Below are 72089 nucleotides of genomic sequence, written 5' to 3' on the forward strand. Positions count from 1 at the left end.
TGCGATTTAACGCCGTTTCCGGGTTTTCAAAAGAAAGCTGGGCTTTTTATATTTCCAGAATGCTTAAAATAATTTATTTAACATATAAAATCAGTAGGAAAAGGTTTCGGGTCAAAAGAATGCATAAAACTCATTTTATGGCTTAAGCGGTCAAAACCGACATAAACCGAAATAACTAAGCGATCTAAGATACGACCAGCCAAAAATTAAATAAAAATCATCAAAAATCCCAAAATATTATATAACATCAGTGGGTAAAAAGTTTTGTATCACAACGTGGCCAGAAATGGGTTATACGCGAAAAGGGTCGTTTATGTAACTTAAGAACATAGTTTTACGCTAATGGCCATAACTCAAAATCTGGACCACCAACTGATCCGAAATTTTCGGTGCAAGTTTATATATTAGAAATAAAGATTTCTACTCTTTCATTTTTCCAAAAATCACGTTTTATATCAAAAAGGGCAAAATAGTCAACTTTTAAGCATAATCGGAAACATGCAAATGAATCGGCTAAACATAGACTCAAGCAATAAAAATTCCAGAGAGTTTTACCAAAATAAAAATGGTCAAAAATACTCTCCAATACAGATCTCAAACATGCATGTATGAATCCGAATCGATAGTCTACGAAATAGTCGTTTTACAAGACTTTCGGTTCCGATTCGTATCTATACTAAAGATTTGTCGAGTTTATTATGATAAAACATATTCTTACATGTATTATAAGTTGTTTATGATGATCAAACAGATTGCATGTCCTTTACATTATCATTTAAGCTTATTTTTGCAAAAACAACTTCTGTTGACTTTTTAGAAACAAGTTTGACTCGACAATTAGCATGCATAAAGTGGGAATCAGAGAATACCCTTTTGAGGGTTTGTTTCCCACATAAATACCAACATATATCTGGTTTCAATTTGAGAAATGACTGAGTAAAACTCGTTTAATCAGAAAGTCAAAGTATAAGAACAATCAGTTTGACTTTTAGCAATTAACCTATGCTAGAACGAATTAAGGACTGAATTAGAAGCTTACAAAGGTCCTATTGATGCTTAGTTAACACTAGGATGCTGCCTTGTCGTTCAGATTTGCTTCAGAAGTGCCTTGAGAGTTCTTAGGAGTTGAGAGCTTCTTGTTACTAAATGCAAATGCCCAAGAAAATGAACTTTGATCTGATTTAAAGCTGAATTCAGATGTTGGAAGGAGGTTACTGTTACCATAGGCATGCATGGGATTTAATTGGAGCTTGTGGAGGTGGAATGAGCTGGTTAGCACTCAAATTCGGACCCAAATAACCCATTTTCGCGAATTTCTGATGCTGATAGTCCCACGCGGCCCGCTTGGGTCTGTCCAGGCGGGTCGCCTGACCTGCTGTTCAGCCAAACAACTTTCAAACTTGACAGCTTTGGTCCCTGATCTTGTATGCGATGTTTCGGCTACTTATCTTGACCCGTAAACCCCCAAACTTGGTTTTTAAGAACCTTGGGACATTTACCTACATGGTAATGTCCTCGGATAACTTTGCGCTCAACCGAAAAGCCATGAAATTTGACGTTGACGCTTTTAGTCCTTCAAGTACGGTTTTGGCCATAACTTTCTCATACGTTATCGAAACTTCACGAAATTTTTACCACATATTCTAGTGAGTATATTTTAGCATTATAAAGCTTCGGATCTGCCAAAAGTTCACTCAGAGGTATAAATTCAACATGTTGACACTTTTGGCCCCTATAGTTTTTAATTCCTCACTTTTGGGCATTTTTCGCTTCGTATGATCCATGAACCATCCGTTTAAGGTTATGAACATTATGTAGGGTTATCATAGAGTCTATTTATCCATTGTTGACACTTTGGACCCTTACGTTCCATATTTTTCACCGTTTGTCACTTTTAGTCCCTCTAAAGTTTGTTTTCACATACCGGAACCTTATGACACGTGTCAAGACATTATTGGACGAAATTTTTTCGAGGTGTTACAACTATTTACAGTCAAAGTTGACTTGACCTTTGACTTTGACTTTGACATTCGAAAACACGGGGTGTTACAATACCAATGACTGCGGGTTGACTGCCCAAGGCAGTTCGTAATACATGATCACCACTATAATCCATGAAAATAATTGTCCTTAACAACCCCCGTGTGAACAGGTGCTGAGTCCAAACTATAGTACTATCGTTGCTAAGGCAGGTAGACAGCATTCCATGTGTAAACATAACAAACAAGCATTCATTAAGTCACGTATAACATGCGGTATCAGTTAGCGTTAAAAGTATTGCGTAGTGTGTTCGATTGTGATTTTGTATAAGTAACGTATGTAACACCCAAAATTGCGTAAAGCAAAAAAGGATCGAGTTTACTCACAGCGGTTGATGGATTGAAGGGAGCGCTTGAGAGTAAGGTTAGCCTGAATAGTTCGATAGCATAACGATAAGTGACGCGTGAAACGAAAACAAGTGTTGGTGGGTCGAACAGCTGGTCGTTCGGATGGTAGTCCGATCGGACAGCTGATCGTGCGAGTGACAGTTCGTTCAGACGGCGGTCCGGTCGGATGGCTGTTCGAGTGGATTGTTTCTTTCTTTAGGAAGAATGTGTTTGTGTATGATGGTTTGACTTTTGAAGTTTTTGTTGTAGCATATTAAAACATTGAAGTATCTCTACCTTTCAGGTCGGCTGATCGGACGGTCGTTCGATCGGACGGCAACCCGTTTGGTTGGGTACTTCAGTGAGAGCAAGTTCGCAGCAGGTTGTCACTCGATCAGACAACAGTTCGATTGGGTGGCATTCCTAGTGCATTGAACATGTTGAAAATTGTTTAAGTGTTGAAGTTTAATTGTTACATGTTCGAGCGGTTAACCCGATCGGATGGTAGTTCGATCGGACAACAACTCGTTCAACGACCAGACTTCAAATGTTGGTGAATATTTTAAGTGTGGGACCCAAGATGTAAGTCGTTCGTTTTGGCCAGTCGATCGGGTTGGCTGTTCGATCGGACAGCAGTCCGATCGGACGGCACTCCGTCCAGGTCGACCTGTTCGTCTTACACTTGGTTGTTTTTGATTGTTTGTCGTTTTTATCGAGACGTTTTGATAACGTGTTAAGCAACAGAAACCTTGTCAATACTTGGTACCCCTGATCGGACAGGAATCACCCAACCCGGTTAGTTAACGGTTCGAGACGGTGTTCCATGTTTAACCCGGAATCGGTGGTCTCTAGGATAGAATCCAGATCTCGAACCAACATAACCACAAGAATGAGTAGTGAGTCGGCACAAGCTCTGATTCTATCGGTTTTGAGTGCATTGAGTGTAAAAGAGTTGAAAGAAAGTTTGAAAACCATCTTTCACTCCTTTTTATTGTGAATATGTTTACATCTATGAAAGATCTTTGTTAGTTTATGTGGAAATCGGTTAGATCCAAGTTGTTCTTGGTGGATTTAAGCCAAAACATGAAGTTCCTCAAGAACACATGATGACATCATCCTAGAACACCTTGTATCTTGGTGATTTCACGGTTAAAAGTTAAGATTCAAAAGATAGAAAGGTGTAGGAGTGCATGTAGATCAAGGAAGTACAAGATTTAGGACGAGATCTTACCGGAATCGAGAGAAATCTGAAGAAAAGTGAGGAGTATGCGCTGGTCAGACGTCACTTTGCCAAAAGTGGAAAGAATGAAAGTGACAGGAGGTATTTATAGAGTCCCCAAAGAGGAAAGGGCTGGTCGATCGGCCAGGCAGCTCGATCGGACAGTCTGTCCAATCGGACGGCAGTCCGAGCGGACGGCTGGTCGCCTGATCGATCGGTCGCCTGATTCGAGTGTTTGGTGCGACGAGTTTTGCTGTTTCGATTTCGATTGCGAGCGTTGTGATGCGATAGAGTTTCTTAGTCAAATTACTTTTAATCCCAACTACTCATATGTTGCGCTATCTCTTCTCCACCAATTATCATACTATATCTACATACAAGCATCCTTATTTCGTAATTGTTTAGCGTTTGCGATTCGATTGCGATTGAGTTCGATTGCGTTTCGACTGATTACCACACATAACATAAGTTAAACATGCACAAGTAACACATAAGGCACACACACACGTATAACAATAACCAAAATGCGTAAGTCGAGTTGCGAGCGCGATGTTGATTAGATTAGTTCGACTAGCGTTTAGTTGACTTTATCGCATTGTTACTTCCTATTGTTCACAGTCGTAAGGCGATTCATAGTGTAACACCCCCAAAATCCCACTAGCGGAAATCCCGCGAGGCGTGTTACGCATCAGAGTTCGAGCCACCAATCACATTGAACCAATAGTAAATACTTAAATAAAATATAATATCAAATCCCAAAGTATTGTGTAGCGGAAGCATTTAATAAATCGTTTAGCAAGTGTTTCATAATACTTAAAACCAAAGTTTCTAATGTAAATAAATCCAAGAGCCTCGATTCATGACCACTCCAGCACTCCCAGATAGCAAGTCCATGTTCCAAGTGTTAATGACCTACAAGCATGCAAACAAGTGTGTCAGACTACGCTGGTGAGTTCAAGGTGTTATTACGCGTTGTGTTACCAGATATATGTTAATACGATTCGAAGATATGTTACGATGTTGCTCAAGTTAGATTACCCTAGGGACTACGCCCTTACGTAACCGAGGAGTGTGCCTCTAAGCAACCCACTATGTTGTTCGGTTAGTTACCCTAGGGGAACCGCCCTTACGTAACCGAGGAGTGTGCCTCGAAACAACCATAGTGAAACCCGGATAATTAGTACCTAATAACGCTATCAACTAATTACCCCCATTGCCCTCCAGGCAATAACCAAAACCGATTAAGTTGTTTACCCAATGTTTCCCTTCCAATGTTTACCAGTTGTCCCAAACCACCGGGACGCATGCTTGAGAAAATGCAATGAACTCACCTGGGATTGCTCGGTATGATTCACACAGTTCAATTAAGTTACAAAGTGATCAACCCCGTCCTACCAAAGTTATTATGCTAGTCAGATTCGTATACAAGTTGTACAAGTATTCGACATCATAATCCACGTATAGGCATCGACGTAAACAGTCACGTAAACAAGCAAAGTCCAAGTGTTCAGCCCAATCAGTTGGGCTCGTATTGTGCAGGCCCAATATCAGCATGTACGGTTATATGGTCTCGAGTCGCAACAAAGAAAGGTCTCGAGTCGCAACCAGCGATCTCGAGTCGCAACGAGGGGTTTCGAGTCGCAACAGAGATTACGAGTCGCAACAGTGGTTTCGGTTTGTCATGGTCTGGTTACGAGTCGCAACCGGACTCGCAACCTCGGTTGCGACTTGTGCTGCTTGTGCTAGTGTTGAGGTTTCGGGTCGCAAGGGCTGGTCTCGACTCGCAATCAGTGTCGCAACGGTGCATGTAACAACTTTCCATGATTACACAGCAACAATCATTCCGTAATTCCAGCTAACAACTTATCAGTTTCACAAATCGGATCAAACACCTTGTTTAACAATTTTACATATTCAAATCATCATCAACAAGAACAGTAATTTCAATATCAACATACTATGCAATTCGGATCATTTGATTAACAATTATACGGCTCTAAATCAATGACATGTAACCCGAAACATGGCAACCTATGTTTAACATAAACACGTCCGATTTAACAAGAATATTATCATTAACATCAACATCATCAAATACCCTCCGAATCAATTATATGGCAGTCGATTATCAATTCACAAGAACATCACACAATGCATACAAGTGGGCCGATTATTAGCACATAATCCATTTAACAACATACACAGTCAATCATGAAACAATCGTTAAGCACACTAACCGGTTGATGATGGTAAGAGGGTGATCCGAACAAGAATGCTCCTTGGTGCCGTCGGGTTTCAAGCAACGAGAGAGAGAGAGAGAGAGAGAGAGAGAGAGAGAGATGTCTAGGGTTTCTTGTGTGAGAATGATCTTGCCAAAGTGTGCAAAGGTTACTAACACCCTAGTTGTTAAACACTCAAAGAGGGATGGGCCGAACCCCCACTTGGGTTGCCCCTTGGTTCCGATTACAAAGTTTACGGCCCAAATGGCCTTGTGTGGTTGATCCATGTCGTGTGGGTTTAGTTCAAGCAACATACGTATAAGCATATAATTCGTAACATACAATATCCACACATATCACGTAACATGCATTCATTCAATTAAAGTAGCTCACGTAAGCACGTAGCGTTACAGAAAGTAGGTTCAAATTACGAGTTGTCACAGTATCCCCAACTAAAGGAAATTTCGTCCCGAAATTTAGTACGCACACACTGAGAAAGCTAGAAAGCTAGATAAGTTCAAGTTAGGTAAGTTATATCGTTTGCTGGTTTTCCTGGGGTGTCACATCCTCCCCAACTTGAATGGGAATTTCGTCCCGAAATTCGTTAGTTGCACCAACACTAGGTTCGCTAGGTTTTGACTGGTCTTCGGGGAACAAATGTGGATACTTAAGTTTCATCTGGTCCTCGCGTTCCCACGTGAACTCTGGACCACGTCTTGAGTTCCAACGAACTCTCACAATCGGTATACGGCTGTGTTTACGAACTTTAACTTCCCGATCCATAATTTCAATAGGTTCTTCGACAAACTGCAATTTGTCGTCTATCTTCAGCTCTTGAAATGGTACTACTAGTGTTTCATCAACCAAACACTTCTTTAGCTGCGATACGTGAAATACATCATGGACATTACCCAACTCAGCCGGTAATTTCAATCTGTAGGCCACCTTTCCAATCCGTTCCACAATTTTGAAGGGTCCTACATAACGAGGGTTTAATTTGCCGCGTTTTCCAAAACGCACCACACCCTTCCAGGGTGAAACCTTTAACATAACACGGTCATTAACTTCAAATTCCAGTGGTTTACTACGCTTGTCAGCGTAGCTTTTCTGACGATCACGGGCTGCGGCCATACGATTTCTGATCTGCACGATGCTTTCTGATGCTTCAAGGACAAACTCAGGTCCTGTGATCTGGCTGTCACCCACCTCATGCCAACAGAGAGGTGAGCGACATTTCCGCCCGTACAGTGCTTCGAACGGAGCTGCCTTAATGCTTGAATGGTAGCTGTTGTTGTAGGAGAATTCTATCAACGGTAGGTGCTTCTCCCACCCTTTTCCAAAGTCGAGTACGCATGCCCGAAGCATATCTTCGAGTGTTTGGATGGTGCGCTCACTTTGACCATCCGTCTGCGGGTGATAAGCGGTACTCATGTCGAGTTGGGAACCGAACGATTTATGCATAGACTGCCATAACTCTGAAGTGAAACGCGGATCACGGTCTGAAATGATAGAAGTTGGCACTCCATGCCTAGAAACCACTTCCTTAAGGTAGATTGCTGCCAATTGAGAAAACTTGTCCGTTTCCTTGATTGCTAAGAAGTGTGCTGATTTCGTGAGGCGATCAACAATCACCCAAATAGTGTCGTTCCCAGCCTGAGTTCTGGGTAATCCTGTTACGAAATCCATAGCGATCTGTTCCCACTTCCATGTGGGTATCTCCGGTTGCTGCAGTAGACCCGAGGGCTTTTGATGTTCTGCTTTGACTTTAGCACAGGTTAGACATTTGCTTACGTAGGTTGCTATATGAGCCTTCATGCTGGGCCACCAGTAGGTAGTTTTCAGGTCGTGGTACATCTTATCTGATCCGGGATGTACAGAGTAGCGTGATTTGTGTGCCTCTTCCATTACAAGTTCCCGTAAGTTGCCAAAGAGTGGAACCCAAATGCGTCCAGTTACGTAGTAGGCGCCGTCTCCCTTTTGTTCTAGTCGTTGTCTCGAGCCACGTAAAGCTTCAGCTCGAACATTCTCTGGTTTCAATGCTTCTAACTGAGCATCCCGTATCTGGGAAGGGAGATTGGACTGAATCGTGAGTTGCAATGCTCGCACGCGCCTAGGTGCATTATCCTTTCTGCTGAGGGCGTCAGCTACAACGTTCGCCTTGCCCGGATGGTACTTGATGGCACATTCATAATCGTTCAATAATTCCACCCATCGTCGTTGTCGCATATTCAACTCTTTCTGGTCGAAGATGTGCTGGAGACTTCTATGGTCGGTGTAGATGGTGCATTTGGTACCGTACAGATAGTGCCTCCAAATCTTCAACGCAAACACCACCGCTCCTAACTCCAAGTCGTGCGTCGTGTAGTTCTTCTCGTGCACCTTCAGCTGACGAGAAGCATAAGCTATTACCTTCTCGCGTTGCATCAACACACAACCGAGACCCTGAATCGAAGCATCACAATAAACCACAAAGTCTTCAGTACCCACTGGTAACGACAAGATTGGTGCACTGCAAAGTTTCTGTTTTAACAACTGAAAAGCCTCTTCCTGCTTCGTTCCCCAAGAGTACGTCGTGTTCTTCTGTGTCAGTGAGGTGAGAGGTTGCGAGATTTTCGAGAAGTCCTTAATAAACCTTCGATAGTATCCAGCAAGACCAAGAAATTGACGCACCTCACACGGAGTCTTTGGTGCCGCCCAATTCTTTACCGCATCCACCTTCGCAGGATCCACATGTATCCCTTTCTCGTTAACAACATGCCCAAGGAAGTGTACTTCTCGAATCCAAAAGTCACACTTAGAAAATTTCGCATACAATTGTTCCCTTCTCAAAAGTTCCAAAATGAGACGTAGGTGGCGCTCGTGATCTTCCTTGTTCTTGGAATAGACTAAGATGTCGTCAATAAACACTATAACAAACTCGTCGAGATATGGCTTGCATACGCGGTTCATGAGATCCATAAAAACCGCTGGTGCATTGGTCAATCCAAACGGCATGACCAAAAACTCATAGTGCCCGTAGCGCGTTCGAAAGGCGGTCTTGGGAACATCCTCTTCCCTAACCCTTACCTGGTGATAACCCGACCTTAAGTCGATCTTTGAATAGAAACTCGACCCTTGCAGCTGGTCGAACAAGTCGTCGATGCGTGGTAGCGGATAGCGGTTCTTAATGGTCACCTTGTTGAGCTCTCGATAGTCGATACACATACGGAATGACCCGTCCTTCTTCTTTACGAACAAAACTGGGGCTCCCCAAGGCGAAGAACTGGGTCGAATAAAGCCCCTGTCCAACAACTCCTGCAGTTGATTAGACAGTTCCTGTAACTCTCCTGGTGCTAACCGGTAAGGAGCTCGAGCAATTGGAGCCGCTCCCGGTGCAAGATCAATCTGAAATTCTACTTGACGGTGAGGAGGTAACCCTGGTAGCTCCTCTGGGAATACATCCGCGAATTCTCGCACCACTGGTAGATCCTCGATCTTACTTTCTTCAGACTGAGCGTTGGTAACTAGCGCTAACAGTGCAGGATACCCCTTTTGTAGATACTGTTGTGCACGCATGGCCGTGATAATCCCAGCCATCGTCCCACTACGATGCCCTTGAACTAACAGTGACTCTCCATCAGGGAGAGGAATACGCACAATCTTCTCCTTACATAGAATTTCTGCTTGGTGCTTAGACAACCAATCCATGCCTACCACTATGTCAAAACTACCGAGCGTAACGGGAAGGAGGTCAATATCAAACACCTGACCCACGAGATCTAGTTTGCACCCGAAAAGGACGTTCGAGGCTTCTATCGTTTTACCATCTGCGAGTTCTACTATTTGTCTAACCTCTAAAGGTGTTGGGGTTATCCCTAATCGTTGACTAAACTCTAGGGACACATAACTCCAATCGGCACCCGAATCAAATAATACAGAAGCAATACGATCATTAACAGGAAACGTACCAGTTACAACGTTGCCGTCATTCCTGGCATCCCCTGCTCCAAGCTGAAACACTCTGCCCCGAGCACCATTACCCCCGTTGTTGCCGTTGTTGTTATTGTTGTTGTTCCCAGCATTGTTGTTATTCGGGCGGTTGTTGTCGTTAGCGTTCTGGTTTAACTGAGGGCAATCCCGCTTAAAGTGACCCTCATCACCGCACTGATAGCACCCCTTTCTGAAACCCTGGTTCTGCTGAGGTGGTTGCCCCTGTTGTCTCTGGTTTTGCTGGTTCTGTTGCTGCTGGTGTTTGGGTTGTGAGGTCCTACAATCCCTGGCCTCATGGCCTGGCTTGCCACACTTGTTACACGTCCGACCACACGGCCCCCAATGATGATAGCCACATTTGTTACACCGTGGCTTTCTCCCTGCATATGAACCCTGGCTGTGGCCACTTCCCTGGCCTTGATTGACAGAAGACGACTGGCTGACGTTGCGGTTGCTGTTGTCTGGCCTTTTCTGAGTCTGACCAGCACTGGATGCTTTGTCGTAGTCGCTCCACTTTCGTTTGTTATCATTAGCAGATGCAGTAGCAGTGGGTGTCGCAGCAGCAGTGGCCGAAATGCGCGGAGGTAACGATTCGCTTTCCACCTCTTGATCCACAATCTTGTGAGTCAGACGAACGATCTGTGTCAAATCATTGAGATGGGCTGCAGTGACCAAGCTCTTCACACGCGGAGGCAACCCTTTGATGAATAACTCAATCCTCCGAGACATAGGCCGAGACAAGTTCGGGCACATGTCGGCCAGTTCATACGATCGCTTCACATACGCTTCGACTTCAGATCCAACCATCTTCAAGTCATAGTATTCGTTTTCCAACTTCTGGACCTCGTCCCGAGGACAGTACTCCTCCCTGATCAGTTCTTTAAAGTCTTCCCAAGTTGTGGCATTCGCTGCCTCGATGCCCAACAACTGTACTTGGGCGTTCCACCATGTTAGGGCACCATCAGCCAAGGTACCCGCAGCATATTTCACCCTGTCCCCAGCGGGACAGTTACAGATAGCGAACACAGACTCTGCTTTCTCGAACCATCTTAGAAGTCCCACAGCCCCTTCAGTCCCGGTGAAGGTCTGTGGCTTGCAGTCCATAAACATTTTGAATGTACACGCAGGCTGGTTAGGTTGAGGTTGCGCTTGTTGACCTAATTAACGGGAGGAAACACATTATAGGAATGAAAAGACGTGTACGTGGTATAAGAGTAAAGAGTACTTGGTACATTCCGTACCAGCTTGATAGGCTGCCAAAGCCTCAGCCACGCGGGTATTGATTAGGTTATTCAACTCAGCCTGAGTCATGTTGATGTTGCCACGTCCGTGTCCTCGTCCACTCATGTTTCTATAGTTGGGAATAAACCGATTTAGAAATCGAAACGAGATGGAAGTCAGGTGTCATACAGATATCTATATACTACCAAGTTTGCACATAGTAAGGCAGAACCCTTCTCACGCTCGATAAGCCTCACTGGGACTTGCATGCACCCCGCGTTATTATTAAGTGTGCACCCATAATAATAAGGCGATTTGCATGTTCATCTCAGAGCCTCTTAGCTTACGCTCGAAGTTTCCCCCGTTCAAACAACACAACAGATGGTATCACAGGTCTATAGTTCGTATGAGTCGAAGAGTAGTGTCACACTATCAGGTCACTACGGTGTTAAATGTTTCAGTTCGTATTCGTTGTGAGTGTGTGACTGCTAAGCAAGTAATGTATAAAGTGAGAGAGAAACGAACCTTGCAATCTGGTGCTGAGTGTCATGATCGATTGTCGAAGTTGTTCGGTTATAGTCTGGTTTTACAAAACGTTTTAAAACCTAGTTCACTATAACCAGTGGCTCTGATACCAAACTGTAACACCCCCAAAATCCCACTAGCGGAAATCCCGCGAGGCGTGTTACGCATCAGAGTTCGAGCCACCAATCACATTGAACCAATAGTAAATACTTAAATAAAATATAATATCAAATCCCAAAGTATTGTGTAGCGGAAGCATTTAATAAATCGTTTAGCAAGTGTTTCATAATACTTAAAACCAAAGTTTCTAATGTAAATAAATCCAAGAGCCTCGATTCATGACCACTCCAGCACTCCCAGATAGCAAGTCCATGTTCCAAGTGTTAATGACCTACAAGCATGCAAACAAGTGTGTCAGACTACGCTGGTGAGTTCAAGGTGTTATTACGCGTTGTGTTACCAGATATATGTTAATACGATTCGAAGATATGTTACGATGTTGCTCAAGTTAGATTACCCTAGGGACTACGCCCTTACGTAACCGAGGAGTGTGCCTCTAAGCAACCCACTATGTTGTTCGGTTAGTTACCCTAGGGGAACCGCCCTTACGTAACCGAGGAGTGTGCCTCTAAACAACCATAGTGAAACCCGGATAATTAGTACCTAATAGCGCTATCAACTAATTACCCCCATTGCCCTCCAGGCAATAACCAAAACCGATTAAGTTGTTTACCCAATGTTTCCCTTCCAATGTTTACCAGTTGTCCCAAACCACCGGGACGCATGCTTGAGAAAATGCAATGAACTCACCTGGGATTGCTCGGTATGATTCACACAGTTCAATTAAGTTACAAAGTGATCAACCCCGTCCTACCAAAGTTATTATGCTAGTCAGATTCGTATACAAGTTGTACAAGTATTCGACATCATAATCCACGTATAGGCATCGACGTAAACAGTCACGTAAACAAGCAAAGTCCAAGTGTTCAGCCCAATCAGTTGGGCTCGTATTGTGCAGGCCCAATATCAGCATGTACGGTTATATGGTCTCGAGTCGCAACAAAGAAAGGTCTCGAGTCGCAACCAGCGATCTCGAGTCGCAACGAGGGGTTTCGAGTCGCAACAGAGATTACGAGTCGCAACAGTGGTTTCGGTTTGTCATGGTCTGGTTACGAGTCGCAACCGGACTCGCAACCTCGGTTGCGACTTGTGCTGCTTGTGCTAGTGTTGAGGTTTCGGGTCGCAAGGGCTGGTCTCGACTCGCAATCGGTGTCGCAACGGTGCATGTAACAACTTTCCATGATTACACAGCAACAATCATTCCGTAATTCCAGCTAACAACTTATCAGTTTCACAAATCGGATCAAACACCTTGTTTAACAATTTTACATATTCAAATCATCATCAACAAGAACAGTAATTTCAATATCAACATACTATGCAATTCGGATCATTTGATTAACAATTATACGGCTCTAAATCAATGACATGTAACCCGAAACATGGCAACCTATGTTTAACATAAACACGTCCGATTTAACAAGAATATTATCATTAACATCAACATCATCAAATACCCTCCGAATCAATTATATGGCAGTCGATTATCAATTCACAAGAACATCACACAATGCATACAAGTGGGCCGATTATTAGCACATAATCCATTTAACAACATACACAGTCAATCATGAAACAATCGTTAAGCACACTAACCGGTTGATGATGGTAAGAGGGTGATCCGAACAAGAATGCTCCTTGGTGCCGTCGGGTTTCAAGCAACGAGAGAGAGAGAGAGAGAGAGAGAGAGAGAGAGAGAGATGTCTAGGGTTTCTTGTGTGAGAATGATCTTGCCAAAGTGTGCAAAGGTTACTAACACCCTAGTTGTTAAACACTCAAAGAGGGATGGGCCGAACCCCCACTTGGGTTGCCCCTTGGTTCCGATTACAAAGTTTACGGCCCAAATGGCCTTGTGTGGTTGATCCATGTCGTGTGGGTTTAGTTCAAGCAACATACGTATAAGCATATAATTCGTAACATACAATATCCACACATATCACGTAACATGCATTCATTCAATTAAAGTAGCTCACGTAAGCACGTAGCGTTACAGAAAGTAGGTTCAAATTACGAGTTGTCACACATAGCTATAAATATACACCGATTACTGCGATTCTTAGCTAATACTCCACATAATACAACTAAAGCGAAAATAAAACATACTATTCTACGAGTCAAAGAAGTAAAAACAGGAATTGAGCAAAGAGAGACAGATGACAATTAGCAATCTTTTCTTACTTTGACTTCAATCTTGACTTTGACTTTGACTTACGAAACACGGGGTGTTACATTTGACCAAACCACATAATTCTCAGTTCCTTTAAGATTAATGTTGACAATAGAGAGACTACTAGAGTCACTAGCATGAAGATATAACGGATCACTTGCATCCAATTTACTAACCAAGGTGACAGAAGATTCATCTTGTTTTTCTGTATCAGTCATTATAGCACACAGTTATAAACAAGCAGATAAACACAGCAACAGCACGGAACAGTATGCAGATAATCACACAGTCACAAGAGAACAAATAGTCACAGAAACACCACAGCAGAGAACAACAGGAAAATAGAAGGGAACAAAGAGGTCAGGGACAAAGCGAAGCCTGAGCAGAGGTCCGATCAGAGGTCCGTCACTCAATAGGTGCCTCCGCAGACATTATTCAGGGAGCTTAATGACACGGACTAATGCAACAAATAAGCAAATAAGACTCGATCAAGTGCCGGCCCGACTAGTCTGGTAAACAGAGGATGCCTAGACACACTAACTCAGTGATGCAGGAAATGAAAAAGAAAATAAAGAACATAGATAGAACAATCTCACAGTGGGTGCTTGCAAAATCCCAGAGATCAAGACTTGTAACCTTCACTTAGGGTTACAAGAACTTGATCAGAAGACAGAAGACTAGATTCGTTGGTTTGCCCTAAAAGGGACCAACAAGAAATTCTTCAAACAACCAGATGAAAACCCTAAAAATTAGGGTTTCGTATTCCCAACAGCGGCGCAGCAACCACAATGAAATGAAACCAGGAGATGAAACGGCGGACCACAGGACCACCAAGAAACCACCACCACAAAACAACCTTCAATCGGAGTCCTTGGACCGATTCAACCGGAGAAGCAGACAACAGCGAGTGCAGCGGAAGATTACCAGAGCACCAAATTAACCTTGGAGCTCTGATACCATGTCAGAACTTCAGGGACAAAATCAACCAAACAAAATGAAGAACAAATTTATTCAACTTCTTTATCAAATCAGTACAAGGAAAATCAACCAGTCATCACAGATTGACTGGTGAACACAAACAACCAAAGGTTAACAAAGAATAATCAAACAGCCTCATGAATGAACGTGTGAGGGAAAGAAGGCAGGAGCTCAAAAGTATTCGAGAAGGAGAAGTGAGAGGCGGTGCACATCATCCCGAGGCAGATCCCTCCTTAAATAGCACAAGACCTATAAGCCCACAAGCACAAGCAGCCCAGCAAAGAACACCAAGCCCAATCGAACAAACCTCAAAATGAAATACAGAAACAACGGTTAGAATATATAAGAGGAAACAAAATAAATAGCCAAAATAAAAAACATTTAAACTGAATATATTATAACTAGGTTATCACCCGGGTGGCAACCCGGGTTGAAGAAAACTATTAAGATAAATATAATGTGTATAAATAAAATAAAATACAAAGTCTCATGTTACATAAATTAGTGATATAGTGGATATACAATTTAAAGATAGTCGAGTCCCTTTGAAGATGCATATCATTCGAGTTACCAAAATCCTTTCTTTAGTAAATTGAGTTCGCTCTACAAAAAAAAAAAAAAAAAAAAAAAAAAAAAAACCAAATTATAAGTGTTTAAATATATAATAGAAACTTTAGTGTCGATACCATATAATATAAACTTTGGTGTCGATACTAAGCTTGCTGAGATATTTGTTGATTTATATGTATTACGAGTTGACGTTACGTGGCGAATCCATCATCATCACAATAAAGACAAAACTTACCATATTAACAGATACTTAGCCTCAGCAATCACCGTGCCCCGCAACACATTCATGAGCGTCTTGGTCTAAGTCCATTCATCAACAGATACAGGGTCTCTTACCCAATATCAATTCTAAAGTAAAGTTCCACCAATTCTTTTGAAGCAAGAAGCAACCAAAGCCAATTACTTCCTAATCATATCTTAGTTTAAACATATATTATCTGCCGTTCAATTTCTATTAAGATCAAAAGTAAAAATAAATATAAATTGTCACCTTTATCAGGGTCCACACAGACAATAGCAACTAAAGAAGAATTGAAGCTGTCACCTATTTTCAACCAATATTAATAATAAATAAAACTTTAAGAAATATGAAACAATTAACAAAGATATAACCATATTAATAAATCTTTAAATCTCTTACCATAAACAAAGCATTGTGCCACAAAGTTGCACTTCGCATATACGCTCTTGATTTTCTCAGGAGCTATGTACTCTCCTTGTGCCAATTTGAAAATGTTCTTTTTCCTGATATTATGAAAATATAATTAATATAACACTCAAAGCTCGTAATCCTATTGGTGGCAAATTCGACCCATTCATATATTCTATTTCCTGATAATAAGAAAATATATAATTAATAAAATACTTATAGGTCATAATCCTGTTGGTGGCAAATTCGACCCGTTTACTTACAAATGGATTTGGGTTGCGTGTTATCTCTAACGGGTCAAACAAAGCATATAGTTAAAACCTCCTAGATCATTATGTTCAAAGAATTAAACTATCATAGAAATAAATATAGTTTTTGTAATCATTTTTTCACACACTAACTACTATAAAAGAAATAAAAATCTTTTGATATAAGGGATTCAACCTGACCCATATAAAACTGACCCATTTTGACCTGAATCTATTAGACCCGTTAACCGACATGTCCTACCGGTCAATGATCTTTAAGCGGCCTCCAGGTGACCATAATCCTATGTCTCCGGTATGAAGCCATACTTCTTCATCGATTACTTCTCTCCTGATCAAATTAAATCAACACAAAATTCGGTATAATACACACATTTAAAGATACACAATTAAAAGTAGAAGAGGGTAATCAAGACTTAATTATACGTTTGCACTTCATCTTTGTAGTAGCCTTGAAAGACAATCGGTCCTCTCACACAGATCTTTCCACGAGGATATGGTTGATCATAGGATGTACAGTTCATTTTCGGAACATCTACAAGCTTTACTTCTGAAACAAGAAATTATTAAAAAAAAAATAGAATATAAATTTTATTATTATTGTTATCATATGATCGAGACTTTAATTGACATTTCATACTTTTATACGTTTCAACATTCCTACTAAATTAGTGAGAACTGAAGTACCCTGTGCTAAATTCATCTCATAATTCAAAGAATGGCAAACTATAGCTTCTAATATTTTATTGAAAAAGAAAAAAACTGACCACAAACAGCATTAGGAGCGCCCACGTGACCCGAGGTGACATCGTTGACATTCATAAACGTTATAACACAAGAATTCTCGGTCATTCCATACCCCTCAGATACAGGACAACCAAAGCACATGAAAACATGTTAGTTTTCTATTAAAATAATTAATAATATGAATATATGACCTTTTGTGATAATAAAATATTGAAAACTAACTTACACTTTAAGAAAATCCCTGACACCAGGTAACGAACTTCCATTGCTAATCGGGTGAATCTATTTTTATCGTTGTTAGTATGAGATTAAAATATGCACATAATAAACTACTTGTAAACAAAAAAAGTACCTCACAGTAATGGTATATGCATAATCACCTTTATCTCCCAGTCTTAATAATCAAAATTAAACCCATAGTAAAACTTAAAATTCCAATCAAAATTTAAACCAATTACCGCTACAAATGTATCTAAAATCAACCAGCATATTTTACCAGAAGTTTGCCATTGTTAAGCAACACTGTAGTGGTGTACTCTGCAACAATACGACAACGTTTGCATCAATCTGGTCTCTCTTTTCACGCTCTCATCGGCCATTATATTAACAATTAAGATTTTGTTTTTCAAAATTGTAAAGAAGCTGTATATGATTTCAATTGAAAATTAAAACATTTGACCTCATTCATCTATATTTAATTATACTTCTATTTTTTAGTCAAAATCTATGACTTCAATTCCAAGAGTAGAAATAACAATAAACACCCACTAAATGACCCAACTTTAGACCAAATTCAACCACCCCTTGAATCAAAAACCAATCTCAGAAACCAAATTAATCCAGAAAAACTAATAACTCATCTGAAACCCTTGAAATCAAAATCTAAAAAAAATAAATATTTGGAAATCAAATACCGAGAAACATGAAAAGCGATTGATACCTCGATGATAATAACCAGAATCTGAGACTTGAATCGGAGATTTGGATGATTTGAGAAACTAAAACCCTGAAACAATTTCACAAAAATAATCCAGAAAAATCAAGAATCTTCTCAAGTTATAGAAATAACAACAAACATCCATTTGTTGAAATACGACTTTGGTTTTTAGGGTTTAAAAATAGGATGATGAAGATCTGGTATTGAACGATGATGATGACAAACCTTGATGATGATAGGAAGATTGGTGAAGGCGGCTGTAGTTTGGGTTATAGAGAAGAGGGAGAGAGTGTAGTTAGGGTTTTAGAGAAAATATGAAGAGTGAGAAGCTGAATGAGAAAAAAGAAGGGTATTATAGGATCCGATTTTGTGGGTCGGTTTTGGCCATTCGGATCCCACGAAATAAGGGGAAATCACACGGAAGTTTTTGGAGCCAAAACCAATATCAAGAAGCCCTATGGTGATGACACCTCATTCTCCAAGCCCTCATAACATGACACATCAGCCTTTATTTAACATGTTTATTATATATAATAGACTAGGGTATCACCCGGGAACATCCCGGGTTAGGAAAATTTAGTTTTCAATAATGAAAAATACATAAACAAACATTTTCAAACTCATTAGCATCTTCTTTCAAACTCATTAACTTCCTTTATTCAGACTTTACATGTAATTTGTTCTAATCATATTTAAGACCCTAGTTTTCTAGAAATAAATTCCAAACAAATAGCACTCAAGATGTTTTAGATACCAACTCTCCATAAAACTACGTTATCAATGCGTCAAATGTTGATCGCCTTCTTGGATCTTTTCTTGCATGTCTTTCGGCAATAGCATCAATCTCAGCTACAAATATAAATGCAGGAGCCAACACTTTGGTAGACGATGGTCAAGATCATGAATCATGATCCATACGAAGATAAGATACCGTGTGGATGGGGAATACACTCTAGACAACACTTTGGTAGACGATGGTCAAGATCATGAATCATGATCCATACGAAGATAAGATACCGTGTGGATGGGGGGTTGGTTTCATCCAACATATGGTACCCGACTACCTGTGTATCAAATGGTGCATCACACTTTGTATTCATGTTTACCTCCCACAATTACTTTATACCTGTACATTAAAGTAGGGTTATTAATTGTACCGCATTGACGAGCTTTATATTGATTGGTTGAATAACCGGAACACATATTTAGACAGTTAATATTCAGATAATTTTTGTGTAGACATTTAGACAAAACTGAAATGGGTAGAGAAATCACGTAACCACATAAATATTAGTTATATCATAGACTTATAGGGCCATACATTCATACGTCACAATGTCACAAAACCAAATGGCCTTTATGTAAGAAGCCCATGTTATGTTACCCAACTATTTAAGAGTCCCCAAACCACACACTTAACACTACTAATATCGTATTAACTACACGTGCTTAATATTCATGCAACACTTAACAATAACCACATCAAGCCCTGCAAACAGCCCTACACACCAACGGCTTCTTCATCTCCAAAGACAGCTTCAAACACTCAGACAAATCAACTGATCCCGCTTCGACCCATTTGAACTTCTGCAACATCTGAGCCAACCACAGATGACACCGTAGTTATGCCCAGTGCTTTCCCCGGGCACACCCTCCTCCCAGCACCAAACGGGGCCAACCTCAGGTCCGAACCCATTATCGCAACATCCTCAGTCAAGAACCGGTCAGGATTGAACCGATTGGGTTCGGACCAAACACGCTCATCATGGGTTATGGCCCACATGTTCACAATAGCAGTGGTTCCAGCCGGAACCACATGCGGGCCCACCACAGTGTCTTCGGTTGCTAGTCGAGCCCAAGACAAAAGCGGGCCCGGTGGGTGCATGCGTAAGGTCTCTTTTACAATTGCTTGAACGTAAGGAAGGCTGTCGAGGTCTGAATCGGTTACGGGCCGGCCTCCAATTACCCGGTCAATCTCGGATTGGGCCTTGGCTTGGATATCTGGATGTAACACCATTCGTGCAAGAATCCACTCCAACAGGATTGCCACAGTGTCAGTTCCCCTAAAAATCATTTCCTATAAAAAAATAATATTAATCAATTAAAATGTATCAACAAAAGAGTGACATAGATATTATTCCTTTGTTTTTTATAACTAAAAATAAAAAATTAAATTAAAAAAATACCCAAAGAACAGCAATCATGTCACCATCACTAAACTTATTTTCCGACTCCAAATCAAGCAAAACATCAACGAAATCGGCATCGTAAACCGACGAAGCTGCACCTCTTCCTGACACCTCTTCCTGACACCTTGCAAATCAAACCAACTAACAACCGGAAAATGGTCACTCCAGTTAAATATCCCCAACAACTCATAACCTTCACTCACAAGTTCCTCAAGCTCACACCCCTCACCACCATTTTCACCAAAATCATACAACCTTCCAAACACAGACATCATGACATTGTTTAAGGAACCAAAGTGAAGAATCTTTTTAACCTCCACGACACCGTTTTGTTCCATGGTGGACACAACCTGATCCACCATTTTCAACCCAATAGTTTCACGAAACACCCAAACCCAGCAACCCGTTTCGGGCTAAACAAATGGGTCGCCGAGATTCTCCTCAAACTCCTCCAGTAGTCACCATAGGGTGCAAACCCCATAGCCCGGTGAAACAACAGTTCATAAGCAGATTCCTTAATGGGCCGGTCCGCAAAATCGGAGCTGTTGACTCAAAACTCGGTTCTTCCAGATCGGGTTCCCACCTTCATCAGTCATATCTTCACAAACAAAGAAAGAAAACACAAAAAACTAATTAGCAAAACGGATTCATTCAATCTCAAACCAAAGCGCCAGAATATACATATGACTCAAAACTCAATAGATAAAACCACCAAAACGCTTTTATCTAAAAAAATAAGATCATCATTGTAATTTAACTTGCCTGACACACCTATTTTGCATTGCCAGTTTTGACCCAAAACCCAATGTGAACCACAACCAAACTTGCCTAACACGCCCAATGAACATCGATTTCCTACACAGAAATATGAAAAACAACATTATAACTGATTTTGATTTCGAGATAAAAAAAATTTGGTAACTAATGTGTTTGAGGGATTCATTCAATCGGAAGATCCTAGAAATTGATGCATGATCCAACAATCTATGCGATTCTTACAATATAAAAGGATAATAAATTGCCTTATCGTGTTGATTTCATCTCGTTGTTCCAGTGGTCGCTTAACTCTTACACAACTGCCCAAAAAGCAAATAAGCATTTAATTGAACACCTTACGTACATAAACATGAATAGGCATACATAGATCCTAATTAGCCCTCACCCTGATTGCCACATTCCAGCCATGAAACATTGCTCACACAATCCTGCTTATCTCTCAATTAATACCTCTCTAAATGCAAATCCCAAGGGTATGGCAAGAACCTAAATGCTCATCAAGACATGCACTTGGATCAATAACTTGTGATCAGACTTAGTATATTAACAATTGATAAAGAAAAGGACAATATCATGAATCAAGCCCAATTAAATAAATCTTAATCAACCAATTAAGAACATAACCACAATCACTTACCTCATGTCTATAAGCACATGAGCCAAAGTTCAACTTTGATGGGTCTAAATCTTTGTTATAAGCAACATTAACCTTTTTTATCTGAAAATATAACAAAGTCAAAAACTTAAGTATCTTTTTATTAAATATTCTACAAAGAATTCTACAATAACCAAAAACCAAATACGGTCAACAATTTATTTTACACAAATTGATGAACCCTAATAATAATAATAATAATAATAATAATAATAATAATAATAATAATAATAATAATAATAAGATCATAATCACATACCTGGAGATTCAACAAATCAAAAGTAATCGATCAATCAATTAATCAGATCTTTTGATTACTGAAAAGCATCCTCTGATAGATTGATCAATAAGCAATTTAACAAAAAAAAAAAAAAAAAAAAAAAAAACCAAAACACAACATTACAACCAAAACCACAAACCCTAGCCTCTTAAGCCCAAAACTTCCTCAAATCTCCACCGTTTTGATGTTGTAAAACCACAAAACAATCAGAATCAAACACTCAATCTTGTAAACAAATTCATTGAACATATTACACGAACAGATTTTTCGTATTATTTCCTTGTGTGAGTACGACTGTTAAATTTTAAGAAAAAGATCAGATTCAATCAATTTCAAAACCCTAACCACTATTTCTGGTTCTTTTGAAAACGACACCAAAAAATTGCTACATCTATACATCACAAACAAAAATAGTTTGATGATTGTCATACCTAATAAGTTAATGAATTAGAGCAAAAAATGGTGATCGAGTAGAGCGGCGATGATATGTTAATCGATTAAACTTCATAGCCTTCAACATTTAGGAAGGAGAAAGCAATATCCAGGAAGCTTGAAGAAGCCGAATGAGGGATTTAGGGTTCTGTACGTGAAATGTAGGATTTTTAGTACAGTCAAAATCAACAAACAAAATAGATAACCGAAGATAAAACTACCAACCTTTAATCGATTAAGACATTGATGAATAGATATATTGAACATAACAATGGATGATCGACAAAGGCGTTCTTCATTTTCAGGATAACGGTGTGAATGAATGAGGGATTATAACAATTAGGGTTTGTTTAGATGAATATATACGACGGGTAAAAAATCCGGGTATGGTTGTTGCCATCCGGATCCCGTGTAAAAATTCTAGCTTTCCCACATTTTCCCGCCCAAAATTTGGTGAGGTTGCACCATCTAGTGACACGTGTCCCACACTTTATTTGTTTATTATATATATAGATTTTAACAACTTATACAATCATCACTAACTAAGTATTTATAGGTAAAAGAAAGTTTACAACATAGATAGACTTTAACGAGAAAAGAAATCATAAGTATGTTGGGTTTTTTTTTTTTTTTTTTGTATTTGCCTATTAATTTATCAAGTTATTTGCAAAAACAAAATTGTTAAAATAGGATAAAATGTGAAATATTAAAGATTTTAGCTTTTAGGAGTTAATGAATTAACTTATCCGTAGAAATAGTATTCTTGCTTATTTCGATGAAGGGACATCATCATTGAAAATAGTATATTTCATAACCAAAAGATTAAGAGTTCATATCTTGCATAGTACAAGTTATGATTAATTTATTATAGAAATCTAAGATTTGTTGTTAAAAAAACAAAGGAATTAAAAATCTTAAACTCTCGTTTTCTTTGAAGAATGAATATTAGAGAAATTAGGGAGTTAATAAATAACTTAAGGGACATTCTGGTGGAAAGTGGTATACTTCATAACTAAAAAGAGATCAACTAAAAAGAGGTCTTGCATAGTGCAAGCTATAATCTATTTATTATAGAAATCTAAGAATTGTTAGAGAAAACAGAACAATCAAAGAATAATCTATTTTTCGTTTCAAGATAAAAGATTTTCAATTCGTCAAGGTTTCTAACATACTACAATATGAGATTTTAGGTTTTTGCTTAAATCCAACATACTTAAATATGAAAAACATAAAATCATTCATTAAGGGTATATAGACAAGATAAAAAGATGGACTTTAGTTAATTAGAGAGTTAAATTGAAGACTTTCGGGTGTACAATTTTGATTTTTGCATTAAAACCACTTTTTTGAAATTATAAACTATCAAGTTACATGGATTATGATATGTGGAAACTTTTAGATGCCTATAAAGTATTTTATACTTTAACGTTTGTCCATTCCTAATCGTAAATAAGTCAAAACTAACCTTTTTCATAACCGATGAAGCTTTAGACAAATTCAACAATACTATTTTACAAAAATCATTCTTGATTTTAAAATTAAAAATAGCAGCTTAACTAGATTTCATATATTATTATAACAACATTCTCATACGAATATGGGCTGCAAACGAACCGAACGTTCAACTTGGTTCAACGAACAGTTCATGAATCGCTAGGTGAGCGTTCGACGGGAAGTTCGTTTATGTTCGTTCGTTTAATAAATGGACGAATATGAACTTTAAATTTTGTTCGATAAGTTAGATGAACGAACATGAACATAGGTCTCTTTCGTTCAACTATTCGTGAACATTCGGTAACATGTTCATGAGATTTTTCTACTTTTATTTATTTTAACTAAACTTTTTATATTATTCTATTATCCTAAAATATAAAATAGGAAGTTATATTCCTACTACGTTTATGCATTATTCCGCTTTCCTTCCTCAATATTCACATTGACGAACACTATCGACCTTTGTTCTACGATTATGGCTTCAAGTTTCAGCTGCTCCGCCATCCAAATCTAGCCTCTCTCGCTTTAGCCGATTTTATTTATGTTCGTTTGTGTTCGTGAACCATTCATGAACACGTTCATTCTTTAACGAACTCGAACATAAATCTCGTTCGGTAAGTGTTCATGAACACATTTATTTCCTTAACGGTGTTCGTATTCGTTCGATTTATTTACAACCCTACATAGGAAACAGATAAAAGATTAAGATTATCATGTGTTATAATAATTCGCGGTGATGAATAAAAAGGAAGCATATATCAATAGAAAATTATAGTTAAGTACACATTTAATATAAAAATTACAAACAATGTAAAACATTGTCTGTTTTTACTTTCAGATTCATCTAAAAAATGAAGTAACTTTTCATAATTAAATAACGTTTGGTTATAATTTTACACGAATATCTTCTTATTAATCTATACTATATAATAAAAGAAACCACTTTATGGACACTTGTCATCATATTAGGTTATCTTTTATAGATAATTATTATTTTAATTTAATATTTTCTAATTAATTATAGATAACGCTCCTACAAAATATTATTTAATTTAATATCTTATATTATAGATAACTCTCCTACTAAATATTATTAGTTTAATATCTTATGAATAATTATTATTTAGTTTAATCTCTATTTATTTGAATTAATTATATTTTAACATTTTGTTTAGTTTGGTATCAAATAAATTTTACGAAACTTAAAATAAAATTAACTAATATTATTTATCATTTATACATTTACGGAGTTTTAAATAAAGGATTAAATTTATTGAGACTTCGTTAACAAATTTTGCAACAACAGAATAATCTATTTTTATCACGAAAACCAAACTTTGTATTAATATATTAAATATTTTTATTTTCACTGTACAAAATTACATTTACTCGACCCATGTAACACATGAGGTTTTTTAAGATATAACTTTTTGTTATTTGATATATAAAATTAGATTTACTCAATTCGTACAATACATGGGGGTTTTTAAGGATATATATATTTTTTATTACTTAGTACAGAAAATTACATTTAAACCGTGTAATGCACATATTTTTAAAGATGTAATTTTTTATTGTTTGGTATATAAAATTACATTTATTCAACCCTTGTAATAAATGAGGTTTTTTAAAGATGTATTATTTTTTTACTTGATAAACAATCCTACGTTTATTCAATCCGTGTAACACACGTGGTTTTAAAGATATAACTTTTTTATTTGGTATATAATATTACATTTATTCAACCTGTACAATATGGTTCTTATATATATAACTTTTTATTATTTAATATATAAAATTATATTTATTCAACCCGTACAATAAATAAGGTTTTAAAGATATATTGTTTTATTATTTGGTATATAAAATTTATTTATTCAACCCCGTGTAATACACGGGGTTATAACCTAGTTTTTATTAAAAAAAATGTCTGTTTTATCTATTTAAAGACGCTATGAAATAAAACAGCAACATTATATCTAAAATATAGTCTGGATAAGCATGTCATCAGAGGGCATTTGGTCTAGTGGTATGATTCTCGCTTAGGGTGCGAGAGGTCCCGAGTTCAATTCTCGGAATGCCCCTTTATATATATTTTTTAGAATAATAATCCTCAAACCCATTTTCAAACCATATATATGCATTTAACCAGCACACGAAGTGTATTGAAAAGAACTTATAAAATTTGGGGTGTTTTACATATGGATTTGCACATCTACTGTTTTTATCAGGGTTCCCGGCTCTCTCCTGTTTGTTGCGTCTTTTAGAAGACGTGGACAACCTCTTTATCCGCTGCCAGTTCGCTAACTGTAATTCGTGGAAAATCTTTGCTGAAAGGTCTCGTCCATCATTGTCTGCACTTCCCTTAGGCATATATGGAACGAACGGAAATTCTCAAGCAAGAAGAAGGCAGTTACCGAAGACATTTCTAATTTTCTGTCAAAGGGTTGTTTCTTATCGGTCCAAGAAGACTCCTCGTTATGTCTGGGAAAATGGGTGTCTTAGCCCTTTCCTTGAGGTCTCCTTCCTAGTATAATATGTAGATGTTTCTTTTTGTTTGTGGGACCGTTGTCATGGATTCCTTCCTTCCTTTTTGGGTTCTTTGGTGTCTTGGTTTTATGGGGGTGGTCCGCTTGGTTTTATATGAATCTAATTCATTGCTGCTGTTCAAAAAAAATAAGGGTCGTCTTTCTTGGTTCTCCAGCCTTCGACAGCAAATTCGATAATCTTAAAATAAGAAAAAAATCATGCTCCCAGCGTACACCACTACGCAACCACCCCTTCTTTGTTCCACTTCAGAAACCACCATCGTAGGTCAGTGGACTTATTGAGTGTTTCTGCAGACCGGTCAACGCCTTGCGCAGAGGCAGGAGGAGGGGTTTACTGTACCAAAGGGAGTATAGTGACGATGGAAGGATATGTTCAAAGTGGTGAAATCAAAATAGCTTAAACAATAGAACAAGGTTACTAAACCACAATAGGGATTGGTATCCGGTATATTTGGTACCAACACCCATTTTCACCATTTTTCAATAGTGGTACCGGTATTTACCGGTAAAACACCAGTATTTACCGGTACCAATTTTCCTATTTTTGGGTAACGGTACCAGTACCAATTCGGCACCAAACACGTAGGTACCATGCTCATCACTAAACCACATCATCAATTCCAGCAATTTGTTATGGCAATCACCAGTTACTAGTCTAATAAAACAGATATATCAAAATTCATCCAGTTTCACACCACAAACTTAATACTCTTCTTGCTCATAACAAACTTAATGATTCAAACCAGACTCAAATAACCAAATATTATATAACTAGACGGCCAGTTACTATAAAGTGGCAGCTAAACAAGCAACACAGACCCTTTTTGGATAGCAAAACCAATCCTCACAAATATGTCTTAGACTCAAATTAGCTAACATTTCATGTTCATTCTTCGAATTATACCACAAACTTCAATTCCTACAAATCTACTGCTCATAATAAACTTAATAATTCAAAAAAAAAAAACACAAAACCAAACTCAAATTAGCAAACATATCATTTTCATTCCACAAACTTCATCAATTACAGATCCACAATTCAAACTTGTAAACAAAATGCTTAACCATATCCCAATTAACCTCCAAATCCATACAAAGTCCTACCCTGCCTCTTCAACGCGTAAACCACATCCATAGCAGTCACCGTCTTCCTCCTCGCATGCTCCGTATACGTAACCGCATCTCTTATCACATTCTCCAAAAAGATCTTCAACACACCACGAGTCTCCTCATAGATCAACCCACTGATCCTCTTCACTCCACCTCTTCTTGCAAGCCTCCTGATCGCAGGCTTCGTGATCCCCTGAATATTATCCCGGAGAACTTTCCGGTGACGCTTTGCTCCCCCCTTTCCCAGACCCTTACCTCCCTTGCCGCGACCAGACATTGTTGAATTAGGGTTTGGGTGAACTGACTTGAAGAATTGGGAGAGATTGAGGTTGATTTTGTGAAGGGTGGGTGGGGTTAGGGTTTGTTTATAAAGGGTTGTTGGTGGTGGGATTTGGGGGAATATCGACGGTTGAGAATGGTGATCTGTGTGATGAGGTTTAAATTGGCGTGAGCCGTTGATGGGGTGGTGATCGATGGATGAGAATGTTTGTTGGAAAGGGGTGGATCGATGACGTGGCGTCTGAAAAGGTTAATTTGAGCGGTCTAGAAATAATGGATATCCAAAGTTTTGTTCAAATCATGCCAAACCATATTCAAAGGGGTTTAAACCATTTTTGGGCCGATGCAATATAAGGGTTAATTGTGAAAATGTACGTTTTCTATAAAAATGAGCAAATTGCAATTTGCGTTCTAGACTTAAAGAGTCGGTGTCATAATGAGTCCTTTTTTTCAAAAATTTGTTTGATGTGTCTCCGCGTTGCAGAAGCACTACATGTTGCGTCCTTGAGACTAATTTCTGTTAATTTAACTAATTTTGATCGTTTGTATCAAGGGTAAATGTGTAATTTCGACCTTAAAATCTCATACACATGTATTCTTTTGTTTCGACCCCCAAACCCTTTTCTCATTCGTAAAAGAAGACCCTATACGAAGCCCAATTCTCAATCGTCGATGATTCGTGGTTGATGATTGCTTCGAGCCCATGGATATGTATTGGCGAATTTGAGGTGATGGTGATCAAGTTGATCCTGGTGATTTATAAAACACATTTTTTTGTGTATAAAACACATTTTTTGTGTATAAAACACATTTTTGATGTAAATTGTCCTTTAAAATCACTGAATAGTTATTTATAAATGTAATACAGTCGATCGATAAACGTTTTGTACACTTAGGGGCTGTTTGGCAACATCTGAATCAATAATAGCTAAATGAATAAGAGGTCTGAATGGGTAAGAGGCTCTGAACCAGTAAAGTGCTGTTTGGTTGCACATCTGAATGACCGTGTGAAATTACATTTTTACCCCTCTAAACAAACTAAAAATAAAAACATAAAAATGTCTACTGTTTTTGCAATTTATATCACAAAATACAAAACCCATATGAGAAAATCAACAAATTCATACAAAAACAATAATATACAACATATTGATGAACCATCAAATTCAAGAACAAATACAAAACCCTTGTACGACGAAAAAGACCCAAGAATCAAAGACTTCATGATTCGAATCAAACCCAAATCTTTATATGAACGAATCAAACGATTCACCTGTAAACTCAAATCTGCCATCACCGGCCAACGATTTGCCGCCGCTGGAGCTTCTTCCGGTCCTGTGGTGGAGGCCGCCGGAGCTTCTTACGGTTGTGAGTTCTCTGGTGACTGTGTCGAGGAGAGAGAGAAGAGCGAGGGTGATTCCGCCGGAGCTTCTTACGGTTGTGAGTTCTCCAGTGATGGAGGAGGCGGCTGTTCGGTGGTGAGGAGAGGGAAGAGGAGGGCGGCGGGAGGCGTTCGGTGGTGAGGAGAGGGGTGGGGGCGGAGGTCTTGGCTGATGAGAGGTGAAAGGTAGGGTTTCTTGTTTATACAGAGAAGATAAGAGAAGGGAAAGGGTAACAATTGTCTTTTTTTTTTTCATTCAGCAAGTTCTTATAGCTGAATGATTCAGCACTGAATCATTAAGAGGTTTGCCATTAAGAGGCTAGTATTTTTCCAACCAAACACATACACCTCTGTCCGAATAAGAGGGGAACCTCTTAATGATTCATTAAGAGGGTTGCCAAACAGCCCCTTAAGGTTTATCATGGAAGTGAGTTTTTAGATTATCCAGGAAACGAGTATCTAAATGGTAAGATAACATATGTTGATAATCTCAATACCAAAAGACTAAAGTTTGATGTGTTGGACCAAATCATGAAAGATATTGAATATGATATTGATGATGTATTTTATTACTTTACCAAGAATCCACATGTTTGTTTGGATTTTGGACTTAGGCAGTTGAGTGTCGATGGCGATTTAGCTCATCTGTGTGATCTAACTAGTAAAGGTTTTAACGTTATTGACTTGTATGTTGAAATTGGCCATTCCAATGTAATGATGCATTCGTTAGACGATGTTGACACATCACAAAATCATGTTCTAATTGAAGCAAGTCCTTGTAAGACAGTTGCCCCATCTAGCATTATGATAGTTCAAAATGCCAACTTTATAAAAAGTCAATGTTTTTCGTCTGCAAGCAATCTATTTTAGGGGGACTCAGAGCTTGCTGAAGCAGTGGATGAGAGTGAGAGTGATGAAGATGGTGTTTACTATGTTGCTGAAGAGGATCCTGAGAACATAGTGGGTGATTTTGAAGTAAGTATGGAGGAGTTTATGGCATGTGTTGAATTTGACCCTGAAGAAGTCAATGGCATAGTTGAGGATGCACGAAATCTAAATGTTGCTATTGACCTTATGTAGGAAGACATAATTAGTGATGTAGATAATTTTAGTGACAACGATGACAGTACAACAATTTTGAAAAGGGTTGTTAAGAACATAAGGAAACAGAAAAGAAAATCTGGTGAACTTGGTGACTTATTATTGTCCCTTTACGTTGGTCAGTTGATTCCAGACAAGCAAAAACTTAATCAAATGATTAAGGATTATGCTGTTAGGAACAGAAGGCAAATTCACATACTAAATAACGAGCATTTAGGGTACATGATTGTGTGTTTGGGTACAAATCCAAGTTTAGTTTTGGGTGCAATAGGTGACGGGCAAAATTGGAATCACAGAGGTCTATGGTTAAGACATGCTAAAAGGCACATGAACCCCACTTGCCCCTTCGTAGTTCAGATCTCAAGGAAAACAAAGCAATCTCTTAGTGTGTGAAAACCATTCATGGCAAACACCACTGCCTAACCACATGGGAACCAGGATTGTACACCATGAGTGTTATGGCCCAAGAGATCCAACCGATGATAGAATCGAACCCATAGATGCCTTTGGTAGCTATTCAAGACCTAGTTGCAAAGAAGCATCAGATTAATGTTTCAATTTAGAAGGTGTTTAGGGCCAAGAGGATTGCTACAACACGAATAGTTGGACACTATAGGGAACAACAAAGTTTAATATGGTCTTACGGTGAAGAACTTCTTAAAGCAAACCTTGGAAGTACAATCAAAATTGATACTAAGCCATGTTCTGACCCTAGTAGCCCTACCAGATAGTTTAGAGGATGTGATTTTTGTTTTACAATAATGATGACAGGTTTCATGGCAATTCGAAGAGAATCCTGGGTCTAGTCGGTTGTTTCATAAAAGGTCCGTTTTCTGGACATATTCTTATAGTTGTTGAGATTGATGGTTACAATGGTATCTACTCAGTAGTTTATGCTTTAGTTGAGGTTGAAACTTTAACATTGTGGGAATGGTTTTTAGGGTTGCTAAGGGACAATCTTGACTTACCTATTTACACCAACTTCATTTTCATTTCAGATAGGCAAAAGGTAACATGAGCATCCTTTTTAATCTAGCATGGTTTGATGTTAACAGTTCCTTTAACGCTATGTAAGGTCTTGTTCCAACTTTGTCAAAGGTTTTCCCCGTGTAGAACACCGCTACTGTTTAAGGCGTATACATGAAAACATGAAAAAACAATGATGTGGTGACTTGTATAAAAACATGCCATGGGGAGTGGCATGTAAGAGCTTTGTACCATATTAGGAAAATGCAATGGAAGAGGTGAGAAAATCATTACCTCAGTTGTATGAATGGATGAAACAGATCTCACAAAACAGTTGGTGTCGTGCTCACTTCACCGAGAGGGCTAAGTGTGACATATTGTTGAACAATATCTATGTGGTGTTCAACATGTAGTTAATTGGAGCAAGAGACAAACCTATAATTACCTGCTTGGAGTTCATGAGTGTTTACATGACTAAACGAATAGTCAAAGTTAAGAAAACTATCGCAAAAGCTATTGGTCCACTTACTCCCCATGCTACAAAGGTATTCAACAAGATAAAGGAAGAAGCATTACAACTGAATGTGTTGATTGTTGATGCTAAGCATTACCATGTTAACAGTACAAGATCTCAATGTGTGGTTGATGTGAAAGAGAAAACATGTACTGGTAGGAAATGGGAGCTGATGAGAATGCCATGTAAGCATGCAATTGCTGCTATATGGGATACGTCGAGAAATGATATTAGGGTTGGTCTTTTAGAAGAGTGGTTGTCAGAAGTGTATTGGTTAGATAATTGGAAAAATGTTTATGAGGGCTCTTGAAACTGAATTATGTTACCTTAAACAAGATAGTGGTGAAAATCGTGCCTACACTGATCGGTACGAAGAGTTGAGCCTACTATATCCCACTATGGTCACGCGCTTAGAACGGGCCATTGAGAAATATATTGATGGCCTATCTGATCCAGTCCAAGATATTGTCACTGGCAGCAAACCATCTACTGTTAGGGAGGCTATCGAACTAGCCGCAACCCTAACTGACTCACAAGTCAGGAAAGGAAAACTATTTTGCAAGGGTGATAAGAAACGACCTCATAAGGTTACCCAAGGGAAACCTATGGAAGTGAAAGCCAAACCCTCCAAAAATTCTAAGAAGCGTAAAGCTTCAAATAATTTTACAGTTATTACACCAATTCCACTAAATCAAGTATCCGTTGGGAGACATTATTTTGGAAAACAACCTTTGTGCAATTGCTGCAACTATCACCACCAATCTAACTCTCCATGTCGTCAGTGTACAATTTGTGGTCTTCTAGGCCATCTAGCCGTGACTTGTCACATCCAAAACCAAGCTACCTTAACTCAAGTTCGCCCTCGTTACCCAGCTGGAGCATGTTTCAATTGCGGTGATCCAAATCATTTCAAACGAAACCGCCCTATGCTTGCTAATGCTGACTTAGCTCATGAACACGCGTTCAACATTAATGAGGCTCAAGCTGATGACAAAGCACTTATGATCATTTAAACCTTTACATTTTCTGTTTGTCATCCAAAAACCATGAACGTCTCTCAGTCGCTTTTGTAATGATATATTAATTGCAAGAAATTTTCCTCATTCTTGTTATTCGTATTTCATGTACAAATTCCAATATGATTGCACGTATGTGTGATATACAACTATATACCAACTTCGAGGATTATGTTCTTTCCTAATTTGAACTAAATCTCGTAATTTATCCTATTGTGATCGCACCTTATGCGTCCACACAATCACTACAAATACCATGAATTTGTTTATATGCAAAACACATATTACAATTCATGCTAGTATGAAATGCATACTACCAATTTGGCTAGTGTGAAACAAATGATGCTATTATTGCTAGTATAAGACACGTATTGCTTCGATTATGACTAGTTATTTAATACAAACGCTTTCTTCGACCTGATTGATTGTTTCCCCACTTAACAAGATGAGCTATGTGGACCATGCGACGGGATGAATAATTATGGGTGCAAACATAATTATGAAGTTCGATGCATGGAAATCATAGTAAGCCTTGTTAGGCATGGTGGCATAAAATCTAAAGTGATTAGATAACGAGACAAGTATAATACAATAAGGACATGGTTGATACGCTGCTGGTACTTCCTATATATAAGTGTTCTTATTGTATTATCCATCGACACGTTATTCAAATCACTTGAAGATTTTATGTTATCTTGGACCCATATGTGTTATTTGTTTACTTGTGTATGCAATGAATGCAATATCCGAAACAAGTATATTCATTAACTCTAATCGAGCCGACCAGGAGTATATTATAGTGTTAAAGGTGACGATCTGTAACGCTATAGGTATGATGACCCGTCCCTTTGCATGAGATGCTCATGGTACATGGGATGTACCTCGTGGGACGATAGAAACCGTGTATGTATGTCAACTTAGGCTTGAATGTACACTAATCGTTTGCTTAAAATTTACACTAATTGCCTTAGTATAACATAATGCCATACAAAAAAATTTTTATGCACATGACAACACTCTTCAAATTCATAAGTTCTAAAGGTAGAATACCTGCTCAAAAATTAGTGAGAGGTTAGAATACCTTGAGATACTTAGAATATCACTACTCACACTTTGAATCCCCAAAATTCCCAACACCAAATGTGTGACAACTGACACAAAATCAGTAATTTATGTACTATTTTAGTAATTATTTATTTCCTGCATTTATGTGTTTAAACGTCAACATTAGATGCTTGCATGGTACACATTTGAAATCGTGCATGTTACATACTTCATTTATCTCATTGTGCAATACATTAAGCGTTGCGTCGAAACGATTACGAAACTCACCGGTTAGACAAGCTATGTCAGCACAACTTCAGTATTCAGTTAAACGATAGATTTAGGACTTAGATGTAGGTCCAACATCAAAAATACATTAAAACCCAAGTGGGTGAACAAGGGTTTACATTAACACTTTTCGGAAGCTAAAAGAAGCACTAAAAACTGTATGAAACGCACTTTAAACGTAGAATTCTGCATTTTTCTGCAAAATTCAGCACTTAAACACTAGAATAACATGCAGAAATAATGATTAAGCATCCAGAACAACTTGTAAAGTGTTGGGAATGAAAACATGTCACAAAAGGTACTTTATACCTTGTAAATTTCACAACTTAGCACTTTAAAGAACCGACAACCGAACGATTAATCGGACACTACCAAAAACACCAAAAATAAACTAGAAACATAGTTTTAGTGTTTTAAAGCTAGTTATGATCATAAAACTCATTAAAAACCATAAAAACACTTAAACACACTAAACATCATACTTAACCCCCCTAATTTACCTCTTTAACCCCTCACCTTCCAAAACTTACATTTTACCCCCTCCCATTAAGTGTGACTGGCCCCATGTGGCCCCACATCTCTCCCATATTGACCAATGCTCTTGTTAGTCAAATATGCCAAAACATAAAGACTCTTGGATAATTAGATGTTGGAAAGTTATTAGAAGTAACCATTAGAAGAAAAACATTATCATTTCACCAAACATTCAAACTCTTTTCCTCTCCCTCTCTTCTACTCTCGGCCATAACCACACCCAGATACATCCACATTTTTCCTTCATATTCAAGAAGATCCATGGATGCTCAAAAGTGCTAGAAGGTGTTCTAAGAAGGTGTTAAGCATTAGAAGTGGAAGGACCTTTCTAAGGAGCTTTTAACCATCACCTTTTCATCAATCTTCTTCTTCATCTTGTTCTTGCCACATCCCTAGCCACAAGAGCTAGTGGTAAGCTTCATAAACTCACTTTTACTTCATGTTAGTGATATGTACAAGTTACACCATCTAAAAATATAAACTTTAAAAGATGAAGACATGAAAATCTAACATAATCTAGGAAAAAACAAGTGATTTTAGTGTTGTTTGATGTATGATATGAAGTTGTTGTTGATCTTGTGTTTTTAGTTAGATCCATCATGTGTAAGCTTGTTAGAAGCTTAGATCTAACAAGTTTAAGCATGCATCTGGATCTAAGATCCATGAAGAAACTTGATGATGAACTTAAAGATCTTCAAAGTAAGCTTGAAAATGGTTTTAAAATAGGTTTTTCATGATCTTGAAATCACTAAACATATGGATGATTTGTTTTGTGAAATAATGTTTCATTAAAGTATATAAAGGTTTAACAAGAAGCTTTGATTTGAGAAGCTCTAAGTGTTTAAAGTATGGATTTAAAGACTACACAATTTTATAAATATTCAAGTTCATCATATAAATAAACATGATGATTTTAGCAGACTTTACTTGTTAAATTTGTTGAATCTTGAATCTTGGTGATTTAAAGAAAATAAACACATGTTTTTAAAAAACATGGGAAACCTCCATTTTTAGGTGAAACTATGTCAAAAATTTTATAAAATGTTGACACTTAGAAAAATATAAAGTTTGGTGAAATTTTTCTACAAAATTGTTCAAAAATAATTAACAAAGGTTTCCCTAATTTTTATACCAAATTACAAGTTAAGAAAATAAAGTTTTCTTCAAGAATAAAAACAATTATAAGTATGTATTTTTCTAGAAAAAATATATATATTTAGTGGTCACAAAAATTATGTGCTATGTGTATATTATGTGTAATATATATATATATATATATATATATATATATATATATAGGGGAGGTTCATTTGAGATGAATCTTCTTGAAAGAGGAAAAATAAATTAATGTAGACCCTATATTTTTTTAATCAATGGTTGGGAATTAAGATATCATTTTTGTCCACTTTTAATTAATGCTTTAATTACTAAGGGTAATATAGACAATTTGATGTAGAATACTAATAAATATTTTAATGAGTTACTCAAGCCTCATTAATACCACCATAATTTTCTCATTCACCACCATTAATGTGTTGGATCCTACACTAATTTTATTAGAAGTGACAAAATTATTTAAAAGTATTTTGTCCTACACATATTTTATTATGAGTCGTAAAATTATTTAAAAGTATTGTCTCATACTCATCTGAACTCTCCACTATATATATATATATATATAGGAAATGTAGGATACAAATCCCCTAATCGTACATTACGTACGTGATCCCCACAGCCATACACGTGTCCTTGATTCAATTTAATTAGGGAATTCCGTCAACAAGGAAGCAAATTACGAGTTCATTTCAAAACCGTCTATCTAATTATTGTTCGTATCAATTCGATTTGTAGTTTTTTTTGGTTAATTCCTATACCGAACACACATTGGCGATACCGCAAATGTTGGATTCATCATTTAGGATGTTTATTTTGGTTTTTCATCATAGGGTTTCATTTGAGGTATGGGTTTTATTTGATTTTGAAGGTGTTTTCATGTTATTAGATTGTAAGGAGATTGAAGATAAGATGTTTCTGGGTTTATTTGGTGATTTTAACATATCGCATGTGTTGTTTTTAACATATAGCATGTATTAAAGATTGGATCATATGAATAATTTCGCATGTTTAAGTTGGACATTTCACACACAATAAAGTTTTAATATGTAATTTCGCATGTTTATGTTGGTCATTTCGCATACTAAAAAGTATTTAACATGTTGAGCTCAATATTTCGCACGATTTAAAAGTAATTATATGTAATTTCACACAGTGTGTTTTATAATCCAGTTCAATAATTCAAATCAATTAATTCAGTTCAATAATTCATATCAATAATTTTACAGTGCCTTTTTCTTTTATTATAAAAGTTTATCTTTTTATCACTATTTCAAACCACTTATATCTTATCTTATTAAAAAATGGCAGACCTCCCAACATCCTCTTCTAAATCAAGTATCAAACAGTCTTTGAGAAAAAAGATCCAGGAACAAAATCAAGAGGATCGATCATGTCAAGAGATGCTAGAAACCAACATTTCCCATGTAATAGAAAACATGAAGAGAAGACAAGAAATTGTGAACTTTCTATCTCAGACGCAAGTGATTAGTCTTCAAGAAATTGCTGTTATGTTCATGGTTGATCTGGGTGAAAGGGATGAGAAGCAGTTGAAAGAGTTGGCGGATGCAATAACTATCTTAAGATGCTCGATGGAGATGAAAATGAAGTTCCTTTCATCTTTTGAATTAACTTGTTTATTTTAGTTCTTTATTTAATAAAACATACAAGTTTTATATGTTCCATATAATTCGCACGTGGTGTTATGGCATGGGATTTGATTTCGCATGTTTATTTTCCATATTTTGCATATTTTAAGCAATTCAATGTCAAACATGCGATTTTATACATAAAACATGCGAAATTAAAAACATTAATGTAATCTAACAAGTCTAAACATGCAACAGAAATTCAACATCAAACAAGTCTATTTGTCCTTTCCAATAAATGCCTTCAATCTATCTGGGATTATTTTGTCCAAATCTTTGAAATACTTTTCTCTGTCCGGCCTTTTATCGAAAGCATTTGTCTCTTTAATTATTTTTTGAAGCTCCAGATTGTATTCGGATAGAATGATCTTACTTAGATATATGTGCCTCAGGAGATGAAGTTATGAATTCTGTCTGTTGTGTACTTCATCTTCTTTCACAAACCCAGTTATCCATGGTGTTTTCTCTCCTTTGTATGTTTCCATATGACGCATCGTAAACACTCCACAGTCTACACCGTTATTCTCTATCCTCCATTCCATCACTTTTCTTTCTATCACTGATGTTTCAAGTGCTTTTATAGCTGGTGTTGGTTTTAAGGCCTTTTGTAGGTATAAAACCAATACACTTCTCTGTAACATAGGAACATTCTGTCAGTAGCTTTTACATAAATATAACATGTATATGAATAAGTTTTTGTATTACCAGTGTGTCTGGAAGCCCCTTGTATCTATCCTTAAACTCTTGTTCAGCTGCTGAATTGTCAATCAGCTTAATTTTGCCGGTTTTCAAGTGGAAGCACAAGACACAGAAGTGGTCACCTTGAAGTACCGGAATAAACACCAAGTCAACTGTATCAATTTTTTTTACCTCATATTTCAGTATTATGTCTTTTAAATTTGAGGCAAATACGTTTAGACGTTAGTTGTCTGTGTAAGTCTCCTCCTTGTACATGATATCCGGCTGTATGTTATGTAATTAGAATCAAGGTTAAGTAATGTATTACTAGGTATTTGTACATGCGAATCTAGTACATGCAAAATAATGTGTGAAAAATTTTCACATGCGAATTGTATATATACTGTATTCGAAATTACAATAGTATGCGAAATGTTGTTTTTGTTTTCACAGGAAAACTATCTATTATTCTACATGCGATTTAACTATAATTAGTATGCGAAATCATTGAATATGCATTTTATGTTTTAATTTCAAATGCCAAAATGTTTAGAAAAACATACCATCATTGTGCTAAACAAGAAGAGTCTGTATGGTGATGATTTTCTATCCCTCTTCATCTCTTCAAGGTTGAGAACATCCACAAATGCATCTATTCCGTTTGATGCTACGTACTGACCCCTGTAGAAGCTCTCAAAGATACATTTGAATGTCTAAACCCCAGTTTTTGATCGGTAAAATATATCCCTGCCAGGCAAAAACTAAATAATTAAATATTTTGAGTGTATATATATAGATGCTTGTTTGTTGATATAATTGTTTTACTTACTCTATGTTTGCAAATGTAGAAAATGTGTATCGGATCACACTCAATTCTTGATTCAAGAGTGCTTCGTGCATGTTTACCACTCTGTTGCAGAAAGGGGAACGAAATGCTTCTCCAAGCTCTGCACATCTTTTCTCATTTCGAATTTTGGCGGCTTCTATTGTCTTATAAAGGAGTTCATTTAACCCCTTTGGTATAACTTGTTTTGGAGCTTGATTTGGTTTTGAGTTTTTTCTCCCCCTACCTGGTTTTTCCCCCTTTTTTCTACTAGGCTGGGTCCCAGGCTCAAAAGCGACTCAACTGATTGCAATTCCTCAGCCGTCACCTGAGGGCATTCCACTTCTGGTTCCTTCTCAACTTCGATAAATGAATCGGTTTGTTGAGGGTCCTTCTGTGTAGTTTCTCCTAAAGAAACTGCTTCCACTTCTGGCTCCTTTTCTTGAACTTTTTCTTGAATGTGTTGTGTAGATTCGGCTAAGTTCACTGTTTCTTCCATACTAGTGTCATTTTCACCACTTTCTGTAGGCCAGAGTAAGTTAAAAAAATATAATATTTTGTTCTTTTATTTTTTTTTCTAATATAAAGTGTTTTTTTTTGTTGATTATATCTTTAAACATGGGTTAAAACATAGAACCTTAATCATGTTTATTCAAGCCTTACATAATTATGAACATGAAATTATAGGCACTTACTTGTGGGAATGATTATCTTCGCAAACGATGATGATGAAGCCATGATTCCCATTATGATGCCTTAGTCTTGATGGGATGATGAGAGAAAGTGTAGTTCTGGTGTTCTTAAAAGAGTTCTTAATATAACTATTTATAAACCATGACTGCTATCACTAATGATCTATATTTATGATCATAAATCATGGTTGGTTATAAACTCTTGGTATTCTCTCTATAAAGGCATCTAAAGGGACATCGTAAAGTCCCTTTAACTTATAACAATTACTTCCATCAAGTAAATGTTAGGAACTTGTAATTGTGTCATATTGGCAACGTTACTCAAATGATCCGTTAGACCACATGAACGGGTTATTTCTAACATTCTCCCACTTGGCCGAGTGATCATTTGTGATAAGCATAAGTAAGTTTGGCCAAGTTATAACATTAATTAATGTTTCAAATTGAAACTGTAACATAAAAATACAGTCATTGAGTTATTTTCAACTCAATACCCCCATTAATCATGTTACAACCCCAAATCAAAACATACGTAAATTTAAGACCAAAATGACTGAGGTAAGCCCTTTGAAATTAATTTGTATAATTCTTGTCTATACGTCATTAGGTGCACATACGTATTTATAGACAAACAAATTGTATAATTGAGGAAAAAATAACTAATCATTCATATGTACGATATGCTATTATGTAAGGCCTTTAGTAAAACCCGTCTTTATTATGAGCTCTCTTAAAAAGACTTTGGGTGTAGACCTTAGTTATCGGACCCGAAAGCATATCATGAATGTAAATGTATTCAATACAAATAATTAGTTTCCTCTTCTTGTTCATAAACGGACAATAATTTTGTATCCAAGTTTAATGCAGCACCTCTCGAACTGTTACTGTTCGAGGAAATAAGGTAGCTGACTTTTCACAGTAAGTCTTCAATATAGTATTTATATGGAGTTAATAAGTTTATGAGTCTACTGACGAAATTTCAACAACATTTAGTGACAATTGCGTTGTTAATTAACAACATATTATGTCATTATAATTTAGGTTGTTGTTAACAGTTTTTTATTACTCCTCCATGAGATAAATTTGCCTGCAAACATAAGGATTACCCTAAATTGACTTTTAGGTTCTTTTGAATATTACAAAATCAAGGTAAGAATAATCAACCTTTTCTTTATAGTCTTTCTCGTTTCTTAAAGATATCGTAAGATGTCACACCCCAACCAATGGCGGAAACATCGGGATGAGACGAAGTGTGAAGATTGCTCGAGACATCATAACGCTATTTGTGACAATAATTTAATAATCCAAATTTCATTTCCAAAATAAATGTCAAAACATTACAAGAAAAGCAAATAACAACATTGTTCAACATAACATAAACAAAATTGATACAACACTTTAAACCTAAACGTCTAAGTGAGTATTTAGGCATCTTTGCTATCCGTTTTCATTTCATCATCATCAACCTGTAACATGTTTAAAAATACAATTCAATGCAAAAGCAAAGGCGAGTATACAAGTTTGGTACGTACATAGCATAAGTTAAAAAGTGTGATCAATTCCTCATGGCAAGCATATGATTCAAGATAAACCTTAAATATGGCATGTGTCTAACATATCAAACCAAGAAAACGCAATATGCTCAAGACATAACCTCAAGTTTACGGGCGGGTCGTTAATCCTATAGCGCTACATATGTCAAGGTTTGGCTCGTACGAAGTTAATGATAAGTTCAACACATAAGAATAACCCAAGTTTAAAGTATCAAGTCATCACGTATACAAGCATGTTATAGGAACGTTCATGTGTTTAACAAAGTGTTCATGTGTAAGTTAATAGGTAAACATGTTACACCCCAAAAGTGGTAAAAGTAAAAAGGGGGAAATACGAGTATACTCACGGTTTACAAGTGGTGACTTGAAATTCCGAGAGCAAGTTTGTAGATGAATTAGTTCGGAGCACCTTGTCCTTCTACACAAGGAAACGTAGGTGTGTGAGTTTGGCGTATAACGGAAGATTATAGATTCGGAGTTTTTAATATATAGAAAGTAACATAGGTGAAAATAATCATCTTGTACGCATAACTCTTGTTCTTGACACTATTGAAACTCAAAAGAGTTGGTATGATTTCATGGATTCTAAGATCCATTAGAGTCATAACAAGGGCATGGTCATAGATGATGTAACGTCCACTTAACAAATAACTATTAAGTCATCATCAAGTCTTAGTTACTTAGATGTATACATATAGAATAACTTAGATATTATATAGTTTACAAGTCTTATGATTCAAGCATGAGGTAGGAGATTAATGTCTCCATTTAGGTACCTCTTTGTGTCATAGAATACATACATGAGGTAGGAAGAACAAGCTTCCATTTAGGCACCTCTATTGTTCACCACTACACTTGTTGTTATAAACAACAAGGAGGGTCATGAACATACAAGTATCAAGGTATTAACAACAACTAATCTATAGCAAAACATCAAGTAATGAGTGGATTCTTATGAAGGATAGCCCAAGCTAATCCAACCATCACACATTCAACAAGTTTCACACTTGAACATTACTTGTGGGTAAAACCCTAATTAAAAACAGAAAGTTTATGAGGTTTTAACCTCTGATTTAGATGTCTCAACCATGTTTTTAAGCTTAACCAACCATAAGAGGGGTTGTAAGCATTAGGACATTGGTTTGAGATGTGTTTCACACAAGTTAGATGAAGTTTGCATAAGTTTGAAACAAAATAGAAAGTTTTTGGTCAATTTCGGAGCAATTCCAGGTCTGATTTCTCCAAGGAGAAGTCTAGGAATCGAACCCCATGATTATACAAGCAAGTAGGAAAAAGAATCGAGTGAATCGGATAAGAATTGAGTGAGTTATGCTCATTTTCGTGAAGGGGTGTCAATCTACTCGAACCTTTGCTTTCAGCTACGGTTTGGAGGATGTTTTGAGAGTTTTTAGTGTTGCAAAAGTGGTAGGGAGGCTGGTTATAAGTGGTATTTATAGGGGGAAGGATTAGGGTTTCAATGGGTTGGGCTTTGGAAGTGTTTAGAAGGGGTTACACCTTAAAACTAGCCCACAAAACCCAACTATATGGGGCTGAATTTTGCTGAATTTGGGCTGCCATGTTTCTTTATTTTTTTATTTTTTTAAAACATTATAATGAGTAATTTTATTAGTTAAGTTGTGTAATAATATGCAACAATGTTTCCCCTAACTTGTAACAAGGTGAAATATGAAATAAAACATGATTTAACTAGGCAAAAAGTGTAATGTACAAGTATGTAACATGTTTGTAAGTAACAAGTATATGTCACATATTTACAAGTTCAACATATGTTTGTAAGTATCACAAAGAAGTATCAAATGATCTCATGATTAATCGTATTATGGTGTATGTATAGTATGTAACAAGGAAATGCAAGTTTTCATTCATGATCAAAATCTCGAGTTTACAACGAGTACTAGAAGGAACGAGTACAATGATACAAAGCTTCCAAAATTAGCAACACGAGTAAGACAAGCTATAAATAGAAAGTACAAAACACAGGGCGTTACATAAGATGCTTCACAATAATCTAGAGTGGTCTAATGTTCATAAATGTGAGCAATATCTAAACGAGTATAGACTTGAACCTTCGTAAGGCTTCTAATTAACGAAGCATAAGGAAGTAATATCATTTATCGTTTTATCTTCTAAAGGAGAGATATATTGTTTGTTACACATGTAAGAGCCCGCTTTAGAGTAAAGCTTATGGGACGAAACTAATGTCCTGTTGAGTCTATCTCGGTATATTTTGATATCTCTCACGTAAGTGATATCTCCGAGATTCATTATATCAAAATATGTGTGAGAAATTATTTGACTTGTGTAACATATACTTATCCAAAAAGTGTTATCTATATAAGGACAAGTTTATATTAGTTGCTCCCACTCATCTTGAGGTAGGTACATAAATCCACTTAATTCTTGATGAAAAAATGCATTAAGATTTCATCACATTTTGATGTTTGCCTTAAACCCATACATGGAATTAATTGACTTACAAAGTAAGTGTTCTTGACCTTCAGTTTAGAACTTTCAGGTTGTTTTATGAACATGTAAGTCTTTGTTTAAGGAAAGTTGTTTTAATGTTCATATAATGCAGCTCTAAATGATTATAAGCCACTAGAACAACAATGATCCTCAAAGAAACATTTTGTAAGAAAGGTAAGATGATTCTTTGATAAACAATTCTCTTCTAAGCATAACCTTTAACAATCAATCATACTTTTAGCGTCTTAACGTTTGCATTCAGATTTTGTTTAGTGATGAACACCCTTAGGTAATTCAACCAAATCCCAAACGTTAAAATCAAATTTGCTACAAAGTGAAGTGATGCTAGAAACCAACATTGCTTGGTTCCTTGGTCCATGATTTCGACCGGTTTTTCTACAAAGTGAAGTGTTTCGTTGACTTGCAAGTCTTCGAGAGGAACGTGGAGTCCTTCGTCAGCTAGGCATTTCTTTAAGTTGGACACATGGAAGACAGGGTGTACATTGCTGAGTCCTTCAGGCAGGTCCAGTCTATACGCAACCTTGCCAATCCTTTCGAGAATCTTGAAAGGACCAACGTAGCGAGGTGCGAGTTTCCCTTTCTTGCCAAATCGAACCACGCCTTTCCAAGGGGATACCTTGAGAAGCACGTTGTCACCTGTCTCGAATTCCATAGGTTTGCGTCCTTTGTCAGCGTAACTCTTTTGTCGGTTCCTGGCTTTCAATAGGTTGTCTCGAACCTGTAAAATCTTGTCCGTCGTCTCTTGTATAAGCTCGGGACCGGTGAGTTGAGCTTGACCAATCTCGTGCCAACAAATAGGCGAACGGCACTTACGACCATACAATGCTTCGAAAGGTGCCATTTGAATACTCGCGTGATAACTGTTATTGTACGAGAATTCGACCAAGGGCAAGTGTGAATCCCAGTTGCCACCAAAATCTATTACGCATGAACGAAGCATATCCTCTAAGGTTTGGATAGTACGCTCTGTTTGACCGTCAGTCTGAGGATGGAAGGCAGTGCTAAGGTTGAGTTTAGTACCCATAGCAGATTGAAAAGTTTGCCAGAGACGAGACGTAAAACGAGCATCACGATCAGAAATGATATCAATGGGCGTCCCATGACGACAGATGATTTCCTTCATGTAGACCTTAGCCAATTTCTCGACTTTGAAGTCTTCACGAATGGGGAGGAAGTGAGCTGATTTGGTCAATCGGTCAACGACGACCCATATGCTGTCATGACCAGCTGTAGTGCGAGGAAGCTTAGTGATGAAATCCATGGCAATGCTCTCCCACTTCCAAACGGGAATTATTGGTTGTTCGAGCAAGCCAGAGGGACGTTGATGTTCGGCTTTTACTTTGGAACACGTAAGACATTTAGAAACGAAGGTGGCTATATCCTTCTTCATTCCAGGCCACCAATAGGAAGTACGTGTGACACCTCGGATCTTTCCGGATAACCTTTCGATGTAACGAACGTGTACGTAATCGACTAACAGTAAAAATATATGAAAAACTATCTGTTATTATGTGTTATGTGCCGATTTACTTATGTGTATGTATATATATATAAGTGTTATATATATGTGAACCAAACCCGAGACCCGACTCGAGACCACGGTCTCGAGTGAACAGTGAAGCACTTGGGCCGGTTAAGGCCTTGTAGCCGAGAAACCCAACCCGGAAACCCTTAGCCCAACTCGGTACACTATATAAACCCAACCCCACCTCCCTTAATCATTTTACACACTCTCTTCTCACACTCTCCTCTCATCTTCTTCACTAAACCCTAAAACTCTAAATTTCTAGCAACCAAAATCAACTCCCCATTCCTTCATATCTCTCGGATCAAGTAAGCTATCAACAAGGAGGATCGGCCGAGCCAAGAGACCACCCGAACACCCCTTTTCTCTCAACCCCGAGTAACCGGTTAGTGTGTTTATGTTCATGATTGTTGATGATTGCTATGGTTTTATGCTTGTTGATGTGATTAGAGATTTTAGTATGAATATTAGGCTTGTATGTTCATAAATATGCTAAGGAAGGTGGCTACTTGATGATGTTTGTTGTGAATGTTTATGATGTTTGTTGTTATGATAATCGGTTTGTGGGTTGTGATGGTTTTGGTTAAATGTTTCATATCGTTTAAGTTGATGGGTTTTACTATCCGATGATGTTTAAAGATTTAGGCTTGATTGTTAGTTAATGATTGTGGCTATTAAAATGCATGTTTTGGGTTTAATCTTGGTTATGATTTTGCCCGGATAATAGGTAGGAGTTTTAAACAGGATTTTGGGTTGTTTGTGAATGAAATTTGAACATGATTGATGAATATATGATGAACAGCTTGAATGTTGCTAAAATGTTTTGAATCTGCTGATTTTGATCTAAAATGTGCACAAAACCGACCAAGAAACATGTTTAGTGGCATAGTACAATATTTACATGAAATAGCAATTCCATTGGGTCGTACACTGCAGGTTCTAGAAGGGATTGCCATGCACGTTATCACGGTTGCGAGTCGCAACCTTTGGTTGCTACTCGAAACCACGCGTGACCAGTCGAAACCTCCCAGTTGCGAGTCGCAATCAGCACGCATCAAACCTGGTTGCGAGTCGCAACCAAACCTGCTAAGTCGCAATCTCCGGTTACGAGTCGTAACCAAAGCGTGACGGACCGAGACCGCAGTTGCGAGTCGCAACCTCGGTTGCGAGTCGCAACCACCTTAGTTTCGACTGGGCTGTTTTATGTTATTGGGCCTTGACTGTTTGTCTTGTTGTTTTGGGCTTCAACTGTTGGGCCTCCTATTGACTGGACTTCATTCTGATCTGCTACTGTATGTACATATGTTACTGTTTGTAGTTCTGCCTGTTAACTGTTTGTATACGTGCATGCTATACGTGTTTACTTGTACCCGACTTGACCCATATTTGGTAACCATGTTAGGACGTGGTGACCAACATACTTAACCAAGTAACGTATCATACCGAGCAACCCAAGGTGAGTTCACAACTTAAAAGCATGCGTCCCGGTGGTTTGGGACACGAGACTAAAACAACCCTATCCCCTTGTAAAGGGGATACCGTCTACACTCCTTCCCTAGTTATTGGGAAACAACTTACTTTATCTTCCCTTGTATTGGGAAACCTTTTTAGTTAATTACTGTTTATACGGAATGCAACTAACGGCACTAAACGCAACTCTATCACTCAAGTCCCTACTACATAATACCGATTAGTCGCCGGTGCCAGGCGAACGGGTTATTAGTTGATAGCGCTATTTAGGTCTTACCAGCCTCACACCGTGCCATGGTATGGGATCGGTCGTGAACTAATGTACTCAGGCATCCGTCAATGATGATAGAACATTGACATCGGGGCATCCTGCGGAAACGCATTCGGTTACCTAGTGTTCGGTATTGGAAAAACAGTTTAGTCGCTAACTTTTGGGGTAGCTCCCCATGGCATGTATAAACGGATAAGTTAACTGGTGAAACGAGTTTTTGGTAATTAAAACTGGACAACTAGTGAACTCACTCAGCATTATTGTTGACCCCTCTACTGCATGCTTTGCAGGTGGCCAGTGACTGGAGCAGCTACTTGGGATGTGTAGTGGTCGTCTGCCCGTGTGTTGGGCATTTATTATGCTTACCTTATGAACACTGTTTAAAAACTATTTAATTATGCTTCCGCTACTTGTTACTGTTTAAACTTTAAAACCTTTAACTCTGAACTTGATATTTGCTAATTTTTATGGTTAGCAAGTATTACTTTAATATTAACCAATGCTTAGTATAATTGGTGGCTGGATCCTGGTCGGTCACGCCCCCGAAGCGGGTGTTATCCGCGGGTGGATTTTGGGGGTGTGACAGATTGGTATCAGAGCCATTGGTTATAGTGAACTTGGTTTTAAAAAGGGGAAAAATCTTTTTGAGAAAAACCAGACTATAACCCGTGACTCGCGACGACACTACACTCCAAGTGCAAGGCTCGACACATTTGACCTCATAGCTCGGACCAGTGTTTACTTGTTTGCTTTATGTTTCCTGTTATGATATACGTACTAGTTGCCTGATTAGATAGATACATCTTCTCTCTTCTATCTTATTCTCGCTATCACGCACTCATACTATGTTTTCTGGTTATGAAGACAATGAGTGGACGCGGACGAGGAAACGTCAACATGACCCCGGCTCAGTTCACTAGCCTGCTCAACACTGTGGCTGCAGCTTTCGCAGCTCACCCTATAGGTAAACTCGTTGTCTTAGGATGTTTAGATCCTACCGCCGCATCGTCTTTTCGCCTCTAAACCTATTTCGCTTCACTCCTCACAACAGGTCAGCCTGCACCTGTGCAACCACGTGTTTGTACCTTCAAGACCTTTATGGATTGCAAGCCTCTTCCTTTCAATGGCACGGAGGGTGCCATAGGCCTTCTGCACTGGATTGAGAAGGTCGAAGCTGTTTTTGCTGTCTGTGAATGCCCAACTGCTAACTGGGTGAAGTTTGCTACTGGTACTCTAGAGGGAAGCGCACTTTCATGGTGGAAAGCGCAAATTCAAATGCTTGGTTTGGAGACTGCAAACGCTACTGCATGGGAAGATTTCAAGGATATGATCAAGGAAGAGTACTGTCACAGGGACGACATCCACAAGCTGGAGAATGAGTACTATGAACTCAAGATGGTTGGGTCGGAGATTGAGACCTACACCAAGCTGTCCAACGACTATGCTGCTCTTTGTCCAAACATGTCTCGACCCATGTACCGAAGGATCGAACTGTACATCAAGGGTCTGGCCCCAGAAATCCGAAGCCATGTAACTTCAGCCAACCACACTACCATTCAGCCGATCGTTCTTCGTGATTGGAGCTGGAGAAGCTAGGAACGATCCCAACGTCGTGGCGGGTAAGTTCCTACTTGATGATCGTTATGTTTCTGTGTTATTTGATTCCGGTGCCGATGCCAGTTATGTATCCCTTCGCATTAGTAAGAAACTTAAGCACTCGCCTGCATTATTAAGTTCTAAGCACACCGTCGAGATAGCTAATGGTAAGAACATCGAGGCCACGCACGTGATCCACGACTGCACCCTAGAATTGTCTGGCCATACGTTTAGTATCGATCTTTTCCCTGTCAAACTCGGAAGCTTCGACGTCGTCATTGGTATGGATTGGTTATCCAAACATCGCGCTGAGATCCTCTGTCAAGAGAAAGCAGTTCGTATACCTCGTCGTTCTGGTCAACCCCTCATCGTCAAAGGCAACAAAGGTGGAGAAGTCACAGGCATTATCTCGCTTCTAAAAGCCCAGAAGTGTTTGCAGAAAGGGCACACCGCTATCTTAGCACTTGTCACCCACGCCCACGATAAGGAAAAGAGGATTGAAGATTTTCCTGTAGTACGCGACTATCCCGAGGTATTTCCTGAGGAACTACCTGGACTCCCTCCTCACCGTCAGGTCGAATTCCAAATCGAGCTAGCTCCTGGAGCAGCACCCATAGCTCGTGCACCGTACCGTCTAGCCCCTGCAGAACTGAAGGAACTCTCTACGCAACTACAAGAACTATTGGATAAAGGATTTATCCGTCCTAGTTCATCACCCTGGGGAGCCCCAGTGCTCTTTGTCAAGAAGAAGGATGGCACATTCCGAATGTGCATCGACTATCGTGAGCTGAACAAGGTTACCATCAAGAATCGTTACCCTCTCCCGCGCATCGACGACCTATTCGATCAGTTGCAAGGATCGAGCTACTATTCAAAGATTGACCTGCGATCAGGCTATCATCAGCTGAGAGTTCGTAACGAAGACATCTCCAAGACTGCATTCAGGACTCGTTATGGTCATTACGAGTTCCTCGTCATGCCTTTTGGAATGACCAACGCACCTGCAGTGTTCATGGATCTTATGAACCGCGTATGTAAGCCTTACCTCGACAAATTTGTGATTGTGTTCATCGACGACATCTTGATTTATTCGAAAGGTCAAGAAGAGCATGAACAGCACCTACGCCTTATCCTCGAACTCCTTCGCAACGAGCAACTGTACGCCAAATTCTCTAAATGTGACTTCTGGCTTCGAGAAGTCCATTTCCTCGGCCATGTAGTTAATAAGAACGGAATTCATGTCGACCCAGCTAAGATCGAATCGATAAAGAACTGGCCTACGCCTAAGACTCCCACTGAAGTACGCCAATTCTTGGGTTTGGCGGGCTACTACCGCAGATTCATTCAGGGATTCTCAAAGATTGCACAACCTCTCACAACACTCACTCAGAAAGGCGTCGCCTACAAGTGGAATGCAGCGCAGGAATCTGCTTTTCAGAGGCTTAAGGATAACCTCTGTAGCGCTCCTATTCTCACGTTGCCTGACGGCACTGACGACTTGGTGGTTTACTGCGATGCGTCTATTCATGGGCTCGGTTGCGTGCTAATGCAACGCGAGAAAGTTATCGCCTACGCCTCTCGACAACTCAAGACGCATGAGAAGAACTACACGACGCACGACTTGGAACTAGGAGCAGTGGTTTTTGCTCTTAAGATATGGAGACATTACCTGTACGGTACCAAGTGCACTATTTACACCGATCACAGAAGTCTCGAGCATATCTTTAGGCAAAAGGAATTGAACATGAGACAGCGTCGATGGGTCGAACTCTTGAACGACTACGAATGCGCCATCAAATACCATCCGGGCAAGGCCAATGTCGTGGCAGACGCCCTCAGTCGAAAGGACACCGTACCAAAGCGCGTGCGAGCACTGCAACTTACCATCCAGTCTAACCTCCCTACTCAGATTCGAAATGCTCAGGTTGAAGCATTGAAGCCGGATAACATCAGGGCTGAGTCTCTGCGAGGGTCGAGACAGCAACTAGAACAGAAAGAAGATGGTGCTTACTATGTAACAGGACGCATCTGGGTTCCACTCTTTGGAGGTTTACGTGAACTCGTGATGGACGAAGCCCACAAGTCCCGCTACTCAGTACATCCTGGTTCGGACAAGATGTACCATGACTTGAAGACTACGTATTGGTGGCCTGGTATGAAGGCCCACATAGCAACATACGTCAGCAAATGTTTGACTTGCGCGAGAGTCAAGACAGAATACCAGAAGCCAGCAGGTCTACTCCAACAACCGGAAATCCCGAAATGGAAATGGGAGCAAATTTCCATGGATTTTGTTACAGGGCTACCTAGATCTCAACGCGGAAATGATGCTATTTGGGTGATAGTGGATCGACTAACCAAGTCCGCGCACTTTCTGGCTATTAAGGAAACAGACAAGTTTTCTACCTTGGCAGAGATTTACTTAAAGGAAGTAGTCTCGAGGCACGGAGTGCCAACCTCAATTATTTCCGACCGAGACGCTCGATTTACCTCGGAACTGTGGCAAGCTATGCACAAATGCTTTGGCTCACGTTTGGATATGAGCACTGCTTATCACCCGCAAACGGATGGACAGTCCGAACGTACCATCCAAACTCTAGAAGACATGCTTAGAGCGTGTGTGATCGACTTTGGCAAGAATTGGGAGAAGCATCTACCGTTAGTAGAGTTCTCATACAACAACAGCTACCACACTAGTATTCAGGCAGCACCTTTTGAGGCATTGTACGGTCGTAAATGCCGGTCACCTCTCTGCTGGGCGGAAATCGGTGATAGTCAAATCACGGGCCCAGAGATGGTGGTAGATACAACGGAAAAGATTGCCCAGATCAGACAACGTATGGCGGCAGCTCGTGACCGTCAGAAGAGCTACGCTGATAAGCGTAGGAAACCATTGGAATTCCAGGTCGGTGACCGGGTTCTACTTAAAGTCTCACCCTGGAAGGGTGTGGTTCGCTTTGGTAAACGGGGCAAGCTTAATCCGCGATATATCGGACCATTCGAAATTACCGAGAAGATCGGTAAGGTTGCTTATAGATTGAACCTGCCTGAAGAACTGAGTGCGGTACATAACGTTTTTCACGTATCCAACCTGAAGAAGTGTTTGTCGGATGAAACACTTGTGATTCCTTTTAAGGAACTGACGATTGACGAACAGCTACACTTTACTGAGGAACCGATTGAGATCACTGATCGAGAGATCAAAATCCTCAAACGTAGCCAGATACCTCTTGTACGAGTTCGTTGGAACTCGCGACGTGGCCCAGAGTATACCTGGGAGCGGGAAGACCAGATGAAGCACAAGTATCCCCAGTTGTTCCCTAACGAAAACCCCAGCACTGAAGCTACGAACGAATTTCGGGACGAAATTCCAAACTAACGGGGGGATGATGTGACACCCCGTTGAAACGCTTTCACTTACACTAGCTTGACAGTGGCTGCCTTAACTTTCGGGACGAAAGTTCCTAAAACTTGGGGATAATGTGACACCTCGGATCTTTCCGGATAACCTTTCGATGTAACGAACGTGTACGTAATCGACTAACAGTAAAAATATATGAAAAACTATCTGTTATTATGTGTTATGTGCCGATTTACTTATGTGTATGTATATATATATAAGTGTTATATATATGTGAACCAAACCCGAGACCCGACTCGAGACCACGGTCTCGAGTGAACAGTGAAGCACTTGGGCCGGTTAAGGCCTTGTAGCCGAGAAACCCAACCCGGAAACCCTTAGCCCAACTCGGTACACTATATAAACCCAACCCCACCTCCCTTAATCATTTTACACACTCTCTTCTCACACTCTCCTCTCATCTTCTTCACTAAACCCTAAAACTCTAAATTTCTAGCAACCAAAATCAACTCCCCATTCCTTCATATCTCTCGGATCAAGTAAGCTATCAACAAGGAGGATCGGCCGAGCCAAGAGACCACCCGAACACCCCTTTTCTCTCAACCCCGAGTAACCGGTTAGTGTGTTTATGTTCATGATTGTTGATGATTGCTATGGTTTTATGCTTGTTGATGTGATTAGAGATTTTAGTATGAATATTAGGCTTGTATGTTCATAAATATGCTAAGGAAGGTGGCTACTTGATGATGTTTGTTGTGAATGTTTATGATGTTTGTTGTTATGATAATCGGTTTGTGGGTTGTGATGGTTTTGGTTAAATGTTTCATATCGTTTAAGTTGATGGGTTTTACTATCCGATGATGTTTAAAGATTTAGGCTTGATTGTTAGTTAATGATTGTGGCTATTAAAATGCATGTTTTGGGTTTAATCTTGGTTATGATTTTGCCCGGATAATAGGTAGGAGTTTTAAACAGGATTTTGGGTTGTTTGTGAATGAAATTTGAACATGATTGATGAATATATGATGAACAGCTTGAATGTTGCTAAAATGTTTTGAATCTGCTGATTTTGATCTAAAATGTGCACAAAACCGACCAAGAAACATGTTTAGTGGCATAGTACAATATTTACATGAAATAGCAATTCCATTGGGTCGTACACTGCAGGTTCTAGAAGGGATTGCCATGCACGTTATCACGGTTGCGAGTCGCAACCTTTGGTTGCTACTCGAAACCACGCGTGACCAGTCGAAACCTCCCAGTTGCGAGTCGCAATCAGCACGCATCAAACCTGGTTGCGAGTCGCAACCAAACCTGCTAAGTCGCAATCTCCGGTTACGAGTCGTAACCAAAGCGTGACGGACCGAGACCGCAGTTGCGAGTCGCAACCTCGGTTGCGAGTCGCAACCACCTTAGTTTCGACTGGGCTGTTTTATGTTATTGGGCCTTGACTGTTTGTCTTGTTGTTTTGGGCTTCAACTGTTGGGCCTCCTATTGACTGGACTTCATTCTGATCTGCTACTGTATGTACATATGTTACTGTTTGTAGTTCTGCCTGTTAACTGTTTGTATACGTGCATGCTATACGTGTTTACTTGTACCCGACTTGACCCATATTTGGTAACCATGTTAGGACGTGGTGACCAACATACTTAACCAAGTAACGTATCATACCGAGCAACCCAAGGTGAGTTCACAACTTAAAAGCATGCGTCCCGGTGGTTTGGGACACGAGACTAAAACAACCCTATCCCCTTGTAAAGGGGATACCGTCTACACTCCTTCCCTAGTTATTGGGAAACAACTTACTTTATCTTCCCTTGTATTGGGAAACCTTTTTAGTTAATTACTGTTTATACGGAATGCAACTAACGGCACTAAACGCAACTCTATCACTCAAGTCCCTACTACATAATACCGATTAGTCGCCGGTGCCAGGCGAACGGGTTATTAGTTGATAGCGCTATTTAGGTCTTACCAGCCTCACACCGTGCCATGGTATGGGATCGGTCGTGAACTAATGTACTCAGGCATCCGTCAATGATGATAGAACATTGACATCGGGGCATCCTGCGGAAACGCATTCGGTTACCTAGTGTTCGGTATTGGAAAAACAGTTTAGTCGCTAACTTTTGGGGTAGCTCCCCATGGCATGTATAAACGGATAAGTTAACTGGTGAAACGAGTTTTTGGTAATTAAAACTGGACAACTAGTGAACTCACTCAGCATTATTGTTGACCCCTCTACTGCATGCTTTGCAGGTGGCCAGTGACTGGAGCAGCTACTTGGGATGTGTAGTGGTCGTCTGCCCGTGTGTTGGGCATTTATTATGCTTACCTTATGAACACTGTTTAAAAACTATTTAATTATGCTTCCGCTACTTGTTACTGTTTAAACTTTAAAACCTTTAACTCTGAACTTGATATTTGCTAATTTTTATGGTTAGCAAGTATTACTTTAATATTAACCAATGCTTAGTATAATTGGTGGCTGGATCCTGGTCGGTCACGCCCCCGAAGCGGGTGTTATCCGCGGGTGGATTTTGGGGGTGTGACAGTACGCATATCATGGTACATCTTATCGGCACCAGGGTGAATAGAATATTTCGTGTTATGGGCCTCCTTCATCAGGAAATTGCGAAGATCGTCACGATTGGGAATCCAGATGCGATTGAGATAGTATAGAATACCATCGGGTTTGGACACAAGACTATTCTCAGCACCACATTGCATTTCGTTGTAGAGGTTACCCTCATTAACGGATGTATACTGGGCGTTACGTATGCGATTTTGAAGATCGTGGACGAGTTGGAAACAACGGATACTTTGGACGTGAGTTTTACGACTCAGGGCGTCGGCTACTACATTCGCCTTACCCGGGTGGTATTTGATTTCGCAGTCATAGTCGTTTAACAATTCCACCCAACGACGTTGACGCATGTTTAGTTCTTTTTGATTGAAGATGTGTTGAAGGCTCTTATGGTCGGTGAAGACTACACATTTAGTACCATAAAGGTAGTGTCGCCAAATCTTCAATGCAAAAACGACCGCACCAAGTTCAAGGTCGTGAGTAGTATAGTTTTTCTCATGAATTTTGAGTTGCCTCGATGCGTAAGCGATAACTTTGTCACGTTGCATAAGGACACAACCAAGACCAAGGTTTGAAGCGTCGCAATACACGACAAAATCATCGTTACCATCAGGAAGCGTTAGGATAGGAGCATTGCAAAGCATGTCCTTGAGCGTTTGAAAAGACTCTTCTTGTTCGGGACCCCAAACAAAAGGTCTCTCTTTTTGAGTCAAGGAGGTCAAAGGAACAGCGATTTTCGAAAAGTTGGAGATAAAACGACGGTAGTAACCAGCAAGACCAAGAAACGAGCGAACTTCAGACGGAGATTTAGGTGCGATCCAATTTTTCACAGCTTCGATTTTTGCGGGGTCAACGTGAATTCCGAGTTCGTTGACAGTATGACCAAGGAATTGAACCTCTTTTAGCCAAAATTCACACTTGGAGAATTTGGCGTATAGATGTTCAGCACGAAGGAGTTCAAGGATAAGATGCAAGTGTCGCTTATGCTCTTCTTGCGTCTTGGAATATATGAGAATATCGTCGATGAAGACGATCACAAAACGGTCCAAGTATGCTTTGCACACGCGGTTCATTAAATCCATGAAGACAGCAGGTGCGTTGGTCAAACCAAAGGGCATGACCACGAACTCATAATGACCATAACGTGTACGGAAAACGGTTTTAGGTACATCTTCTTCGAGTACTCGAAGTTGATGATACCCAGAACGAAGATCGATCTTTGAAAAGCAGGTCGCGCCTTGCAATTGGTCGAAGAGGTCATCAATGCGAGGAAGAGGGTATCGGTTTTTGATAGTAAGCTTGTTGAGCTCACGATAGTCGATACACATACGAAATGATCCATCTTTCTTTTTGACAAACAAAACGGGAGCGCCCCAAGGAGAAGTACTAGGGCGTATAAAGCCTTTGTCAAGAAGTTCTTGAAGTTGACTCGAGAGCTCTTGCATCTCAGAGGGTGCTAAACGATAGGGGGACTTAGCGACAGGCGTAGCACCAGGCACTAAATCGATGCGAAAATCGACAGAACGAGCAGGAGGCGGACCAGGAAGATCGTCGGGGAATACATCCGGAAAATCGCGTACAACAGGAACGTCGCTTATGCTTGGGCCTTTGTCCTTCTTTTCCACAATGTGGGCGAGAAAGGCGAAGGTACCCTTGCGTAAGCATTTGTTTGCTTTGATACACGACATAAGCTTAAGGCCTTGAGAAGGCTTTTCACCATAGACGTGTAGAGAATCACCGTTTGGAAGAGGAAGGCGGATAAACTTTTCAGAACAAACAACTTCAGCACGAACTTGCCTAAGCCAGTCCATGCCTACTATGATGTCAAAGCTACCCATTTGCATAGGTATAAGGTTGATCGAAAACGTATGATCGTTGAGAATCAAGGAACAATTGGAGAGAACGGAATTGACAGTGACGGTTTTACCATTAGCGACTTCGACAGCGAAAGATTTTGGCAACTTAGAGCGTTTACACTGGAGCAAGGACTCGAATTCTAACGACACAAAACTTTTATCGGCGCCAGTATCAAATAAGCATGAAGCATAGACATGGTTAACGAGAAACGTACCAGTAATGACGTCGTTTGCGTTTTGAGCCTGAGCTGTGGTGAGGAGGAAAGCTCGACCCCTAGCGGGTTCTTGAACCTGTTGTTGTTGCTGCTGGGGTTGTGGTTGTGGTAGATGCTGTCGAGGCTGTTGTGGTTGATATCGTTGAGGACACACATTGGCCATATGGTTGGTATCACCACACGTGAAACATGCTCGCACAGGAGCGACTTGGGTTGGAGCTAAGAGAGCTTGGTTTTGGTTGACATGAGTGGTGTAGCGGCAGAATGGGGCGGTATGCCCACCTCGTCCACACCTGTCACACTTCCGACATTGAGTGCTTAGAGGGTGATGATATCGGCACTTGTCACACTTTGGGTGCGTTCCAGTATACACCTTGCGTGGAGTTTCATTGTTGGTAAAAGCAGGCACAGTTTGTAGAGGTTGTGGGTTTGGCGGAGTGACGACCGCACAGTTTTGGCTTGAAGCCTTCCGCTTCTTGCCTTGGTTCCTCTTAGACTGTTGGGAGGGTTTGGGCTCATCAGAAGAGTCAACAGTAGCTTGGTGTGCATTCTTTGTTGAAACCTTGTCATAGGTTCCATGAAGAACGCAGTTGTTGTTAAGTTCGGTGGCTATACGAAAAGCATCTTCAATGGTTTGGGGATTGGCAGAGGCAAGATGGTTTGTCAGGGAAGGTGCAACACAACGGACGAATTTGGCTATGGTTTTGGGTACGGTTTCAACTTGTCCAGGACAGAGAACACTGAGTTGTTTAAAGCGCGTAATCAGGCCATCCATGTCACTCCCCTTCTGAGTAAGGTTCCAAAATTCGTTCTCCAATTTTTGGAGTTCATGAGGAGGACAGAAGTGGTCTTTCATAAGCTGTTTGAGATCGTCCCAAGGCATAGCATGTGCAACCTCGTTTCCCCTTTTGTTGCGTTCAGTCGTCCACCACTCGAGTGCCTTTTCACGAAACACCCCAGTTGCATTCAAGGTTCTTAGTTCGTCAGGGCAACCACTTTGCAAGAAGGTAAGCTCGATGGCATCAAACCAGTTCATCATGGTGGTAGCGCCATTCTTGCCAGTAAATTCTAAGGGTTTACAAGCCATGAAGTGCTTAAATTGGAAGGTCGATTTGGGTTTGTCTGCCTTTGAGTCAACGGAGCCATGCGGTGAATCGGTTTGAATCTTGCTAACGATGTCGGGTAGGACTTTAGCAAATTGTTTGGCCATGAATTTCATGCAATCTTTTTGAGACATGGCGGAGGAAGTCGAACCCTTCTTAGACTTGAGTCTCTTGGAGGAACTAGACGACATCTAAAAGATTGAAAGAGAAGGAAAGGATGAGACTTTGATCATTAATCGAAAACAAGGTTTGTGTATGTAAAAGCAAGTAAATGTTCATGTACCAAGTAAAGTTCACATAGAGCATAAGTTTCCAACATACAGTCAACAAGAGTAACACATAAGTTGCGTAAAGGGGTATAAATTTAGTTTGTTCACGAGGATTATTATTGTTTGTGATTGCGGTAACGTGCGAAATGATTAAAACGACATTTCGAAATGAATGAACGTTCAAGTATAAAATCACATATAAATTGAGATACATAAAAGAGAGGCTCAATAAAACATAGGAATGTTTCGGGTAGAGAAACGTCGACAATTCCAAAGTGGGTCGAAAGTCCTTTCGATTTAGAGATATTGTGCTTTGGCCTATAAGTAAGATACTCTCGTCGAGAAGCGATTAACGGTATCTTACCCTTCCGGTTACTACACATCTCTAAATGATTGGAACATTCGGGACTTTGGCGAGAAAAAAAATCAAGGAATGGGACTTAATCGACAAGATGCGGGTTTCACCCCTAACTTGACGATTTCGTACCCTAAATGTGGTTGGTACTTGTCGGCCAAAATAAAATTTTGACACTTTGACAAGGGTCCACTAGAGTTGAAATGGAAATTACCATTAAGTTGTGGATGTCACTCCTAGCTTAATGGTGAAATTTCGTGCAAAAATAGATTAAAGGTAGAGTGAGAGTCGTTTACCAAATTGTGGGTTTCACGCCTATTTTGGTAAAGTTGTCTCGTTGATGTTACAAGAGTATAAAATAGCAAAAGTGTATTCGTGTTAGCCTTAGGAAAGGCACATAAATTTATTAACAAGAAGTGTAGCTAGGAAGCATGTAAGATAGAGCACAAATGTTTTAAACAACAAATAAGAGACAAAGTTCCTAAAACTATAGACTAGGGCAAAAGCATGGCAATTTTCCTAATTCCCTATAGTTATGGCTCTGATACCAATCTGTCACACCCCAACCAATGGCGGAAACATCGGGATGAGACGAAGTGTGAAGATTGCTCGAGACATCATAACGCTATTTGTGACAATAATTTAATAATCCAAATTTCATTTCCAAAATAAATGTCAAAACATTACAAGAAAAGCAAATAACAACATTGTTCAACATAACATAAACAAAATTGATACAACACTTTAAACCTAAACGTCTAAGTGAGTATTTAGGCATCTTTGCTATCCGTTTTCATTTCATCATCATCAACCTGTAACATGTTTAAAAATACAATTCAATGCAAAAGCAAAGGCGAGTATACAAGTTTGGTACGTACATAGCATAAGTTAAAAAGTGTGATCAATTCCTCATGGCAAGCATATGATTCAAGATAAACCTTAAATATGGCATGTGTCTAACATATCAAACCAAGAAAACGCAATATGCTCAAGACATAACCTCAAGTTTACGGGCGGGTCGTTAATCCTATAGCGCTACATATGTCAAGGTTTGGCTCGTACGAAGTTAATGATAAGTTCAACACATAAGAATAACCCAAGTTTAAAGTATCAAGTCATCACGTATACAAGCATGTTATAGGAACGTTCATGTGTTTAACAAAGTGTTCATGTGTAAGTTAATAGGTAAACATGTTACACCCCAAAAGTGGTAAAAGTAAAAAGGGGGAAATACGAGTATACTCACGGTTTACAAGTGGTGACTTGAAATTCCGAGAGCAAGTTTGTAGATGAATTAGTTCGGAGCACCTTGTCCTTCTACACAAGGAAACGTAGGTGTGTGAGTTTGGCGTATAACGGAAGATTATAGATTCGGAGTTTTTAATATATAGAAAGTAACATAGGTGAAAATAATCATCTTGTACGCATAACTCTTGTTCTTGACACTATTGAAACTCAAAAGAGTTGGTATGATTTCATGGATTCTAAGATCCATTAGAGTCATAACAAGGGCATGGTCATAGATGATGTAACGTCCACTTAACAAATAACTATTAAGTCATCATCAAGTCTTAGTTACTTAGATGTATACATATAGAATAACTTAGATATTATATAGTTTACAAGTCTTATGATTCAAGCATGAGGTAGGAGATTAATGTCTCCATTTAGGTACCTCTTTGTGTCATAGAATACATACATGAGGTAGGAAGAACAAGCTTCCATTTAGGCACCTCTATTGTTCACCACTACACTTGTTGTTATAAACAACAAGGAGGGTCATGAACATACAAGTATCAAGGTATTAACAACAACTAATCTATAGCAAAACATCAAGTAATGAGTGGATTCTTATGAAGGATAGCCCAAGCTAATCCAACCATCACACATTCAACAAGTTTCACACTTGAACATTACTTGTGGGTAAAACCCTAATTAAAAACAGAAAGTTTATGAGGTTTTAACCTCTGATTTAGATGTCTCAACCATGTTTTTAAGCTTAACCAACCATAAGAGGGGTTGTAAGCATTAGGACATTGGTTTGAGATGTGTTTCACACAAGTTAGATGAAGTTTGCATAAGTTTGAAACAAAACAGAAAGTTTTTGGTCAATTTCGGAGCAATTCCAGGTCTGATTTCTCCAAGGAGAAGTCTAGGAATCGAACCCCATGATTATACAAGCAAGTAGGAAAAAGAATCGAGTGAATCGGATAAGAATTGAGTGAGTTATGCTCATTTTCGTGAAGGGGTGTCAATCTACTCGAACCTTTGCTTTCAGCTACGGTTTGGAGGATGTTTTGAGAGTTTTTAGTGTTGCAAAAGTGGTAGGGAGGCTGGTTATAAGTGGTATTTATAGGGGGAAGGATTAGGGTTTCAATGGGTTGGGCTTTGGAAGTGTTTAGAAGGGGTTACACCTTAAAACTAGCCCACAAAACCCAACTATATGGGGCTGAATTTTGCTGAATTTGGGCTGCCATGTTTCTTTATTTTTTTATTTTTTTAAAACATTATAATGAGTAATTTTATTAGTTAAGTTGTGTAATAATATGCAACAATGTTTCCCCTAACTTGTAACAAGGTGAAATATGAAATAAAACATGATTTAACTAGGCAAAAAGTGTAATGTACAAGTATGTAACATGTTTGTAAGTAACAAGTATATGTCACATATTTACAAGTTCAACATATGTTTGTAAGTATCACAAAGAAGTATCAAATGATCTCATGATTAATCGTATTATGGTGTATGTATAGTATGTAACAAGGAAATGCAAGTTTTCATTCATGATCAAAATCTCGAGTTTACAACGAGTACTAGAAGGAACGAGTACAATGATACAAAGCTTCCAAAATTAGCAACACGAGTAAGACAAGCTATAAATAGAAAGTACAAAACACAGGGCGTTACATAAGATGCTTCACAATAATCTAGAGTGGTCTAATGTTCATAAATGTGAGCAATATCTAAACGAGTATAGACTTGAACCTTCGTAAGGCTTCTAATTAACGAAGCATAAGGAAGTAATATCATTTATCGTTTTATCTTCTAAAGGAGAGATATATTGTTTGTTACACATGTAAGAGCCCGCTTTAGAGTAAAGCTTATGGGACGAAACTAATGTCCTGTTGAGTCTATCTCGGTATATTTTGATATCTCTCACGTAAGTGATATCTCCGAGATTCATTATATCAAAATATGTGTGAGAAATTATTTGACTTGTGTAACATATACTTATCCAAAAAGTGTTATCTATATAAGGACAAGTTTATATTAGTTGCTCCCACTCATCTTGAGGTAGGTACATAAATCCACTTAATTCTTGATGAAAAAATGCATTAAGATTTCATCACATTTTGATGTTTGCCTTAAACCCATACATGGAATTAATTGACTTACAAAGTAAGTGTTCTTGACCTTCAGTTTAGAACTTTCAGGTTGTTTTATGAACATGTAAGTCTTTGTTTAAGGAAAGTTGTTTTAATGTTCATATAATGCAGCTCTAAATGATTATAAGCCACTAGAACAACAATGATCCTCAAAGAAACATTTTGTAAGAAAGGTAAGATGATTCTTTGATAAACAATTCTCTTCTAAGCATAACCTTTAACAATCAATCATACTTTTAGCGTCTTAACGTTTGCATTCAGATTTTGTTTAGTGATGAACACCCTTAGGTAATTCAACCAAATCCCAAACGTTAAAATCAAATTTGCTAATAACAATTCTTATTCCATTTAGAAAATTGATTGATGCTAATGGCTTAATTAGAGGAAGTAGGACCAGTAAACTTTCCAATATCCATTTCAACTTAAGTCAAAGAGGATACATAATAATCATGTCACACCCCGAAATTATCAGAGCTGGCGTGACTGGACTGGTATCTTCATTGCACAGCGGAAGCAAATAAGCTAAGACTTTTAGAAAATGAATGCCCACTAAGTACTCGACTCTTCATGGTTCTCCTATTCCAACCGTGCCTTAACTCTCAAATGCGACCTGAGAAAGAAACCATGCGAAAAATCAACATAAAGTTGAGCGAGTTCATAGTTTGTAAAAGATTTGAAATAAATCTTTTGAATAACCTGTTTGTGAAGTAATATTGAGAAAACGAATTTAGAAATCATTTTCTTGCCAAGTTATATGGAAACTTTGTATTTGTAACGCATTATGTTCGTAAAACCATGTATTTGTAAACTCTCGTATTTGTAATGTTCGTATAACCGCCAATGCCCACCCTGACTTTGACTTCATCCCGCATAAACCTATGCTTTGAATTTGTATAAAACATGGTATGTAATTTGTAAAACCCCGGTATGAAAGCAATAAAGTATGTCTTGTATGTATAAATGTCCCTGGTATGTAGCAATAAGGAAAAAGAGATCACCAGCCAATGGTATGTGTGAAATGGTGCAGGAAGTACTCTGTTGGTGCATGCGTCTGTCGACTTCGTCTTGTATCGAGTCTTGTATAGAACTAGTTAGACCAGGGCACGAAAAACAAGATAGTAAGAATTAGTAGTGATTCCGCTTGAAATGACACTATGTCATGTTCAAGCGAAATCATAATCATTCTGATTCCGCTTGTAGTTTAAGTTCTGATTCCACTTGAATTAATTGTCCTGATTCCGCTTGAAATGAACATGAACATGTTCAAGCGGAATCTGATTGTCTATATATAGGATATCTCGAGCGAAATCACAGTAAATGTTCCGGTTTTGCAACGAAGTGCTGCCGAAGTGTCGTCACGCTGTATAACGTCATTATATCAATCAAATCGACAGTTTAAATTGATATCATTGCTGAATTGACCTCAGTTTGTCTGTTTCCGCTGTTCAAACTGAGAAAAACTCTTTTGATCAACTCATTCGGGTCTGAAAACGATCCTACAAGTGGTATCAGAGCTCAGGAAGAAGAGTTCTTACCAATTCAGCTGAAAATTCTGATTTCTACACATTCTTTTTCAAAATTCAAAAGTTTTCACGGTTAAAATCGGCTAAAATTTTCATAGAATGTGCGTAATAGTGTTTTAACAAAGCCTTGAAAGTTTCAGCTTTAAAATCGACCTGAAACTGAATATTTTGGTAATTCCGCTTGAAAATCTGCGATAGAATGATGACATCAGCGTGATTTCGCTTGAAAAATTTCAGTGATTTCGCTCGAAACGTGCTATTCCGCTCCAAGATCAGTATTCCGCTTGAAAATATTGGTTTGGTTCCGCTCGAAACGGTATTCCGCTTGAAAGTATTGAAGTGATTCCGCTCGAATCACTATTCCTCTTTAAGGTGCTATTTCGCTTCAAAGGGTTGCGCTTGAACTTGTTATTTCGCTTGAATAGAACAGTTTTGTAAAATTTGAAAATCCGAAACATGGACGAGGAATTTTACAACGCCTTTGCTACCCCAATCACTGTGACTCAGCAAACAATGTTGGAAAATGAAACAGGAACTATGCAAAAACCGCCTAAACGCATGAACATTGAGGAGTATAAGGGTTGGGAAGGACGTTTTGAGAACTGGTGTTGGGATTGAACCCTATCAGAGGAACAGATAATTAAAGCCAAAACTGGATCAGAACAGTGAATTATGAATAAACAGATGCTGATACACAAATCTCTCCCCTTGAAAGTGATTACAACTACTGATGACCTCCTATCTGCTGATCTTACCAAACTACTCATAACTGCTGCTCAACTAAAGATCTGATGGAAGACTAAAGTCCTGCTGATTCAATCTACTGCCTTGAGTCAAGCACTGCTGATCCGGACAAGTGCTGCTGGGTTCACAGTAGTAGAAGGTTGCAGCAGCTGTTCTAAAGTCTGTTTTGTAATAGAATGTATTAGCAGTAGTTAACACAAGCAGTGTCTGTATAGATCAGAGGTTAGAGTTTGTTAGGAGGTTAGATGTCACTTTCATGGTGACGTCAGCAAAGATGCTCAGTAGTTTGCAAGTGCCTATAAATAGTTCAGTACTTTGTACTGTTCTATTAGCTCTTTACATCATTCGTCTTCTTTGCACGAACAAACTACTGAGCTCGGGCTGAGGGGGAGTTTGCATTCATACATCTATCTTTGTAATTGTTGTTGAAATTAAATTCAATCATTCGGTTCATTGTGTAAAAGATGTTTGATCAAAGTATTACTCTCATTTGATTGTATGCAAAGTTTGTTTTCATTTTAATTCCGCTGCACAACTCATCCATTTTCATCTTAACTTCAAACACAAAATACAATCAAAAAGAAACTCAGATCCAACAATTGGTATCAGAGCTTGGACAGTCAAATTTGATTTAACAATCATTTTGACGTAAAAAGTTCAGCTCAAAACAGTTGATACTGATCGTTTGTTCGTCGTTGAAAAACAGAGTAAGGATTAATCAACACTAAAGTTGATTTCTCAGTACCTGTAAAACAACAAGAATGACGTCACAATCTCAGGACGATAAAAACATTGGTTCTCTCTTTAAACCACCTATGCTAAAAAGAAATGAGTACAACATCTGGCAGAGGAGGATGGGTCACATCCTCGCTCAACAAAGCACAGGTTGTTGGAAGTCTGTTATCTTTGGTGCTCATGTTCCTACAGTGCCAAGCGCTGAAGATGCTAAAAAACAAGTTCCAAAACCTGTTGAAAATTATACTGAAACGGATTATCAAAAGTTTGAACTAGATGCTAAAGCATTCAGTATCATAGCATCAGCGCTGCCCAACGAAATATATGCTGGATTGTTACATTGTGACAATGCCAAAGAGTTGTGGGACGCACTTAAGGAACAGTTTGGAGGTACCGAAGAGGTCATAGAAAACAATAGGGAAATCCTGAACCAACAGTATGAAACATTTTGTCATGTTAAAGGTGAATCACTGACGCAACAATTTGAGCGGTTCAGTTGTCTCATCAGTGAACTGAGGCTTGTTAAAACCACTTTTACAAACTCATCTCAAAACAACAGGTTCCTCAGGTCACTGCCAGATAAATGGGACACAATAGCGTCTGTCACCCGAAACTCACCTGAGTTCAAGGATCTGACCTTGACCCAACTCCATGGTCGACTCCTGACCTACGAAAGGGAGTTGAACCAGAAAAGGAAGTTACAAGAGTCAGGGAAAACCGTTGATGATTATTCAGTCGGTAACACTGCTCTTCTGGGTCAAGAAGAATCTGGTGGTAGTGGTAAGGATCAGGGTTATGATCACTTCATTGACATAACTGCTGGTGCAAATTTTAACAACCCTGATCCTCACTCTACAGGTTATGCATTCACTGCAAATGAAAACCAGATGTCAGATAATTTAAACTTTGAACTAAATGATTTACAGCATTTTGACCCCACTGATCTAGAGGAAATGGACATCCTGCATCAACTGGCCTTGCTAAGTGTTAGAACTAGCAAGTTTTATAAAAGAACAGGGCGAAAATTCCCAGGGTTGCATGGGAATCTAAGGGTTGGGTTAGATAAATCGAAAATCAAGTGCTATAAGTGTAACAGGCTAGGACATTTTGCTAGAGAGTGTAGGAGTCAAACAATTGGTCCCATAATTACTCACCCTAGTTCAAATCCTAGACCTCAAAATCAAAACACTGTGCACTATGCCAATATGCCCCAGCAGCACATGTGAACACTGCTCACTATGCTGTTGCTCCTGTGCCAGTGCATTATGTCCAAACAGCTGCTCCACAGATTCAATATGTTCAAACCCCTGCTCCCCAGGCACAAGTGCAACCTGCACCACAAACCACTGCTCCAGTAGCAACACAACCAGATCAACAAAGTTTCTTTACTCAAGAGTTTGTTGACTGGAGCAGTATGCCTGAGGACCTCAGTGATGAAAACTTTGCACTCTATGCTTCTAATGTTTCTTCTCATGATGAATTTTGTTTGATGGCATTAGAGTCAATACAGGAGGGTGTTGAATCTGAAGAGAAACAGCTGGTCTCTGAAACAGTGGATGAGGTGATTGAAGCAGTGGTTACTGCTGTGGCTGATGAAGTACTGTTGGAAGAAAGTTCAGGTACCCTGATTGAACCACTGACAGATCTATGGTCTGAAGAAGATAAGAAAGAAGAAAAGGCAGGTGAAGAAGAAGAGAGAGCTGGTGATGAAGAGAATACTCAATGTGATTGTGCAATGATGGCTGCTGCCAAGGTATCACCTCAAGTTCTAGAAAAACTATGTTCTGACAATTGCATTATTGCTTTTGCTAACATCAAAGAGGTGAATGAAAACCTTAGGAACAAAATCTTAACTGATGAAGTCAAATTTGAAAGATCTTTAAAAGAACTTAAAAACAAATTGGCTGAAAAAGAGAAAGAGATTAGCAGCATGAAAGAAGAGCAAAGCATAACCAAAACCCAACTCCAAACTATGGTAGAAAAATACCAAGTTTGCAAAAAGGAGTTAGATTCCACCCAGATCATATGTGAGAAATGGGTGGAATCATGCAAAGGGTATGAGGTTATGCTTGAGAAACAGATAAAAAGCAATGTCAAATTTGGGGTTGGTTATAGAAAACATGATGATGAAAACACTGCTTTTGGAAAATCTGTTTCAACCACTGATGTAACTACTGAGTACATTCCCACAAACAAGAATGGCCAAGAAGTGAAAATCACTGACAAACTTGGTAACAAAATCACACTTGACAGACCAATGGGCCCCTCTGCTTTTGAGGAGATTGAAAATCATCAATTTAAACCAAGATGGTCTGATGAGTGTGATATTCTTGAAAATTTCAAGCCAATGGACTTTACATCAACTGATGGTGTTAAAGCTCCAAAAGCTAAAGTCATTCCTCTCAAGGACATTCCAGCAGTGGTTAAAACCTCTGCTGCAAAGGAGTCTGAAAAGAGGAAGAAGAAAGAAAAAATTGATAACTTGTTTTGTGAATTCTGTGAGAAGAGGAACCATCTAACAAAAGATTGTTTCCACTTAAAAGCTTATGATTTAACCAAAACAAGTGTCACTACTTCAGCTGAAAGTTGCAGTGTTTGTGGTAAAACAAACCATAAAACTCAGGCATGTGTGTATCTCAAAAACTTCAATGAAAAGAAGAATGAATACATGGCTAAAACATCCTTGAGTTCATCAGCATCATCACCATCTGTCAAGTTCACAAAGAAACAACCACTGTTTGTGCCAGTTCAAACAACTGTCACAAAACAGCTGAACCAAACATCTATTAAAAGAGATGTTCAGGTTACTGATGCACCTCCTGCCAATCAGTTCAGAAAAGGCAAGGAAAAACAGTCTTACCAAAGGATTCCACACGTTTATGAGGTCTACAAAAAGCCCTCTAAACCCAGAGTGAATAGGCATCCTTTCGGTTACCAGCAGGTGATTGGGCAAGACCCTCAACAGTGGTTAGCAAGGAACAGTACTAAAACTGTCCAAACCCCTGACTTACCACTGTCCATCACACTGCATCCATACCAGACACTGTTGAGACTCCATCCAAAGCCCTGTTGGCTTTGGAGTCCTTAATGAACTAATCCTTTTACTTCATGTGCAGGGAGCTTCTGCATGCTTTGATAGTCTTTGGTATGTAGATAGTGGAGGCTCCAGGCACATGACATGATGTAAAGCCCTCCTCAAAGACTTTAAAATCCATGGTGGGGGTGATATATCCTTTGGAAATAATAGTAAAGGAAAGGTTTTGGGGTCTGGAACAGTGCAATCTGGTTGTAAAATTTGAAAATGTCAATCTAATAGACAATCTAAAATTCAACCTTCTGAGTGTATCCCAAATGAGTGACAAAGGGTTTGGGTCATTCTTCACAAAAGATTGTTGTAGGATTGTTGGACCAGAAATGGTCAAAAAGATTGAAGCAATAATAAAAAATGGTCAAACTAAACTTGTTGCTCAAAGAAGTGGCAATGTTTATGTTGTTGACATGTCTAAAGAGTGTCCCAGAGCTGATGCCTGTCTGTTCTCAGCTGCCTCTAACAAAGAGACAGAACTTTGGCACAAAAGACTGGGGCACACAAATCTTAAGACAATAACAGAAATTTCAAAAAATGGTTTGGTGAGAGGCCTGCCACAAAAATTGTTTTCATGTCCTGAACATTGCATTTCCTGTTTAAAAGGAAAACAACATAAAAGTTCCCACAAGTCCATTGAAGAGTCCAAAACAACCCAGTGTTTGCAAATGCTACACATGGATTTGTTTGGCCCAGTTCAAGTCATGAGCCTTAAAAAGAAAAGATATTGTTTAGTAATAGTTGATGACTTTTCTAGGTTTACATGGACTTTCTTTTTGCACTCTAAAGATGAAACTGCAGGCATTTTGCAAGACTTTGTGACACAGGTTGAAAAGCAATTTGACCTTCCAGTGAAAAGCTTTAGGAGTGACAATGGCACATAATTTAAAAATAGGGAGTTGGATGCCTTCTGTGTGAAGAAAGGGATTGTAAGGCAATACAACATCCCTAGAACACCAGAGCAAAATGGGGTTGTTGAAAGAAAGAACAGAACTTTGATCGAGGCTGCCAGAACCATGCTTGCAGATTCAGGTTTGCCATTAACTTTCTGGGCAGAGGCAGTAAACACTGCTTGCTATGTCCAGAACAGAGTTTTAATAAACCCCAGGCACAAAAAGACTGCCTATGAAATTCTGTATAAAATCAAACCACTGATCTCATACTTCAAGGTGTTTGGCTGCCCATGCTTTATTTTGAACTTAAAAGATTCCATTTCAAAATTTGCAGCCAAAATAGATTGTGGTTACTTTCTGGGGTACTCAACCACTGCCAAGGCCTACAAATTGTTCAATGCACGGACCAAGGTAGTGGAGGAGACTTTGGATGTAAAGTTCAATGAACTTTCATCAATGAAAATCCCAGCAAATCCTGCTGAACTGTTTGATCTTGAAAAATTCACTTTTGAAAATACTGCTGTCAAGACTAACAGTGCAGGTCCATCTGAGGATACAACACCAGACTATGGGTATGAAGTCATCATCCCTCAAAGGTCTGCCACAAAAGGGAAAGCATCAGTTGTTCAAAACATCTGTGAAAGCTCAACCACTGCTACATCAACAGTTGTTGACCAAAGCAGCCCATTTCCCACTGCTTCCACATCCTCAAACACTGCTGACAAAAGTCCTCAAACAGTGGATAAAAGTCAGCAGTGGTCCACTCAATTACCACCCATTCCACCACCTTTTGAAGCCACTGCTGGGTCATCAAAGTCACCAACAGTGGTTAGCTCAGATGATACACATTTGCAGCCTTCACCAACAAATGCCATCATACCATACCAAGGAGATTTAATCTTCTTGAGATCTCATCCACCTGATCAAATCATTGGCAACATCAATGAAGGGGCGCTCACAAGAAGCCAAACCCAAAACATTTGTCTTTTTGCTGGTTTTCTATCACTCCATCAGCCAATCAAGTACCAAGAGGCACTAAAAGACAACAGCTAGGTAGAAGCCATGCAAGAGGAGCTCCAACAATTTAAGAGACAACAAGTATGGGAGCTTGTACCACTGCCAAAAGAGGTTAGTCCCATTGGCACAAAGTGGGTCTTCAAGAACAAAACAGATGAAAGGGGCATTGTTGTCAAGAAGAAAGCCAGGCTTGTGGTTCAAGGTTACAGACAGGAAGAGGGGATTGATTATGATGAAACATTCGCCCCTGTTGCAAGATTGGAAGATATCAGACTGTTCCTGGCCTTTGCTGTCAACCACAACATGAAGGTGTTTCAGATGGATATCAAAAGTGCTTTCCTCTATGGTACATTGCAAGAAGAGGTATATGTATGTCAACCTCGAGGCTTTGAGGATCCATTTTATCCTGATCATGTCTACAGGCTAAACAAAGCCTTGTATGGCCTGAAACAAGCACCTAGAGCCTGGTATGAAACTCTTTCCAACTTTCTACTCTCAAATGGTTTCAAAAGAGGTACCATTGATAAAACACTGTTTCTTAAATGGAGAGGGAAAGATTTAATGATTGTTCAAATTTATGTGGATGATATTATTTTTGGAAGCACATGTACCAAAATGTGTGAAGAGTTTAGAGAACTCATGACAGCTGAGTTTGAAATGAGTGCAATGGGTGAGCTGCAATGCTTTCTTGGTCTCCAAGTACAGCAATTGCAAAATGGAACTTTCATTCATCAAAGCAAATATGCTAAAGAACTTTTAACCAAATTTGATATGAATGATTGTAAACCATGCAGCACACCCATGACCACAAATAAGCTGGTCATGTCTGATGAAAAGGATGAGCTGATTGACCAAACACTCTATAGAAGCATGATTGGGTCTTTATTGTACCTAACTGCATCTAGACCAGACATCATGTTTGCAACATGTGTCTGTGCAAGAAGTCAATCAGCTCCCAGAAAATCAAATCTCATTGCTGTAAAAAGGATTCTCAGATACATAAAAGGTGCTCCCACACTTGGTATCTGGTATCCAGCTAATGGGAATATCAAGCTTTCAGGTTTTTCAGACAGTGACTTTGCTGGATGTCACACCACAAGGAAGTCCACTTCAGGAGGGTGCCAATTTCTAGGTGATTGCTTAGTTTCTTGGCAAAGCAAAAAGCAAGCAGCAGTTTCAACATCCACTGCTGAGGCTGAATACATTGCTGCTGCAAGCTGTACAGCCCAACTCATGTGGCTTCAAAATCAGTTACTGGATTTTGGTATCACTGCCTTAAAGACACCACTCATGTTGGACAGCCAGGCAACAGAAAATATCATCAAAAATCCAGTTTCCCATTCTACCACAAAGCACATCGACATCAGACATCACTTTGTGAGGGATTGCTATAAAAAAGGTTTGATTTCTCTGCATCATGTCCCAACTAAAGACCAGCTGGCAGATGTGCTCACAAAAGCACTTGATACAGCCACTTTTGAAAGCTTGGTTTCTAGGATTGGGATGCTAAACATGGAATAACAAGCAACATCTTGTTTTTCTATGAATAAAAGCAACAAAATGTTTTCAGAAAATCAAAAATCCATCCTTAAAAATAGCTTAAAAATGAGAATTTCATTAAAATCCTTAAAAGCCTGCCATAACCACTGTTTGTTCAAAAGTCTGCTCTACTTCAAAAATCTGCCCACTGCTGAAAGGCAACCTCTGTTCTCTCATTCCTTGATAACCACTACTGTTCAAAAGCAGTGTCTTATCCACTGATAAGCTATCCATTGATAGTGAAAATCATCCACTGCCTCCTTTCCACTGCTTTCATCAGTTGCTTTCACCAAAAGTACTGTCCTTCATTTTCACCAGTGGTTGTCACGTGGGCAGTACATAGCAGTCAGACCTTTCGTAACGGCTGCCACGTCAGCATTCTTTCTCTTTCCTATAACATCCCCACTCACCATCAGAACAGGGTTTTACTGTCGAATTGAATTCTTAAAAATTCTCTTCTCAAAGCAGTTTTTCTTCTCATTTCTCCCAAATTTCTTCGATCGTTTCGTTTCAAAAATGACAAAATCGAAGCTTTCTGCAAAACCCTCATCAAAATCATCGAAAACAGCCTCTCAAAAGGCAACTACCACTGAAATTCCATTCAAAAAATCTCACAATTTCCTGGGTCTTCTCACAAAACCAGGAACCACAGATGTTTTCGATTCCATTATCACCATCATGGCAAAATCAAAGTACAAAACTTTGCTCACCGCCGACGCACCCATCTACTTGACGACCCAAAGGGAATTTTGGAAGAATGCAACCCTTGAAAAACAAGGAGACATTGCGACTGCAATCCAATCTTCCATAAAGGGTAAAGCTGTCCACATTACACCACAATCCATCTCCGAAGTCTTTCAACTCGATGACCAGGCAGGTAAAACTTCCTTCACTAAAAACGAGTTGCATATTGACTTCATTGAACGAGGGTATGAAGCAACAATGATGAAGAAACTAACCATTGAAAAAGGTTATTT

General features: G+C 38.9%; 2 protein-coding genes, 1 long non-coding RNA gene, 1 other non-coding gene and 1 pseudogene across 4 annotated transcripts; 1 reads left to right on the forward strand and 4 right to left on the reverse strand.

Moving 5' to 3' along the window:
- Nucleotides 1-14792: 14792 nt before the first annotated feature.
- Nucleotides 14793-18254, reverse strand: LOC110872567 (long chain acyl-CoA synthetase 6, peroxisomal). The gene is made up of 10 exons (XM_035976626.1): nucleotides 18179-18254; nucleotides 17957-18022; nucleotides 17243-17298; nucleotides 17037-17155; nucleotides 16696-16819; nucleotides 16514-16600; nucleotides 15995-16098; nucleotides 15845-15898; nucleotides 15590-15760; nucleotides 14793-15387 (listed from the first exon to the last, which is right to left on the reverse strand). The coding sequence occupies exons 4-9, from the start codon at nucleotides 17119-17121 to the stop codon at nucleotides 15687-15689; spliced, it is 528 nt and encodes a 175-aa protein (XP_035832519.1). The 5' UTR covers nucleotides 17122-17155; nucleotides 17243-17298; nucleotides 17957-18022; nucleotides 18179-18254; the 3' UTR covers nucleotides 14793-15387; nucleotides 15590-15686.
- A 970-nt stretch (nucleotides 18255-19224) lies between these two features.
- On the reverse strand, nucleotides 19225-20738 carry LOC110869830 (annotated as a pseudogene).
- Nucleotides 20739-20904: 166 nt separating this feature from the next.
- On the reverse strand, nucleotides 20905-22649 carry LOC110872568. The gene is made up of 6 exons (XR_002554537.2): nucleotides 22512-22649; nucleotides 22286-22434; nucleotides 21557-21637; nucleotides 21305-21405; nucleotides 21142-21218; nucleotides 20905-20997 (listed from the first exon to the last, which is right to left on the reverse strand). It is a non-coding gene; the product is annotated as an uncharacterized LOC110872568 (long non-coding RNA).
- Nucleotides 22650-25792: 3143 nt separating this feature from the next.
- Nucleotides 25793-25864, forward strand: TRNAP-AGG. The gene has a single exon. It is a non-coding gene; the product is annotated as a tRNA-Pro (tRNA).
- Nucleotides 25865-27309: 1445 nt separating this feature from the next.
- LOC110872566 (histone H4) lies at nucleotides 27310-27784 on the reverse strand. The gene has a single exon (XM_022121379.2). It carries the CDS (start codon nucleotides 27714-27716, stop codon nucleotides 27405-27407), a length of 312 nt encoding a protein of 103 aa, XP_021977071.1. The 5' UTR covers nucleotides 27717-27784; the 3' UTR covers nucleotides 27310-27404.
- Between the last annotated feature and the right edge of the window lie 44305 nt (nucleotides 27785-72089).

The sequence above is a fragment of the Helianthus annuus genome, chromosome 8 (genome assembly GCF_002127325.2).
Source record: "Helianthus annuus cultivar XRQ/B chromosome 8, HanXRQr2.0-SUNRISE, whole genome shotgun sequence".
Lineage (NCBI taxonomy): Eukaryota > Viridiplantae > Streptophyta > Magnoliopsida > Asterales > Asteraceae > Helianthus > Helianthus annuus.

Bases quoted from the DNA above. Each gene is read 5' to 3' on its own strand.
- LOC110872567 (XM_035976626.1), bottom strand. From the start codon at position 17,121: ATGACCGAGAATTCTTGTGTTATAACGTTTATGAATGTCAACGATGTC. The intron at 16,820-17,036 runs GTCAGTTTTTTT...TTCTTGTTTCAG, and splicing joins CGCTCCTAATGCTGTTTGTG to AAGTAAAGCTTGTAGATGTT. The intron at 16,099-16,513 runs GTAGGACATGTC...TCATAATATCAG, and splicing joins CGCTTAAAGATCATTGACCG to GAAAAAGAACATTTTCAAAT.
- LOC110872566 (XM_022121379.2), bottom strand. From the start codon at position 27,716: ATGTCTGGTCGCGGCAAGGGAGGTAAGGGTCTGGGAAAGGGGGGAGCA.